Source organism: Bactrocera dorsalis, unplaced genomic scaffold (assembly GCF_023373825.1).
Source record: "Bactrocera dorsalis isolate Fly_Bdor unplaced genomic scaffold, ASM2337382v1 BdCtg060, whole genome shotgun sequence".
Taxonomy (NCBI): domain Eukaryota; kingdom Metazoa; phylum Arthropoda; class Insecta; order Diptera; family Tephritidae; genus Bactrocera; species Bactrocera dorsalis.
In genome coordinates, this window is record NW_026038111.1 from 4,021 (window position 1) to 76,109 (window position 72,089).

General features: G+C 33.7%; 2 protein-coding genes and 1 pseudogene across 2 annotated transcripts; 1 reads left to right on the forward strand and 2 right to left on the reverse strand.

Annotated features, from left to right (window-relative positions):
* Positions 1-217, reverse strand: part of LOC125780086 (adenosylhomocysteinase-like) — a 2,022-nt pseudogene extending 1,805 nt beyond the window's left edge.
* A 26,448-nt stretch (positions 218-26,665) lies between these two features.
* On the forward strand, positions 26,666-28,210 carry LOC125780085 (uncharacterized). Its single transcript, XM_049461602.1, has 2 exons — positions 26,666-27,895; positions 27,965-28,210. The coding sequence occupies exon 1, from the start codon at positions 26,670-26,672 to the stop codon at positions 27,849-27,851; it is 1,182 nt and encodes a 393-aa protein (XP_049317559.1). The 5' UTR covers positions 26,666-26,669; the 3' UTR covers positions 27,852-27,895; positions 27,965-28,210.
* Positions 28,211-32,033: 3,823 nt separating this feature from the next.
* Positions 32,034-32,838, reverse strand: LOC125780087 (uncharacterized). Its single transcript, XM_049461603.1, has 2 exons — positions 32,365-32,838; positions 32,034-32,123 (listed from the first exon to the last, which is right to left on the reverse strand). The coding sequence occupies exons 1-2, from the start codon at positions 32,836-32,838 to the stop codon at positions 32,034-32,036; spliced, it is 564 nt and encodes a 187-aa protein (XP_049317560.1).
* Between the last annotated feature and the right edge of the window lie 39,251 nt (positions 32,839-72,089).

Genomic DNA, 72,089 nt, shown 5'->3' on the forward strand with positions numbered 1-72,089 from the left:
AAGGGTGACAATGACCCAATCTTCCTTCATCCTCCTCCCCGTGAACGCGATGATGTCGTGCAGCTGCTAAATCATTGAGTTCACTTGTTGAGTATTTTAAATATTTCTGTGAACTTGAAATTTGCTGCCTTTCAACCGAATATTGAACTAGATCGATGTGGATAATTCTATCCCACGCTGTCCAAGTACCCCCAACAGGCACTCCAATAATATTTTTTTAAATATATTTATTATATCTAAACATTTAAAACATAGTACAACTATAAGTAAGTTTAACAAACAAAATAAAAATAAGGTTATTATTTTTCTTCTTTTTTAACTCGAGTCGACCGCATCTCTTTTTATTGATTATTTGCATATTTTTTCTTCAGTAGGAAAAGGGTAAACAATGTGCATCGCTCTTTATGATGTGCCATTGCTTATCCTTACGTCTACATTTGCAATTTTGGGTTAAAATGACGTTTTCAATTCGTCCTTTTTTCCACTGCATTGGTGGAATAATTTGTTCTTTAAAAAACACAAATGTACCACTTTTAATATTTTCCAAAGAAACCTGGCATTTATTTCTTTTTCGTGGTTTATTATTTTTAAATTTTATATCTCGAGAGATTAATCTTCCTTTTGTTTGTGAAGAAGAATCTCCTAAGTTTATATTTTTCTTTTCGAATGGAAAAGCTGCAGCTAATTTACTATCTGCATAAAAATTTGAATTATTACGAAAGCATTTCTGCGTTTCTTTTTTGGTTTTATTAACACATCTTTCAAGGGATTCTATTTTCCTATACTTTTTTCGTTGATTATCTAGCTTTTTATTTATATGTGTTACAACACCACAGTGAGCTAATTTTGAGCTTGTGTTAGTTGATCCATATATCAACCACCCAAACACACTGTTCTGGAGTTTGTAATTCATATTTTCAATAATTATCTTTTCTTCTTTTATCAAATCAAAAAATATGTCCGCACCTAATAGTAAGTCAATCTTACCCGGAACATTAAATGAAGGGTCGGCCAGTTTTATATTTTTTGGAATTTTTTTAACTTTTATGTATTCCGTGGGCACTTTGGACACAATCTTTTGCACTACAACGGTGTCTAAATTTGCTTCAAAATGATCTGTTAATGATTTTAAATGAAGATTAACTCTTTCTTTTGTATTGATCTTATTTCGACCAACTCCTTCAAGGGTCACAGATTCTCTCCTGGAAGGAAGTTTTAATTTGTTTTTTAGTTCTTTAGTTATGAGGTGAACTTGAGACCCATTATCTAATAAAGCACGTGCCTTTATTATTCTTCCATCACGACCTTTTATACCAACAATTGCTGTAGTTAGCAGGACATGTTTAGAATCATTTTTTAATTTATCATTTTTAGTATTTTTAATCACTGTGCTTTTAGGTTTAAAGGATTTGTCTTTGTGGAGCCATAAATGATGGTTTCCTTGACAAGTAAAGCAACTTTCGCCTTTACACTCTTTTATATTGTGCCCTGTTTTAAGACATTTGGTGCATAATTTGTGTTTTATTACTGCGTCCCATTTGTCCTGTGTAGAAAGGGCTTTAAATTTATAACAATGAAATATATTATGTGAAGTATTACATCCCATTATGCATTTAAATTCTGCATTTTGAAATATTGATGATGTTTTTGAAACTTGTGCTGCTTCTAGTGCATTCCCTTCATGAATCAGAAACGATTGTAGTGAATTTAAGGTAGGTATTTCCTTAGGGTTTTTAAGGGAATTTTCATACCTAAGTCTTAAATTGTTGTCCAATTTTTGCACAAGCGTATAATTTAATAAAGCTTGTAACAAATTATCAGAAGACAAACTGAGACTTTCCAATGCTTGTGTACTTTCAGAAATTTTTTCTTGAAATTTTCGTACACTAAAAGCAGTCTCAGTCACTACTGGTGCATCTAAAATTTGTTTAAAATAAGTATTGGCGAGTAACCTCTTATTGGTAAATTTTTCATTAAGAAGGTTCCAGGCAACTGAAAAATTTGTTGAGGTTGAAGGCAGATTTGCAATACAACTTGCAGCCAAACCTCTTAATTTTGTTTTTAAAATACACATTTTATACGTATCTGAAACATTTTGAGAGACTACTAGCTGTTCGAACAATTCTTTAAAAGTTTGCCACTGAGCGTAATCTCCTGAAAAAATCGGAATGTCAACTTGAGGCAACGTGAAATTGGTAGCATTTTTTTTGCTAATGGATTTTAATTTAAGTTTGTAAAATCTATTTCTTAAATCATAAAATTTACTCGTTAACTCATCATTTTCGTGCTGGCTAATAAATTCAAGCACAGTATCACGAGTTTTTTCTATTAGTCTCTCTATACTGTCTAGAGAGACTATTTCGTTTAATTCGCAGTCTTCAATATTCTTTTCTAATTCTGTTAATAAGAATTGAAGCCTGCGAACTAAACCAGGATTTGGAAGGTATTCCATTTTCCTGGGAGCACTATTTTCTTTAGTAATAGCGATCAATTCGCTTAACTTGGCGTGCGCTGTCAAATAAAGCGAGCCTACCGAACCTTCTACGTCACTTTTAAAATAATTATCTTTTTTATTTTTGGGATCTTTGGACAATTCTAAATGGTTTCGTTGAAACTCTGACCATTTTTTGTCCAAACTATCTAGGAGTTTTTCCAAATTTTCGAAATCTTCATTTATATCCATACTCATGGACTTGAAATGAAGTTTTTGCAGTTCTTCTGCTAATTTTATTTGGTTCTCCATTTTACCAAAAATAAAAAAAATAATTGTATATGAATATAAAAAAATGAAAAATGTTCTTACCTTGATACTCGAAGAAAGCTGTAAATTTGAAAATTTTTTTTTTTTAATTCACTTCGTTTTTTTTTATTATTAATATAATATATGTATGTATATATATATATTATTATTATTATTTTTTTTTTTTTTTTAAATGCACTTTTTCAAACACCACTTTTCACTTTTCACAAAATTTTATTTTTTTTTTTTTTTTTTATAAAGACAAACTTTTAGAATTTTCTTTTTCTTTTTATAAATACTCACTCGCGTGATTAAAAACGTCGGGGTCACCAAAATGTTAAATGAAACGCGTTGGGTTCGGTTATAAAATAGTACTCAGCTCTGGTTGCCCAGAGCTCCTTTATTTATAGAATTTCTTATCCTAATTCGTGTATGCACCACATGCAGAGTACATACACATAACTTACTTAATACTAATCTACTGTACATACCGACAGTATGTACACATATCTTAAACATAAGTGTTCTCAACGGCATACACAACTATTTCTTATCTGCTATTAGTTTAGGATCATTTGCGATCCTTTACACTGCATACATTTATATGAGGCACGTATGCATTCATATGCAATACGTATGCACTCAACAATTAACAAACAAACATATTTACTTAAGGCAATTGAATACAAATGTGCATGTGCACTTGAAAACAACCCTATACCATGTAACATAAACAATACCCGAAATGGGTATTTGTACATATTTATATTTATGACTGTATTTTTATGTGTTAGCGATAATGCATACAAATATTTGACATATGAGATCCGTTTCTATAGAGATTTATCTCATTTACAATTGTAGCCGTTAAGAACTGTTCAGAAATCTGAACATGTGCACTAAGTAACCGATCCCAAGTTGCGTAAAGATATGAACTATACATATTTATGCTTATTAGCCATTTTGAAGTTATTGGAGATGTCATATAGCCGTAACGACAGTGTATTTGGAAAAATTTCACAATCTTATATTAAGGTGTAGAATCGATATTTTATTACTACACAGGCACTAAGCAATCGATACCAAGTTGCGTAAAAATATGAACTATACATATTTATGCTAATTAGCTGTTTTGAGGTTATTGGAGTTGTCATATAGCCATAACGACAGTGTATTTGGAAAAATTTCACAATCTTATATTAAGGTGTAGAATCGATATTTTAGTACACATGCACTAAGCAATCTATACCAAGTTGCGTAAAAATATGAACTATACATATTTATGCTAATTAACCGTTTTGAGGTTATTGGAGTTGTCATATAGCCATAACGACAGTGTATTTGGAAAAATTTCACAATCTTATATTAAGGTGTAGAATCGATTTTTTAGTACATATGCACTAAGCAATCTATACCAAGTTGCGTAAAAATATGAACTATACATATTTGTGCTTATTAGCCGTTTTGAGGTTATTGGAGTTGTCATATAGCCATAACGACAGTGTACTTGGAAAAATTTCACAATCTTATATTAAGGTGTAGAATCGATTTTTTAGTACATATGCACTAAGCAATCTATACCAAGTTGCGTAAAAATATGAACTATACATATTTGTGCTTATTAGCCGTTTTGAGGTTATTGGAGTTGTCATATAGCCATAACGACAGTGTATTTGGAAAAATTTCACAATCTTATATTAAGGTGTAGAATCGATTTTGTAGTACATATGCACTAAGTAGCCGATACCAAGTTGCGTAAAAATATGAACTATACATATTTATGCTAATTAACCGTTTTGAGGTTATTGGAGTTGTCATATAGCCATAGCGACAGTTTATTTGGAAAAAATTCACAATCTTATATTAAGGCGTAGAATCAATTTTTTGGTACAGATTCACTAAGCAATCTATAGCAAGTTGCGCAAAAATATGAACTATACATATTTATGTTAATTAGCCGTTTTAAAGTTATTGGAGTTGTCATACAACCATAACGACAGTGTATTTGGAAAAATTTCACAATCTTATATTAAGGTGTAGAATCGATTTTATAGTACATATGGAGTAAGAAATCGATACCAAGTTGCGTAAAAATATGAACTATACATATTTATGCTTATTAACCCTTTTGAGGTTATTGGAGTTGTCATATAGCCATAACGACAGTTTATTTGGAAAAAATTCACAATCTTATATTAAGGCGTAGAATCGATTTTGTATTACATATGCACTAAGTAGTCGATACCAAGTTGCGTAAAAATATGAACTATACATATTTGTGCTTATTAGCCGTTTTGAGGTTATTGGAGTTGTCATATAGCCATAACGACAGTGTATTTGGAAAAATTTCACAATCTTATATTAAGGTGTAGAATCGATTTTTTAGTACAGATGCACTAAGCAATCTATACCAAGTTGCGTAAAAATATGAACTATACATATTTGTGCTTATTAGCCGTTTTGAGGTTATTGGAGTTGTCATATAGCCATAACGACAGTGTATTTGGAAAAATTTCACAATCTTATATTAAGGTGTAGAATCGATTTTGTAGTACATATGCACTAAGTAGCCGATACCAAGTTGCGTAAAAATATGAACTATACATATTTATGCTAATTAACCGTTTTGAGGTTATTGGAGTTGTCATATAGCCATAGCGACAGTTTATTTGGAAAAAATTCACAATCTTATATTAAAGCGTAGAATCGATTTTTTGGTACATATGCACTAAGCAATCGATACCAAGTTGCGTAAAAATATTAACTATACATATTTATGCTAATTAGCTGTTTTGAGGTTATTGGAGATGTCATATAGCCGTAACGACAGTGTATTTGGAAAAATTTCACAATCTTATATTAAGGTGTAGAATCGATATTTTAGTACTACACATGCACTAAGCAATCGATACCAAGTTGCGTAAAAATATGAACTGTACATATTTATGCTAATTAGCTGGTTTGAGGTTTTTGGAGATGTCATATAGCCATAACGACAGTGTATTTGGAAAAATTTCACAATCTTATATTAAGGTGTAGAATCCATTTTTTAGTACATATACATTAAGCACTCGATACCAAGTTGCGTAAAAATATGAACTATACATATTTATGCTAATTAGCTGTTTTGAGGTTATTGGAGTTGTCATATAGCCATAACGACAGTGTATTTGGAAAAATTTCACAATCTTATATTTAGATGTAGAATCGATTTTTTAGTACATATGCACTAAGTAACCGATCCCAAGTTGCGTAAAAATATGAACTATACATATTTATGCTTATTAGCCATTTTGAGGTTATTGGAGATGTCATATAGCCGTAACGACAGTGTATTTGGAAAAATTTCACAATCTTATATTAAGGTGTAGAATCGATATTTTATTACTACACAGGCACTAAGCAATCGATACCAAGTTCCGTAAAAATATGAACTATACATATTTATGCTAATTAACCGTTTTGAGGTTATTGGAGATGTCATATAGCCATAACGAGAGTGTATTTGGAAAAATTTCACAATCTTATATTCAGATGTAGAATCGATTTTTTAGTACATATGCACTAAGTAACCGATACCAAGTTGCGTAAAAATATGAACTATACATATTTATGCTAATTAGCTGTTTTGAGGTTATTGGAGTTGTCATATAGCCATAACGACAGTGTATTTGGAAAAATTTCACAATCTTATATTAAGGTGTAGAATCGATTTTGTAGTACATATGCACTAAGCAATCGATACCAAGTTGCGTAAAAATATGAACTATACATATTTATGCTAATTAGCTGTTTTGAGGTTATTGGAGTTGTCATATAGCCATAACGACAGTGTATTTGGAAAAATTTCACAATCTTATATTAAGGTGTAGAATCGATTTTTTAGTACATATGCACTAAGTAACCGATACCAAGTTGCGTAAAAATATGAACTATACATATTTATGCTAATTAGCTGTTTTGAGGTTATTAGAGTTGTCATATAGCCATAACGACAGTGTATTTGGAAAAATTTCACAATCTTATATTAAGGTGTAGAATCGATTTTTTAGTACATATGCACTAAGCAATCTATACCAAGTTGCGTAAAAATATGAACTATACATATTTATGCTAATTAACCGTTTTGAGGTTATTGGAGATGTCATATAGCCGTAACGACAGTGTATTTGGAAAAATTTCACAATCTTATATTAAGGTGTAGAATCGATATTTTAGTACACATGCACTAAGCAATCGATACCAAGTTGCGTAAAAATATGAACTATACATATTTATGCTAATTAGCTGTTTTGAGGTTATTGGAGTTGTCATATAGCCATAACGACAGTGTATTTGGAAAAATTTCACAATCTTATATTAAGGTGTAGAATCGATTTTTTAGTACATATGCACTTAGCAATCGATACCAAGTTGCGTAAAAATATGAACTATACATATTTATGCTAATTAACCGTTTTGAGATTATTGGAGTTGTCATATAGCCATAACGACAGTGTATTTGGAAAAATTTCACAATCTTATATTAAGGTGTAGAATCGATTTTTTAGTACACATGCACTAAGCAATCTATACCAAGTTGCGTAAAAATATGAACTATACATATTTATGCTAATTAACCGTTTTGAGGTTATTGGAGTTGTCATATAGCCATAACGACAGTGTATTTGGAAAAATTTCACAATCTTATATTAAGGTGTAGAATCGATTTTGTAGTACATATGCACTAAGTAGTCGATACCAAGTTGCGTAAAAATATGAACTATACATATTTATGCTAATTAACCGTTTTGAGGTTATTGGAGTTGTCATATAGCCATAACGACAGTGTATTTGGAAAAATTTCACAATCTTATATTAAGGTGTAGAATCGATTTTTTAGTACAGATTCACTAAGCAATCGATACCAAGTTGCGTAAAAATATGAACTATACATATTTATGTTAATTAGCCGTTTTGAGGTTATTGGAGTTGTCATATAGCCATAACGACAGTGTATTTGGAAAAATTTCACAATCTTATATTAAGGTGTAGAATCGATTTTTTAGTACATATGCACTAAGCAATCGATACCAAGTTGCGTAAAAATATGAACTATACATATTTATGCTAATTAACCCTTTTGAGGTTATTGGAGTTGTCATATAGCCATAACGACAGTGTATTTGGAAAAATTTCACAATCTTATATTAAGGCGTAGAATCGATTTTTTAGTACATATGCACTAAGCAATCGATACCAAGTTGCGTAAAAATATGAACTATACATATTTATGCTAATTAGGCTTTTTGAATTTATTGGAGTTGTCATATAGCCATAACGACAGTGTATTTGGAAAAATTTCACAATCTTATATTAAGGTGTAGAATCGATTTTTTAGTACAGATGCACTAAGCACTCGATACCAAGTTGCGTAGAAATAGGAACTATACATATTTATGCTAATTAACCGTTTTGAAGTTATTGGAGTTGTCATATAGCCGTAACGATAGTGTATTTGGAAAAATTTCACAATATTATATTAAGGTGTAGAATCGATTTTTTAGTACATATGCACTAAGCACTCGATACCAAGTTGCGTAAAAATATGAACTATACATATTTATGCTAATTAACCGTTTTGAGGTTATTGGAGTTGTCATATAGCCATAACGACAGTGTATTTGGAAAAATTTCACAATCTTATATTAAGGTGTAGAATCGATTTTTTAGTACATATGCACTAAGCAATCGATACCAAGTTGCGTAAAAATATGAACTATACATATTTATGCTTATTAGCCGTTTTGAGGTTATTGGAGATGTCATATAGCCGTAACGACAGTGTATTTGGAAAAATTTCACAATCTTATATTAAGGTGTAGAATCGATATTTTATTACTACACATGCACTAAGCAATCGATACCAAGTTGCGTAAAAAGATGAACTATACATATTTATGCTAATTAACCGTTTTGAGGTTATTGGAGTTGTCATATAGCCATAACGACAGTGTATTTGGAAAAATTTCACAATCTTATATTAAGGTGTAGAATCGATTTTTTAGTACATATGCACTAAGTAACCGATACCAAGTTGCGTAAAAATATGAACTATACATATTTATGCTAATTAGCTGTTTTGAGGTTATTGGAGTTGTCATATAGCCATAACGACAGTGTATTTGGAAAAATTTCACAATCTTATATTAAGGTGTAGAATCGATTTTTTAGTACATATGCATTAAGCAATCGATACCAAGTTGCGTAAAAATATGAACTATACATATTTATGCTAATTAGCTGTTTTGAGGTTATTGGAGATGTCATATAGCCGTAACGACAGTGTATTTGGAAAAATTTCACAATCTTATATTAAGGTGTAGAATCCATTTTTTAGTACATATGCACTAAGCAATCTATACCAAGTTGCGTAAAAATATGAACTATACATATTTATGCTAATTAGCCGTTTTGAGGTTATTGGAGTTGTCATATAGCCATAACGACAGTGTATTTGGAAAAATTTCACAATCTTATATTAAGGTGTAGAATCGATTTTTTAGTACATATGCACTAAGTAACCGATACCAAGTTGCGTAAAAATATGAACTATACATATTTATGCTAATTAGCCGTTTTGAGGTTATTGGAGTTGTCATATAGCCATAACGACAGTGTATTTGGAAAAATTTCACAATCTTATATTAAGGTGTAGAATCGATTTTTTAGTACATATACATTAAGCAATCGATACCAAGTTGCGTAAAAATATGAACTATACATATTTATGCTAATTAGCCGTTTTGAGGTTATTGGAGATGTCATATAGCCGTAACGACAGTGTGTTTGGAAAAATTTCACAATCTTATATTAAGGTGTAGAATCCATTTTTTAGTACATATGCACTAAGCAATCGATACCAAGTTGCGTAAAAATATGAACTATACATATTTACGCTAATTAGGCTTTTAGAGGTTATTGGAGTTGTCATATAGCCGTAACGACAGTGTATTTGGAAAAATTTCACAATCTTATATTAAGGTGTAGAATCCATTTTTTAGTACATATGCACTAAGCAATCGATACCAAGTTGCGTAAAAATATGAACTATACATATTTATGCTTATTAGCCGTTTTGAGGTTATTGGAGTTGTCATATAGCCGTAACGACAGTGTATTTGGAAAAATTTCACAATCTTATATTAAGGTGTAGAATCGATTTTTTAGTACATATGCACTAAGCACTCGATACCAAGTTGCGTAAAAATATGAACTATACATATTTATGCTAATTAGCCGTTTTGAGGTTATTGGAGATGTCATATAGCCGTAACGACAGTGTATTTGGAAAAATTTCACAATCTTATATTAAGGTGTAGAATCGATTTTTTAGTACATATGCACTAAGCAATCGATACCAAGTTGCGTAAAAATATGAACTATACATATTTATGCTAATTAGGCTTTTTGAATTTATTGGAGTTTTCATATAGCCGTAACGACAGTGTATTTGGAAAAATTTCACAATCTTATATTAAGGTGTAGAATCCATTTTTTAGTACATATGCACTAAGTAGCCGATACCAAGTTGCGTAAAAATATGAACTATACATATTTATGCTAATTAACCGTTTTGAGGTTATTGGAGATGTCATATAGCCGTAACGACAGTGTATTTGGAAAAATTTCACAATCTTATATTAAGGTGTAGAATCGATTTTTTAGTACATATACATTAAGCAATCGATACCAAGTTGCGTAAAAATATGAACTATACATATTTATGCTAATTAGGCTTTTTGAATTTATTGGAGATGTCATATAGCCGTAACGACAGTGTATTTGGAAAAATTTCACAATCTTATATTAAGGTGTAGAATCCATTTTTTAGTACATATGCACTAAGCAATCGATACCAAGTTGCGTAAAAATATGAACTATACATATTTATGCAAATTAGCCGTTTTAAGGTTATTGGAGATGTCATATAGCCGTAACGACAGTGTATTTGGAAAAATTTCACAATGTTATATTAAGGTGTAGAATCGATTTTTTAGTACATATACATTAAGCAATCGATACCAAGTTGCGTAAAAATATGAACTATACATATTTATGCTAATTAGGCTTTTTGAATTTATTGGAGTTGTCATATAGCCGTAACGACAGTGTATTTGGAAAAATTTCACAATCTTATATTAAGGTGAAGAATCCATTTTTTAGTACATATGCACTTAGTAGCCGATACCAAGCTGCGTAAAAATATGAACTATACATATTGATGCTAATTAGGTGTTTTGAGGTTATTGGAGTTGTCATATAGCCGTAACGACAGTGTATTTGGAAAAATTTCACAATATTACATTAAGGCGTATGTTGAATATATAATATAAACTCTGGCAACACTCGTATGTTCGAATATTCTAAGTCAGTACTTTTCTATTTTATTGAATACCGAAACTCTGTCTATACAAAATTAATTGCTAATAAACTGTCGTTGAATAAACATCGTTGAACAAACATCGTCGGCTTTCAATTTATTTCGTCAACAGGTTATGGGCCCAGGCCAAACGCAGGCTGGGCAGTAACAACGCGGATAATTGTAAAACGTTACAGATAGTGCCGTGAAATAAATTAAGCAAACCGTGAACAGTTTTTTTGCGAAAAATCGTAAGTGTAGTAATGACTGAAAAAATGAATTTCAACATCGAAAAACTAGACGCAAGCAATTATGACACTTGGTGTCTGCAAATGCGTAGTGTTCTTGTGCATCAAGATTTGTGGCCAGTGGTTTCCGAAGAGTTAAAGGAAACAGCGGAGAATAGGGCAGAATGGTTGGTGAAAAACAATAAAGCGATCGCAACTATAATGTTGTGTGTAAAAGCAACCAGCCTTAATCACATAAAAAAGTGTACAACAGCGCCACAAGTGTGGAGAGCGCTAAAAGATTTAAACAAATCAAGTGGTCCCGTACGAAAAGTCTCACTGTTTAAGAGGCTGATTGGTCTACGAATGTCTGAGGGCGAAGATGTGCGCGAGCATATGAATACATTTTCAAAAATTGTCGACGAGTTGGCAGAAGTAACCATCGAGTTACAAGAAGAGCTATTGGTAATCATGCTGTTGGCAAGCTTACCTGGAAGTTACGAGAACCTTGTAGTAGCATTGGAAGCAAGGGATAATTTGCCAAAATTGGACGCGTTGAAAATAAAAGTAACGGAAGAAGGCGAGCGTCGCAGAGACAACTGTACAGACGCGAGCCATAACGGTTTCGAAAACACACAAGCATGCGCTGCACGCGCAAATTCAAAGAAATACAACGAAACCAAAACGCTTAGTAACAATCGCAGCGATGGAGAAAGAACGAGTGCGCAAACCGAACACAGTAGGAGCAAAGCGAAGCGCAACTTCAAATGCTTCAACTGCGGTAAGAAGCGGCATTATGCGGCACAGTGCAGAGAAGAGAAGGCAAAGGAGAAATCGTTAGCAATTTTTGCGGAGGCAAAGCGGCAGCAGCAGAATTCTAACGTTTGGTGTATCGACAGCGGCGCGACGTCGCATATGTGTACAGATGAACACTTATTTGTGCGAATGAACGAGCATAGCGAAAGAATAGAATTAGCAGGAAAATACTCCGTTGATGCCAAAGGCATTGGCGACGTTGTTGTAAAAACGTCTGGTTGGAATTTTAAACTGACGAAATGTTTGTATGTACCAGATTTGCAAATGAACTTTATATCAATACCAAAAATTGATGAGAAAGGGTTTAAAGCAACATTCGAAAATGGTTGTGCAGTAGTGCGAGATAAAGAAGACAATTCTATTATATTTAAAGCAAATAAAGAAAATAGTTTGTATGTAATACGAGACAAAATACAGTCGTGTAATTTAACTAGAGCCGAAAATACTGTAATGTGGCATAATAGATATGGGCATATTAATTTTCGAAGCCTAAGTGAACTTTCAAATAAAAACATTGTGAATGGAATAGATTCGATATCAAATGCAAACGATATTGTGTGTGTGTCATGCGTTAAGAGCAAAATATGCTCTCAACCGTTTGTGGCTTCAGAAAATCGTGCAAAAAACATTTTAGACTTGGTGCATTCGGATGTTTGTGGTCCGTTTAGTACGCAATCGCACGGTGGGTCACGATATTTTCTGACCTTTATAGACGATAAATCGAGGTCGGTGTTTGTATATTTTTTGAAAACAAAAGACCGCAAGTCATATACAGGCTATGCATTTTTCTTTGGTGGCAGCGTTTTTAGTTGGGAGTCTAGAAAGCAACCAACAGTGGCTTTGAGCAGCACGGAAGCCGAGTATATGGCGCTCTCGGCAGCAGCGAAAGAATCTGTTTATTTAAATAAGTTGTGGACAGAAATGCAAATGTACGATAAGGGTGGTTCGATCGTGATCAACGGTGACAATTTGAGCGCGATGAGCTTAGTAAAAAATCCCGTTTATCATGCTCGTAGTAAGCACAGAGACATTAAATTTCATCATATAAGAGATGTTTACAATAATAATGAAATTGAATTAAAGTATTGTCCAAGTAATGCTATGGTAGCTGATGTATTAACGAAAAATTTAAAAAAGGTTAATCATTGTAAATTTACAGAGATCTTGGGGCTAAAATAGTAATAAAGAAATATTTGTGTAAATATGTAAAACATACAATTGTTGAGGAGGAGTGTTGAATATATAATATAAACTCTGGCAACACTCGTATGTTCGAATATTCTAAGTCAGTACTTTTCTATTTTATTGAATACCGAAACTCTGTCTATACAAAATTAATTGCTAATAAACTGTCGTTGAATAAACATCGTTGAACAAACATCGTCGGCTTTCAATTTATTTCGTCAACAGTGTAGAATCGATTTTTTAGTACATATGCACTAAGTAATCGATACCACGTTGCGTAAAAATATGAACTATACATATATATGCAAATTAGCCGTTTTAAGGTTATTGGAGATGTCATATAGCCGTGACGATAGTGTATTTGGAAAAATTTCACAATGTTATATTAAGGTGTAGAATCCATTTTTTAGTACATATACATTAAGCAATCGATACCAAGTTGCGTAAAAATATGAACTATACATATTTATGCTAATTAGGCTTTTTGAATTTATTGGAGTTGTCATATAGCCGTAACGACAGTGTATTTGGAAAAATTTCACAATATTACATTAAGGCGTAGAATCGATTTTTTAGTACGTATGCACTAAGTAACCGATCCCAAGTTGCGTAAAAATATGAACTATACATATTTATGCTTATTAGCCATTTTGAGGTTATTGGAGATGTCATATAGCCATAACGACAGTGCGTTTGGAAAAATTTCGCAATCTTATATTAAGGTGTAGAATCGATTTTTTAGTACATATGCACTAAGTAACCGATCCCAAGTTGCGTAAAAATATGAACTATACATATTTATGCTAATTAGCTGTTTTGAGGTTCTTGGAGATGTCATATAGCCATAACGACAGTGTATTTGGAAAAATTTCACAATCTTATATTAAGGCGTAGAATCGATTTTTTAGTACATATGCACTAAGCAATCTATACCAAGTTGCGTAAAAATATGAACTATACATATTTATGCTAATTAACCGTTTTGAGGTTATTGGAGTTGTAATATAGCCATAACGACAGTGTATTTGGAAAAATTTCACAATCTTATATTAAGATGTAGAATCCATTTTATGTTAATTAGCTGTTTTGAGGTTATTGGAGTTGTCATATAGCCATAACGACAGTGTATTTGGAAAAATTTCACAATCTTATATTAAGATGTAGAATCCATTTTTTAAGTACATATGCACTAAGCAATCTATACCAAGTTGCGTAAAAATATGAACTATACATATTTATGCTAATTAACCGTTTTGAGGTTATTGGAGTTGTAATATAGCCATAACGACAGTGTATTTGGAAAAATTTTACAATCTTATATTAAGGTGTAGAATCCATTTTTTAGTACATATGCACTAAGCAATCTATACCAAGTTGCGTAAAAATATGAACTATACATATTTATGCAAATTAGCCGTCTTGAGGTTATTGGAGATGTCATATAGCCAGAGAACGTATATTTACAGAGAAGGTCCACCGCGTTGCCAAATTGGGGGATATTTCAATTTTGGGACATTTACTGTTTTGGATGAGCGTGTTTCACCACAGAAAATTATTAGCGTGTTTCACCACTTTTCATTGCCCCTGATGTCAATAACAGAACTGAGAGTTGTTAGAGCCAATGAGAAAAATATGTTAATATATATAAAAGAGAGCCAATGTACGTTAAAGCTAATATAAACATATACATTTATTTATATGCAGGTGTTTTCTGGTTGGTGGAAAAGTTCTTGTATTCTATGTATGTATGTACATATATATATGCAAGTATTTGGTTTTCTTCTAATCCTAATATACATATTTGGGTGGGGAAATTGCGCCAAAAATGAAAGTTGAAAAAGAAATCGTCAACGGAATTTTAGTTCTGATAGAATTTTGTTGAGAGAAGTTTAGCTCGGTCGCCAAATCGTTTTTTAAGTGTTTTTAATAGTTTTTATATAATTTTCATTAAAATGGCTAATGTAAGGAAGTGTCGCGTTCGCGAGTGTGAGACAGAATCTTCCGGAAGATTCTTCTCATTCCCTAAAATAGAGGAGGAGTTCCTGAAGTGGGTGGAGAATTTACGAATCCCACCAACGCAGGATTTACCCACCCGCAAAGCATTTGTATGCTTTAAGCACTTTGAACAAAGTGCTGTGGGTGTGAAAAAGTTGAAGGCACATGCTGTGCCCACTCTCAATCTTGGTAAGTGATGTTTTTTTAAATTTAAAAAGTGCATGAGTTTTAATTTGTAAATACATATATACATATGTATAAGTATGTACATATCGCTCATTTATATGAAAAGTGTCATACATAAGTTGTTTTTAAGAATATGGAAAACAGCATAAATTTATTGAATAAACTAGTGAAGTGTAGTAAAATATTTTATTTGGCATAAACGTTGTTTGTGAAAAATATAAAGAAATTTTGATGCCCTGAAATATCTCGTGTTCGATATAAAAATCCTGTGTTCACGTAAATGAGCGATATATGTATGTATGTACGTACATGCATATTAACATACATACATACATAAGTGTACATAATAATATAAGTGTTTTAAATTCATTAGTTATGATGCAACTAAAATTTATAAATTGTTTAAATTATACACATTTTCTTTAGATTACACGCCATGTTTTAGTTAAAAAGAACTTATTGGTTTTTTTTCATAACAATTTTATTTAAAACGATAAATTGATATTTTAGTCACGAAATATTTGACAAAGTCATTAAACTAAATATCGGCGAGACTCCAATGACGAAGATGGTTTGTGGGGGTTTGCAATCGCGTTGAACGGGATCGTATATGGGGCTTAACTCATTTAAAATTAAATAAAAATAAATATTTTTCTAGACATACATATAAAGAATATGATAATATTATTAAATTTATGTGCATGTGTGCAGGGGCCCGTGGATCCGCGCCTGCATGTGTGTATGTATGTTACCTATTATTTTAACATACATATGTTGTGTGACCTTGGGTTTGTTTTCATATGCGTACATTTACAAACATTGTTTTGTATGACAATGCATTTCATGTTCAATATACAAGTTAAGCTTTCTCTCGTTGAAAAAGCTAAAAAAAATCAAAATTGTTTTCGCGTTTGCGTTTAACAACGGTGCTGCATGGATGGCAGCGCGACCGCGTTACATAGATATTATATAGGGTGATTTTTTAAGAGCTTGATAACTTTTTTTTAAAAAAAAACGCATAAAATTTGCAAAATCTCATCGGTTCTTTATTTGAAACGTTAGATTGGTTCATGACATTTACTTTTTGAAGATAATTTCATTTAAATGTTGACCGCGGCTGCGTCTTAGGTGGTCCATTCGGAAAGTCCAATTTTGGGCAACTTTTTCGAGCATTTCGGCCGGAATAGCCCGAATTTCTTCGGAAATGTTGTCTTCCAAAGCTGGAATAGTTGCTGGCTTATTTCTGTAGACTTTAGACTTGACGTAGCCCCACAAAAAATAGTCTAAAGGCGTTAAATCGCATGATCTTGGTGGCCAACTTACGGGTCCATTTCTTGAGATGAATTGTTGTCCGAAGTTTTCCCTCAAAATGGCCATAGAATCGCGAGCTGTGTGGCATGTAGCGCCATCTTGTTGAAACCACATGTCAACCAAGTTCAGTTCTTCCATTTTTGGCAACAAAAAGTTTGTTAGCATCGAACGATAGCGATCGCCATTCACCGTAACGTTGCGTCCAACAGCATCTTTGAAAAAATACGGTCCAATGATTCCACCAGCGTACAAACCACACCAAACAGTGCATTTTTCGGGATGCATGGGCAGTTCTTGAACGGCTTCTGGTTGCTCTTCACCCCAAATGCGGCAATTTTGCTTATTTACGTAGCCATTCAACCAGAAATGAGCCTCATCGCTGAACAAAACACGCGCGAGTTATATAATAATAATACTACTGAGCTGTTCTGTTGCAAGAATCAGACTGCCTCTGCCATCAGATCAGCAACTCGAGTCTGCCCAAGTGTGTGGGTGTACCGCACATTCCAACAGACTCAAAATATGCTGATTCTGCTGTTTTGGTCACGTACTGGCTGATCATGCGATGTGGTGCACAACTGCATGCTGTCAGACGTAACCTGAGATGTAACTCCCCCAGAGCCACTCTGAGAAGTCTCCTGACTTCTTTTATTTATAATTTTTAAACTAATTTTTTCATTTTTTTGCTTACATAAATACATAATAATAATAATTATACTTATTACTATTATTATAATTAATGAGGCATTTATACCGTAAGATACACTCTTATGATATTTTAGTTCCTCTATTTCTTTAATATTCTTGAAATGATTTAAAACTATATCTTCAAATTTTATTTTCGACTCATAGCTTTGATTTAAAATTTTTACAGGATGTATCAGTTTATCAATGAATTTAGTTTTGTTGTTACTAAATTTTTCTTCATTAATTTTAATTTCACATTTCGCAAAATTTAATATATAGTTATTTTGCAGTACAAAATCTCTGTCATCACAATTTTGTTTAAGTTTTAAATTTTTTGCATTCTTGATGATTACAGTATCATCACTTATTTCTTGTATTATTGTAGTATTATTATATTTGAATTCACAAGCATTACAAAAAATACAATTCCTACTTAATCTTAATTTTTTTAATAACGTATTAACTTCATATTTATAATGCTTTTTATTTATTGTTACAATTTTTTCATCCTCTTGATCTATTTGCAATTTACGTTTGTTTGGTAGAGGTATAATTAATTTTACATATACTTTAAAAAAACTTTTTGGTATTTGAATGGCGAACACAAGTGCTTCATTTTTGAAAGCTACCACTCCTACTTTGGCTAGTTTCAGCTTATAAAAATCTATGTCAAAGCTATCTATTTCTTCTTTAGTTAACATCCCCGGATGTATTAAATTGTTTTTAGCGGCGGCTATATTATTTTGAACTTCATGTATCTTCCCTTCTATATGTCTTAATTTATTCATTTGATCATTGTAAAGAACCAATTTCGCTAGCTCTCTATCCTCCTTTTGTATCTGATTTAATTCTTCTAAAATTTTACTCCTGTCATTTTTTATTATTGTTTTCATTAAATTAATTGAATCGTTAAAATGCTCATTTATGATAATCTGCTTATTGATGTTTGTTATTGCATTGTGCGAATTTCCCTCTATTACTTTTAGATGACTAATTATATCTTGTCGGTCCTCCTCGTCCATTACCCCGAACAACCATTTGTACATTGTCCCTCCTACATTAATTAAACCTCTCTTCTTTCTTTCCTCTTCCTTGGGAGTAATTGATCTAATTTTTGCTTTAATTACTTTAATTTCGTTAAAAAGAAGTGCCTTGTTAATTAAGTCTGCTTGTCTTATGTTTTCTTCCATTTCTTCCACCAAACTTGTTAGCTCTTTCGGATGTATAATATGAAGTATTATATTTACTTCGTCAACGATCTCTACTTCGTCAAGTTGGATCATGGTGTATCTTGCTTCTTCAACTATCGGTGTCACTTGTAAGAATGCTGTTGCCAATTTCATGGCGGTCATCAGGAACATTATTATCCACCTCATCTGAAAATGTGTCGACTCGTGAATTTACACTTTCAAATACATCGCCATTATGTGCTATTGTGCTAAACCTATCATCATCACTTTCCATGCCTACTCTATCTAATTTAAGAGGTCTTTTTATGTTTGCTACATGAATGTTTTGTAAGGGGGTGATTCGGAAATATGGTTCGTCCTTGTGTCTTACTCTTTTATAATTCTTTATCGGTCCCGTTGTTCTCAGTTCTACATAGTCCTCTCTGTACCTATTTCTATTGTGTATGGTGATTTGTTTCTTCCGGTCTATTGCATTTTTTAAAATGGTTGGATCAATACTATTTCTTGCGTTATTGGGTGTACATTTTATGGTTGAGTGATAGCGATCATTATAGTTACCTATAACGATCTGTATCCTCATTTCTGTTGAGAGGCTTGGATCCTCAATTCCTGTTAGTTTTTCTAACAAGGTTGAGTGCAGCCTCTCAATGTCTGCATTACCTGTATGAGAGTTTGGTTTTGTTAAGTGTACTTCGACTCCTTCTGTATTTAAGAACTGAATTAACTGTTCGGCCCTGAATTCGTTGTCCATGATAATCTTCTTTGGTTTCCCGAATTTCGTGAAATGTTCAATTATGATGGCCTTCTTTGCTCTCCAATTTCTATCAGTTATATTGTATGCTGCGGCAAATTTTGTTAGTTTATCAATGATTGTGACAAATGACTGCTTTTTAAAATGAAAAATGTCTACATGTATAATTTCGTTTTTATCTGAAGGTGTCTCTGTAAGTTTAAACTTCGGCTTTATCGGTTTCCTGTCATATTTAATTTGCTTGCATTTTTCGCAATTACCTATAATTAGCTGTACATGTTCCCTTAATTTTGGATAGTATATTTTATCCTTAAGTGTATTGTAAGTCTCGTTTATTCCGCTATGCATTGACTCATTACTATGGTAAAGTGAAATTTGTGTATGTAGGTCCTCTTCTTGTATAATTTCTGTTGCTCTTTTTGTACATTTTATGAATTGCAACTTTCTATTGCAAGAAAACATGCTTATTAGTAGTAGTTGAATTTTGTGATAATCGGTCTCCTCTACTTCGGAAAAAATACCCACTTTGCCCTTGTCAATATGTCTTCGGAAAATATTTTTTAATATGTTCTCCGTATCGATAGGGTTTATCTCGATTATTTTCCTTCCATGTATTATTTGAACTTCAGTTTGGGGACTATATGTTATTATAATTTGGGTCTTATACTTATTGACAATTTCTTCTTTTATGAAGAAGTGTTCTAATAGTTCCTCTTCTGCGGAATGTATTGTATCTGACATTTCTAAATTGGATTCTTTATCATTGCTTTCATCGATTTTTGGAGAGTTTTCAATTCGGCTTAAAAAATCTGCTACTACATTATTTTTCCCTTTTTGATATTCAATTTCATAATTAAATTCTTGCAGTTTCAATAGCCACCTTTGGTGACGTTGTGAAAACTCCCTTCCTTTATATTTATTATTTAAAAATACTATCGGGCAATGATCAGTTATAATTTTAAATTTTGTGCCATATATGTACGGCCTGAAATAAGTTATTGAATATATAATAGCTAGAAACTCTTTATCTGTTGTAGCATACTTCTGCTCATGGTTATTTAAAGTTCTGCTAATATAGCACACTGGCTGACCTTGTTGAGAAAGCACTGCGCCTATTGCGTAATCGCTTGCATCCGTTGTGATAGTAAATTCCTTATCATATTCCGGATATTTTAAAATTGGATGCGATGAAATTAGTGTTTTCAAATTTTCGAAACTAGCTATGTACTGTGGATCTCTTGAATTTATTTTATATCCTTTTTTTAAATATTTAATCATTGGATATGCAATTTTTGAGTAGTCCCTAATGAACTTTCTATAATAACCAGTGGCTCCCAAAAAACTTTTTAATTGTTTTTCAGTTGTAGGTATTTTCAAATTTTGTATTGCTGCTATCTTGTCCTGATTTGGCTTAATCCCTTCTTTGGTTAAGGTATGCCCCAAAAATTTTGTTTCCCTCTTTAGAAAACTACATTTATCGACTTGAATTTTTAAATTATGTTCCTTTAATGTTGAAAAAATTTTCTCTAAGGAGTTTAAATGTTCCTCTAATGACGTTGAAAAAATTAATACGTCGTCTAAATAAACGACACATATCTTATTTATGTATTCTCTTAATATGTCATTCATTAAACGTTGAAAGGTAGCCGGAGCATTTTTCAGTCCGAAGGGCATTCTGATATATTCGTATAATCCCACCGGAGATACAAAAGCTGTCTTTTCAATATCCTTTCTATCCATTAAAATTTGATGGTAACCTTTGGCTAGATCAAGAGTGCTGAAGTACTGCGCCTTGCCCAACTTGTCTAAGATTCCATCAATGTTTGGCAAAGGATATTTATCATCGACAGTTATTTGATTTAGTCTACGGTAATCGATTACTAAACGAAATTTTTTATTGCCCATACTATCACATTTTTTTGGTACTATGATAATAGGTGAACTATATTTACTCCTACTTTTCCGGATTATACCTTGTTTTTCTAGCTCCCTAATTTGCCTTATGGCTTCATCCTCATGTTTCGGAGGTAACCTATATATTTTCGAATTGATTTGTTGGTTTGTGGTGGTTCTTATTTCGTGGACCACCGTTTTTGTGTTTGTCAAGGTATCTCCTTCTTTATACATTAACTTTTCATATTTCTTTAGCAATTTTTCAACCTCTTTTCGTTCATTTGATTTTAAATGATCGAGTTGAATGTTTTGCATTTTACTTTCTTCCAATGCATATACTTGCTCTTGGATAGTTTTTGAATAAAACGGAATTTTAACGCCATTTTTAAGCTTAATTTCTTCGTTTTCAATATCGATTATACTGAAATTATTAAATATAAAATCGTTCCCTAGCAGAAGATCGTACGGTTTTTCAAAGTCTAGTTTCAACCATCTCATCCTAGCATTGTGAGGGTATTTAAATTCTAGCGGACATGGTGTCTTAACTCTTTCGTTAGACGCTCTTATATCACCATTCAGTGTACTAATTATTGTTTTATTTTTTTCTAAAACCGGTAACTTATAATGTTCGAAGCTTGATTTTTTCATAATACTGATAGTAGAGCCCGGGTCTACCAATGCACACCATTTTTTGTTAAACAAAGTAAGAGAAATTAATATTTTATTTTGATTTTCCGAGGCTAATTGGTAAAAAATTCCTCGTTATTATTCGTTTCCTCTGTCCTGCTCACGGCATCAACATCCATGGGTGTTGGGCCATATGAATGTCTTGTTTACCGAGTGCCGTTCTGTATATTTTGTCTTGCTGAATTACCATAGCCGTTATTAGTATTATTATTACGATATTGATTTGTATATTGACCTGAATTTCCTGTCCGATAATTAGTTTGTCTCTGTGGATTATTTGGGTAATAATTATTTTGCCCTGAAAAGTTGGTATTCCTTTGAGAGTATCGTCCCGAATTATTTTGTGTATAATAACGATCATGGTTTTGATCGCCAATATTTTGTCCCCTAAAGTTGTTTATTCTTTGATTACTTTGATTTTGGTTATTATTAAAATTTCTTGCCTTCTGAACAAATTGGTTTGAATTTTTGTTTCTTGCTAAAAGTGTGGGATTTAAATTTCCATCGTCTAGCCCTATGAAACTATGTATAATTCCTGATAACTGTGTCAATGAAATTGAATTCCTTATTGCATAAGCACAAGTCCCCGATGTAATTTGCTTAATACGTTGAATGAGCATACCTGAAAAAATTTCCTTCATTGCCTCCCCGTTTTCATCCAGAGCTCCAAATTCAGTTATAGCATCAATTATTTCATTGATTCTCCTGCTTAACTCACTAATGCTACCAACTCGCAATGTATTTATTTCTCTAGTTATGGTCATTTGATCTTTCCTTGGCTTAAAATGTTGTTTAAGTTTTATTTTGCAATCTTCCCAACTAGCTGGTGGAGCAAGATGCAAATAATTTTTTGCTTTTCCGCTTATTTTTAAATCGTACACCACTCTAAAAACTTCTTGTTCCTGGTTTGGATAATCCCTCAGAATCCTATCTATTGCTTCAATGAATGCTGGCAATTGGCCGGCATCCCCTCCAAAAGAATTTACATATTTTAAATCTTTTTCAATACGTTGTCTTATTGACCGCTGATTATGTATTGCATTTAATTCTAACAATTGTTTTCAGTTTTCTAAATTCCTATTATTATTAGCCATTTTATTTAAATTGGTTTATCTTTCTTTTCCTAGAACTTATGTTTTCTTAAAATATCAATATTTAATTTATTCTTACAATACTTCTCTGCATTATAGCTGCTGCTGTTTTTGTTGCTGTTGATGTTGTTGTTTTGTTTTTGCTGTTTCTCCTGGTATTGTTATTGTTGACTTTGTTGTTTTTTTTTATATTTTTATTTGCTGAATAGGAATGGTTGATTTTGCTGTATCTGCCGCTGTCGTTTTCGGTGATGCTGCTACTGATGCTGAAGCTTGTAATATGTAGTTGCTGTGTTATGTTATGGTTGATATGTTTTTTCTTAGTAAGACCTTCGGCACTTATTTAAGTTATCACTTTAATATATGTAGATATTGCGTCGCAGTCTGCTTTATGCACTTCAATAATTTAAAGTTCAATTAGCTGGAAAAATTTAATCTCCTTGTTGATTTATGGAATTTGCACGCAAAAAATTTTTGATTTTCTTCTAGTGACGGCAAATTAAATATATTTGTTGGATATTGACACTATTTTTCAATTTTAATTTTCTTTTCTTTCACGGTTCGCCTCGACTGCGCCAGTTATATAATAATAATACTACTGAGCTGTTCTGTTGCAAGAATCAGACTGCCTCTGCCATCAGATCAGCAACTCGAGTCTGCCCAAGTGTGTGGGTGTACCGCACATTCCAACAGACTCAAAATATGCTGATTCTGCTGTTTTGGTCACGTACTGGCTGATCATGCGATGTGGTGCACAACTGCATGCTGTCAGACGTAACCTGAGATGTAACTCGCGCGAAACACATTTCGAACCGAACACTGATTTTGGTAATAAAATTCAATGATTTGCAAGCGTTGCTCGTTAGTAAGTCTATTCATGATGAAATGTCAAAGCATACTGAGCATCTTTCTCTTTGACACCATGTCTGAAATCCCACGTGATCTGTCAAATACTAATGCATGAAAATCCTAACCTCAAAAAAATCACCCGTTATATATTTAAACATAAATATTAGTGGACATGCAGTCCACAGTTTTTATATACAATTTCTTATCTTTAAAATTATATTTAAATTTTAATTAATTTTATATATATACGTATATTTTGCAATTTATTTAAATTTTTTTTATGTACATAAATAGGATATGACGAACCCCCTAAGCATTTGTGGACGGTTCCATTGTCGATTCGAAGATGCTGCATTTCTAATTGCGTTAACAAGCAGAAAACGCTGTACAAATTTCCGAAAGAGAAAGATGTTCGGGAAAGTTGGGCAAAGGCTTGCAACTTAGTTGTGTCACCTTCCGATAGTCTTTTTATTTGTCGAAGCCATTTCGATTCGCAGTACGTTACCAAATTCAAACTATTGCCTGGGGCTTTTCCCTGTTTCAGATTAGGTTCAGCACTAAGTCGTAGCTCATCTAGTGCTGACTCTAGTTGGGTGTGCCCGCCCGTTTCTAATACTTATGGTCGTCATAAGGTAGCTGTAGGCAGTAAAGAAGAGAGGGAATTCGAAGAATATTCAATTTTAGAAGAAAGGAGATTAGAATTAGAACCCCAAAATAACGACGTAGGTTATGCATTAGATAGTCGTGAACGATTTGCTCGATCGGCACGTTACTATCAAAGTAATGCGCTTAAATTGAATAATAAAATCAAAGAGTTAGAGGGTATAATTAAAGACTTGGAAAAAAGGTATCAAGACCTTAGTAAATGTGCAATAGTTGCGGATGTAAATTCAAGCAAAGATGCTGTAACATTCGCTAGGATGATCGTCACGAAGCGCACTACTTTCAGTGACGAAGAAAGGGCATTGGCACAAAATATTAATTAACGGGTGATTTTTTTGAGGTTAGGATTTTCATGCATTAGTATTTGACAGATCACGTGGGATTTCAGACATGGTGTCAAAGAGAAAGATGCTCAGTATGCTTTGACATTTCATCATGAATAGACTTACTAACGAGCAACGCTTGCAAATCATTGAATTTTATTACCAAAATCAGTGTTCGGTTTTTTTTTTTTTTTCGGACAAATTTTGTTCAGCGATGAGGCTCATTTCTGGTTGAATGGCTACGTAAATAAGCAAAATTGCCGCATTTGGGGTGAAGAGCAACCAGAAGCCGTTCAAGAACTGCCCATGCATCCCGAAAAATGCACTGTTTGGTGTGGTTTGTACGCTGGTGGAATCATTGGACCGTATTTTTTCAAAGATGCTGTTGGACGCAACGTTACGGTGAATGGCGATCGCTATCGTTCGATGCTAACAAACTTTTTGTTGCCAAAAATGGAAGAACTGAACTTGGTTGACATGTGGTTTCAACAAGATGGCGCTACATGCCACACAGCTCGCGATTCTATGGCCATTTTGAGGGAAAACTTCGGACAACAATTCATCTCAAGAAATGGACCCGTAAGTTGGCCACCAAGATCATGCGATTTAACGCCTTTAGACTATTTTTTGTGGGGCTACGTCAAGTCTAAAGTCTACAGAAATAAGCCAGCAACTATTCCAGCTTTGGAAGACAACATTTCCGAAGAAATTCGGGCTATTCCGGCCGAAATGCTCGAAAAAGTTGCCCAAAATTGGACTTTCCGAATGGACCACCTAAGACGCAGCCGCGGTCAACATTTAAATGAAATTATCTTCAAAAAGTAAATGTCATGAACCAATCTAACGTTTCAAATAAAGAACCGATGAGATTTTGCAAATTTTATGCGTTTTTTTTTTTTAAAAAGTTATCAAGCTCTTAAAAAATCACCCTTTACATGTCCAATAAATCCTATAATTTTATGCGTGACGATTTAGGTTTCGCTTTACCAAGCAAGAGCTCTCTTTTGCGATGGCGCCCCATAAAGTATGTTGTCCCTGGGTTCGATGCCAATGTCTTGGGAAATTTAGAAAAAATTACAAAAAAAATGTCCGTTTTAGAGCGAAATTGCGTTCTATTATTTGATGAAATATCAATTAAGACCGACCTAACATACAATAGAGTTAGAGATGTTATTGACGGGTTTGTGGATTATGGGGAAGGCCATCGTGAAATGAAATTAGGTAGTAAGTGTTGTTTTTTCATGATAAAAGGGTTGAGTTCCAATTGGAAATATGTGTTTTCATATTATATTTCCAAAAATGGACTTCCTACATTCAAATTAAAAGAAATTTTGAATAAGAACATCACAACACTAAAGTCAATTGGTCTAAACGTAAAAGCTTTAGTCTGTGACCAAGGGCCCTCTAATATTGCAGTTATGAATTCTTTAGCTATTTCTGAAGAAAACCCTTTTTATTTGCACGAAGATTCCAAGATATATTGTTTATATGACTATTGCCATCTTATTAAGTCCGTCCGAAACACATTTATGAAATATGATATTTCAACCCCAGATGGAATAGCCAGCTTTAAAGTTATAAAAAAACTTTACTCGATCGATCAGGACAATACATGTTTCAAGATATGTCCAAAACTCACAGAGGCCCACGTATATCCTAGTTGTTTCGAAAAAAATGTCCGTAAAACGTGCAACCCAAGTTCTGAGCAATTCGGTTGCGGCTGGCATAGAAATGACCGATAGCCAAAATTTATTCGGCTCCGACGAATATGTATTAAAATGTGCAAAGCCTACGCAGCTATTTGTTAAAAAAATGAATGATCTATTCGATGATCTAGACTGCAAGAATTTTGTTTCAAAAAATCCCTTAAAATGTCCGCTATTGAAAAACGACTCCGGGAAGGTCCAACGCCTCTTTGATTATATTAAGTATTTGAAATCATTAAAACTTCCGAACATGGCTTACAGTAAGTGTATAGGTGGGTTCTGTTCCACAATTGTTGGAATGATTCAGTTGAGCCAAGAATTATTCAGGGAACAAAAGGAATTAAGTTTTATATTGCTTGGGAAACTGAATCAAGACGCGTTGGAAAATTTTTTTTATAGGGTCCGGGCTAGCCAGGGTATCAATACCCATCCGTCTGCCAATGAGATACAGTATATAGAAGCTCGTTTAATTTCGATGAAAAGTTTGAGGCAAAATTTTCAAGATAAGGGGGCTAATTGTGAGGATGATGACGATATAAATTTAGACTGGAACTTAGGCCCCGAAGATCGTCATCTCGAAGTAGAGGGAGTCGAACATGAATCTGAGCAACTCGACCTGGAATCGTTTATTATTCCAGACGAAAACTTTGTTGAAGAGGACGACACAGCTGACGTCCAGATCAAGCGGTATTATACAGGCTATGGTATTTACCAGAAAATTTTGTGTAAAATTTATTGCAAAAAATGCGCTATGGCAATGACGAAGACACAAAGTGATTTATCGCTTTATTCGGAGGCCCTAATCAAAGCGAAAAATTATAAGGATGACGCGGATTTAAGGCTAGTCAATCCAAGTGATAGGGTCTTCGAAGTGTGTCGACTGCAGATGATGTGGTACGTCAACCTTTTCAACAAATATGCTTATTGTTCAAATGTTCGTAGTCTGATGTTGTCCGCAATTAAAGAAAAAACGGAAAATGTTTTTCCTGAGTGGTTTGACCCAACCGATGAGTGTTTTACTCATAAAATTAAGTTGTTAGAATACTTGGTAACGGTACTGTTATTCAAAAACTCGAAATGGTTAGTAAAAGAAGAAATTAGTAATGAACGACATCGGAAGCGCGATGCTAAACTAAAAAAACTTAAGTAAGTTGCAAGTCAAGACCGTTTGATTTAAGAACATCTTACTTTTGGGTGAGTAATGAATTCATTGAAAATACATATTTACTTTTTTTAATATTTAGCAATTTATTCTATTTACAGGTTTTTTTATTTTCAGCTTTTTCTTCTATTTTCAGGTTTATCTTGTTGTATTTTCAGGTACTTTTTTCTTCTTATTTTTCTCTTTTTTCAGCTTTGCAACTGAGCTTAGCTTTTTTAAACACAAATGTTGTTTCCATCTTGTTTAAGTGCAACATTTGTTTTTAAAAAAGCAAGTGAAATTCAATGACTTTTTTTATATATTAAGTCGTGTGAGAAATTTCCATTTCAAATGGATAATTTCGTAATTCTGCATTATAATTTTTTTAACATTTTAAACTTGCTTATACATTTTATAAAAAATCTTTAAAATGTTAATTTTAAATAACAATGAATCAATAAAATTTGCATATAAGTATATTCTGAAAACAATAACCTTGACTTAGATTTGTTTAAACTTACATACATAGATACATGCAGATATCGCATATGGGCAAGTGCGAAATCAACCCTTATTCATATACAACGTGGCATGCGTAAATGGAAAAAAGCCAACAGATCATATACTTATGAAAGTGCACATGCGTGTACAAAAACATATCTCCGTTGTCACGAAAATCAATGGCCGAAGCTCACGTTTTGTCGAAGAGTCAATGTGTCGAACGACTGACGCGACGAATAGGCGTCACAACATTGTGTTATTGTCCAAGCTGTGCCGAAAAAACAAACGAGCGAACGCCAACCGTCGCCGCTTCCCTTGCCTATACAACAGCTTCGCCAACAAACTTGCGTAAATATGTATGAAGATGTATGAGCTTACATACATATCGACGCAGATTTTTGCGAGCCACGGAAAAATATTTTAGATTTGGCAAATAACGGGTGATTTTTTTGAGGTTAGGATTTTCATGCATTAGTATTTGACAGATCACGTGGGATTTCAGACATGGTGTCAAAGAGAAAGATGCTCAGTATGCTTTGACATTTCATCATGAATAGACTTACTAACGAGCAACGCTTGCAAATCATTGAATTTTATTACCAAAATCAGTGTTCGGTTCGAAATGTGTTTATCGACAAATTTTGTTCAGCGATGAGGCTCATTTCTGGTTGAATGGCTACGTAAATAAGCAAAATTGCCGCATTTGGGGTGAAGAGCAACCAGAAGCCGTTCAAGAACTGCCCATGCATCCCGAAAAATGCACTGTTTGGTGTGGTTTGTACGCTGGTGGAATCATTGGACCGTATTTTTTCAAAGATGCTGTTGGACGCAACGTTACGGTGAATGGCGATCGCTATCGTTCGATGCTAACAAACTTTTTGTTGCCAAAAATGGAAGAACTGAACTTGGTTGACATGTGGTTTCAACAAGATGGCGCTACATGCCACACAGCTCGCGATTCTATGGCCATTTTGAGGGAAAACTTCGGACAACAATTCATCTCAAGAAATGGACCCGTAAGTTGGCCACCAAGATCATGCGATTTAACGCCTTTAGACTATTTTTTGTGAGGCTACGTCAAGTCTAAAGTCTACAGAAATAAGCCAGCAACTATTCCAGCTTTGGAAGACAACATTTCCGAAGAAATTCGGGCTATTCCGGCCGAAATGCTCGAAAAAGTTGCCCAAAATTGGACTTTCCGAATGGACCACCTAAGACGCAGCCGCGGTCAACATTTAAATGAAATTATCTTCAAAAAGTAAATGTCATGAACCAATCTAACGTTTCAAATAAAGAACCGATGAGATTTTGCAAATTTTATGCGTTTTTTTTTAAAAAAAAGTTATCAAGCTCTTAAAAAATCACCCTTTATTTTAAATCGACGAGAACTTTGTAGCCACTTTTTGTCACTCCTTTCTGTGTTTCGCGAGTTTGCGGGGTTGTCAGTTTTCCATCAGTACAAATATCAGAAATTGTTCAATTTATGATTTTTAGCTTTTGCCATCGTCGCGAAAAGACGCTTGTCGGCAAAGCCATGATCGGGGAGACGCAATGGTGTTTGCTTTTATGAATGAAGAAAGTGTGCCTGTTGAAAGTACGCTTGCGTTCATGAATGAAAATGTTGTTGTTGCGTATTGTACTATAAATTTAGGCATTGGCTATTTTGCTGCTATATTGAATTGTGACGCTGCTGATGCTTTTCGAGACGATTGTTGTCTTTTGTTGGTGACATATTTACATGTGTATGCCCATGTATGTATGTATGAAGATTTGTGTATACATTATTTGCTCGGCAAGATGTACATGTACATATACAGGGTAGGCCGTTTAAAGTTGACCCATCTGGCAACGCTGTAACTTTTAACAACGCTGACAAATCGGCTAATGTCATACCGCGTTAGCAGCGTCATTCGAAGACAATTTATACCATGGAACAGTACACTCCAAAAGAACGCGCTGAAATTGTTCAGCTTTATATTCAAAATAACTTTTCAATTGTGTTAACTCAACGTGCGTTTCGCAAAAAAAAGAAAGTGAAAAGTGCTCCAGTTAAGAACACAATTAAGTCTTTATACGCAAAATTTGTGAACACCGGTAATCTCAGTAATGCCAGTCATGCATCCAGACAACGCACAAGACGTTCTGATGAAAATATCGAAGCTGTACGAGCCAGTATTGAGGAGACTCCATCGACATCGAGTTATCGCCGCTCTCAGGAATTAGACATCTCTCGCACCACTCTCCGACGCATAATTCATAAAGATTTGAAGATGTGATGTTGACTGGCCACCGAGATCACCAGATTTGACGCCACCAGACTTTTATTTGTGGGGTTATTTGAAATCCAAGGTATACGCTAATAAGCCAAAGACCTTAGCTCAACTGAAAGCCAACATTCGACGTGAGACAGCCGCCATATCATCCGAAACATTGGCCAAAGTCATGGAAAATGTCCAAAAAAGAGTGCATTTAGCTGTCAAAGCTAAAGGTGCCCATTTACGCGATCTAATTTTTAAATATTAGCTGAAACAAATCCCCTTGGACCAAAATAAATTATTTTTGAAATGAACAATAAACATTGTTTTCTTTTGTTCTTTTTTTTTAGAAACAAATGGGTCAACTTTAAATGGCCTACCCTGTATGTATATATTTACATATAGATTAGTGCGTGCACATTGTGCTTGTTTATAAACGTATAATGTGCAACACATAAAGCGCACACATATATATATATATCATATTTAAATTATAAAAAGTATGATTTATGTACATACATATACATATATTACTAGTTTTTTCATATATTATTATAGTGTTTTACACAGAAACGTATATGTATGTACATATTATACGCATATCAAATGTACATACATATGTACGTATACATGTCTACTATATCAAGCATAGGATATAATTAAAAAGTAATCAATTTGTGAAAAATAGTTTTCAAATCAATTCATATATTTACATACTTAATTGCACATAAACGCATAAAAATATAATATAAGCCGGCCGGCCGGCATGCCGCTGTAAAATCGAAGTAAGTCTCTGAGTATATTTTTCATTCAATGCTTTCTCTGGCTCAACTTTGTTCTCTGGGCACTGTTAAAATTTCTCCTTCTGAGCTAGCTGTGGTGAAACACGCTCATCGCATTTTGTTAGCTTTTGACAGTTCACACGCTGGTCCGTTGTTGGACCTTCTCTGTAAATATACGTTCTCTGATATAGCCATAACGACAGTGTATTTGGAAAAATTTCACAATCTTATATTAAGGTGTAGAATCGATTTTTTAGTCCATATGCACTAAGCAATCGATACCAAGTTGCGTAAAAATATGAACTTTACATATTTATGCTAATTAACCGTTTTAAGGTTTTTGGAGTTATCATATAGCCATAACGACAGTGCGTTTGAAAAAATTTCACAATCTTATATTAAGGTGTAGAATCGATTTTTTAGTCCATATGCACTAAACAATCGATACCAAGTTGCATAAAAATATGAACTATACATATTTATGTTAGAGGTTTTTTGTAATTGAGGATCACCAAAAATAGCACAATGAAGAAAATGATTAGTTAGATACGTCTTTACAGTTTGGCTTTTATTTCACGGGTGACTTATGCTTACATTGAATTCAAAATGGAAGGATGACAATTATACGGAGTTGTATTATTTGGTAGTACGATCTATTCGGGTTGTAATATATAGTAATCGAGTACTTTTTCATCACTCTTCCTCAACACGAGTAGATCGCTTACATTATTGTTGTTCAAAACCTAAGAGTTTTACAAATTTTTCATGTTTAATTTTACATAGATTCTTAGTAAGTACATCAGCTATCATATCATTGGTACATATATATTTAACTTCAATTTGTTTCTTATTTATAGCTTCTCTTACGAAATGATACTTAATGTCTATGTGCTTGCTTCTTGAATGATAAACTGGATTCTTTGCTAACTGCTGTGCGCTTAAGTTGTCACCGTAAACTCTGATCGGGTCATCTGAGTTACTTACACCAATCTCTGCTATTAGGCGTCGTAGATATACCGCTTCTTTCGCAGCTGATGATAGTGCTATATATTCAGCCTCTGTGCTACTGAGGGCAACGCTGCTTTGTCGCTTACTTTCCCATGAAACTGCACTACCGCCCAAGAAAAATACATACCCAGTGTATGATTTACGGTCGAGACTGTTGCTGCCCCAATCGGCATCTGCAAACCCTTCTATTTGTTTGCCCGTACGACGATATACCAATTTATAATCTTCAGTCATTGATAGGTATCGTAAAATATGCTTAATACCTGATTCATGCTCTTTGTGAGGATTATGATTTCTTTGAGCCAATTTAGCGACTGAATGTAAAATATCCGGTCTCGTACAAATGGCTAAATACATTAATGCACCGATTGCTGACTGGTACTGTTTGACGTCAGCTTTACCACACGATTCGCTGGTGCACCCAATTTGAAAACCTATGTCTAATGGCATTTTCGCTGGTCGACAGCGATTGACCAACTTCTATGCTGCCTGTTTCGCCGTCTCTACTGATTTCTATCCCCAAAAAATATGAGATTGGGCCTTTGTCGACACACTCGAAGCTATTTGCGATCTCTGCTTTGATTGTAAGAAGATCTTTCTTTGCTTGGCAACTTACGATCAAATCATCAACATATACAGCAATGAGACATAAATTACCTTTACTACCCATTCTGTACAAACAATGTTCGTTACTGCACGCCACGAAACCGATTCGCTTCAAAACTTCGTCCAACTTTTGGTTCCACTCTCTTCCAGATTGTTTCAACCCATATATAGCTTTATTGAGCTTCAGAACACGTTCTGGAAAACTTTTGTCGATGAAATTTTCTGGTTGCTGCATATACACTACATCGCTTAGCTCACTGTTAAGGTACGCGCTGCATACATCCATCTGATGTGTATACATTTTTAGTTCTGCTGCTAAGGCATACGAACCATACGAATTGTAGCGTAACGTACCACTGGGGAAAATGTGTCAGTATAATTCACCCCAAATTTTTGACTACATCCTTTTGCAACTGAACGCGCCTTAAAACGATTTATTTCACCATTCTTGTCATGTTTTATGGTGAACACCCATTTGGAACCGATTGCTTTCTCGTTGCTTGGTAAGTCAACCAACTTCCATCATATTCAAGTTTCATCGCTGTTGACCACTCGCTCGAATATTTACTGTCTTTAGCTTCGGCAACACTTTGAGGAATTTCGATTTCACATACATTTTGCATCATGTTTACTGTATTATACATTTTTCGTGGACGTCCTGGTTTTCCACTACGTACTAGCTTAGGCCTGCCTCGCCCTATTTGCGCAGGACACTCATCCTGGATCGGAGATTCGCATAAACTTTCTTGATAATCGCTACCGGATTCACTAGATGCTTTCGCTTCTTCAAACTTGTCATCACTGTCGTCTGCTTCATCTGCTCTCAGGCCACCAGATGTTCCTTCTTCGATAATAGCTTTCACGTCCCCAAACGTGTCCGAAAAATCTACTGCTTTGTTTCTTTTCATTGGTAAAAACGTTACGTCTCGTTTCTCTACGACCATACGCTGATCAGGGTCGTATAAGCGGTACGCTTTCGATGTAAGCGAATACCCTACCATGATATATTTTTTACCCTTTGGTTTAAACTTTGTATTATTCATTTTGTTTAATGCGATGGCTTCTGAGCCAAATGTTTTTAAAAAACTCACAATTGGTTTACGTCCTGACCATGCCACGTAAGGCGTCACATTATTTAATGCTTTTGTGGGTGACCTATTGCGTAAGAACACTGCAGTAGCAACTGCCTCTGCCCATAAAAATTCATTAACTTCACTTTGCAATAACATGCTTCGTGCCATTTCCACTATTGTTCGATTTGCTCTTTCAGCAACTCCATTTTGCTGTGGAGTGTATGGCACTGTCAATTGTCTTTTTATACCACACTCACTCAAAAAACTATCAAAATCTTTGTTTACAAATTCACGTCCATTGTCACTACGAATCATTTTAATCCGTTTCTCCGTTTGCCTTTCTACTAAGTTTTTAAACATTTTAAATTTATCCAAAACTTCTTCTTTAGATTTTAAAAAATACACAAACATTCTCCTTGTTTTATCGTCTATAAAATTTAAGAAATAACGAGCGCCTCCGAGAGACTTTGTTCGAAAAGGACCACACACATCTGTCTGCACTAGTCCTAAAATGTCTTTAGCACGATTCTCTGTATTTTTTGGAAATGACTTTACTTTTATTTTGCATTTCGCGCACACTTCACATACAATGTCTTTACTAAAAGTCACTTTTTCCATACCTCGAACCATGTCTTTATTCACTAATTCCTGCAGACTACCATAATTTAAATGTCCGTATCGTTCATGCCATGATACCGCTTTATCATTCGAAAAAGAAAAACACTTGTTATTTTCGCATTGAAACACGAAAAGTTTGTTTATTTTCTTTGCTTCTAATATTATTTCACTGTCCTTCATAACCTTTGCACAGTTTTTATCAAAAACTACTTTTAGGCCATTTTCTACGGCTCTCGCGACCGACATGAAATTACTGCACATATTTGGCACAAATAAAACATTCCGAAGAATAATGTCACTCTTATGTGAACTTATTCACACATTTCCTACACCTTCAGCTGTAATGTATTTATTACCAGCCAAAGAGATTTTCTCTTTATGCTGTTCTAATGAAATAAACAAATTTCTATTGCTACACACATGCGAGGTTGCACCGCTGTCAATAAGCCAGGTTGTGTTGTCGAACGCCTCTGCGTCCGCTGCTGCTAACAACGTAAACGAATGTTCGTTTCTCTTTCTATGATCGAAATTGTCTCTCTTTACGTTACAGTTCGCGGCGATATGACCGCGCTGCCCGCACTTAAAACACTTGATGCTTTGCATCTTTTTGTTACGGTTATTAGAAGATTTTTCCCCTTTTTCAGCGTTCTTCGACCACACTGCAAACGCTTGCGATTCTAATTGGGATTCAACTGTACCGATTTTGCACTGCTTTTTTCTTTCTGATTCTTCTAGAAGCTTTACTTTCAAAATGGCTAACGGTGGTAATGCGTCTCTTGTTTCTATAGCAACAACAAAATGCTCGTACTGCTTCGGCAGACTTGAAAGAAGAATAATTGTCACTAACTCATCTTTAATTTCAAAACCGACTTCTAATAATTTTTCAACAACCGATGTAAAATCATTTAAATATTTCGTCATACCTTCATTGTCACTTAATTTCATATAAAATAGTTTCTTGTCAAACGACACTTCATGCACAGGCCCACTTGGCTGATGCAATTTTTCTAGCACTTTCCACGCTTCTGTCGACGACTTGCATTGCTTGATATGGCTAAGCTGCGACGCTTTATTGTAGCCAATGCTTTTTCATCGAGTGCTTCCCACTCACCCGCATTTTCTTAATTTTTTATCAAACGTTCACTCACTATATGCCACAGTTCACCGTGTATTAGGACACTTTTCATTTGGACTTTCCACGAATCAAAATTTGTTTCATCCAATTTTTCGATTTGATACAATGAATTCAATTTAAAGTCCTTTAACGCGACACACACGCTTTAGCACTTTAATAGAAAAAACTCGTTTAAACGCGACACACACGCTTTCGTATTTTTAACGTAAAAGCTCCTTTGAATGCGACACACGCACTTGCACAACGAAAACCATTGGAAAAACTATACTCTGTGAAAACTTCACTCTGGGAAAACTGCACTCTGGGAAAACTGTACTCGTACTCTGGGCAAAACAATACTCTGGGCCCATAACCTATGTTAGACGTTTTTTGTAATTGAGGATCACCAAAAATAGCACAATGAAGAAAATGATTAGTTAGATACGTCTTTACAGTTTGGCTTTTATTTCACGAGTGACTTATGCTTACATAGAATTCAAAATGGAAGGATGACAATTATACAGAGTTGTATTATTTGGTAGTACGATATATTCGGGTTGTAATATATAGTAATCGAGTACTTTTTCATCAATTTATGCTAATTAACCGTTTTGAGGTTATTAGAGTTGTCATATAGCCATAACGACAGTGTATTTGGAAAAATTTCACAATCTTATATTAAGGTGTAGAATCGATTTTTTAGTACACATGCACTAAGCAATCGATACCAAGTCGCGTAAAAATATGAACTATACATATTTATGCTAATTAACACTTTTGAGGTTATTGGAGTTGTCATATAGCATTAACAACAGTGCGTTTGGAAAAATTTCACAATCTTATATTAAGGTGTAGTACATATGCACTAAGCAATCTATACCAAGCTGCGTAAAAATATGAACTATACATATTTATGCTAATTAAAAGTTATGAGGTTATTGGAGATGTCATATAGCCATAACGACAGTGTATTTGGAAAAATTTCACAATCTTATATTAAGGTGTAGAATCGATTTTTTTAGTACACATGCACTAAGCAATCGATACCAAGTTGCGTAAAAATATGAACTATATATATTTATGCTAATTAGCTGTTTTGAGGTTTTTGGAGATGTCATATAGCCGTAACGACAGTGTATTTGAAAAAATTTCACAATCTTATATTAAGGTGTAGAATCGATTTTTTAGTACATATGCACTAAGCAATCTATACCAAGCTGCGTAAAAATATGAACTATACATATTTATGCTAATTAACCGTTATGAGGTTATTGGAGTTGTCATATAGCCATAACGACAGTGTATTTGGAAAAATTTCACAATCTTATATTAAGGTGTAGAATCGATTTCGTAGTACATATGCACTAAGAAATCGATACCAAGTTGCGTAAAAATATCAACTATACATATTTATGCTAATTAGCTGTTTTGAGGTTTTTGGAGATGTCATATAGCCGTAACGACAGTGTATTTGGAAAAATTTCACAATCTTATATTAAGGTGTAGAATCGATTTTGTAGTACATATGCACTTAGTAGCCGATACCAAGTTGCGTAAAAATATCAACTATACATATTTATGCTAATTAGCTGTTTTGAGGTTATTGGAGATGTCATATAGCCGTAACGACAGTGTATTTGGAAAAATTTCACAATCTTATATTAAGGTGTAGAATCCATTTTTTAGTACATGTACATTACGCAGTCGATACCAAGTTGCGTAAAAATATCAACTATACATATTTATGCTAATTAGCTGTTTTGAGGTTATTGGAGATGTCATATAGCCGTAACGACAATGTATTTGGAAAAATTTCACAATCTTATATTAAGGTGTAGAATCGATTTTGTAGTACATATGCACTAAGTAGCCGATACCAAGTTGCGTAAAAATATCAACTATACATATTTATGCTAATTAGCTGTTTTGAGGTTATTGGAGATGTCATATAGCCGTAACGACAGTGTATTTGGAAAAATTTCACACTCTTATATTAAGGTGTAGAAACGATTTTGTAGTACATATGCACTAAGTAGCCGATACCAAGTTGCGTATAAATATGAACTATACATATTTATGCTAATTAGGCTTTTTGAGGTTATTGGAGTTGTCATATAGCCGTAACGACAGTGTATTTGGAAAAATTTCACTATCTTATATTAAGTTGTAGAATCCATTTTTTAGTACATGTACATTACGCAGTCGATACCAAGTTGCGTAAAAATATCAACTATACATATTTATGCTAATTAGCTGTTTTGAGGTTATTGGAGATGTCATATAGCCGTAACGACAGTGTATTTGGAAAAATTTCACAATCTTATATTAAGGTGTAGAATCGATTTTGTAGTACATATGCACTAAGTAGCCGATACCAAGTTGCGTAAAAATATGAACTATACATATTTATGTTAATTAGCCGTTTTGAGGATATTGGAGATGTCATATAGCCATAACGACAGTGTATTTGGAAAAATTTCACAATCTTATATTAAGGTGTAGAATACATTTTTTAGCACACATACATTAAGCAATCGATACCAAGTTGCGTAAAAATATGAACTATACATTTTTATGCTAATTAGGCTTTTTGAGGTTATTGGAGTTGTCATATAGCCGTAACGACAGTGTATTTGGAAAAATTTCACAATTTTACTAGGGTGTAGAATCCATTTCTTAGTACATGTACATTACGCAGTCGATACCAAGTTGCGTAAAAATATCAACTATACATATTTATGCTAATTAGCTGTTTTGAGGTTTTTGGAGATGTCATATAGCCGTAACGACAGTGTATTTGGAAAAATTTCACAATCTTATATTAAGGTGTAGAATCGATTTTGTAGTACATATGCACTAAGTAGCCGATACCAAGTTGCGTAAAAATATGAACTATACATATTTATGCTTATTAGCCGTTTTGAGGTTATTGGAGATGTCATATAGCCATAACGACAGTGTATTTGGAAAAATTTCACAATCTTATATTAAGGCGTAGAATCGATTTTTTAGTACATATGCACTAAGCAATCTATACCAAGTTGCGTAAAAATATGAACTATACATATTTATGCTAATTAACCGTTTTGAGGTTATTGGAGTTTACATATAGCCATAACGACAGTGTATTTGGAAAAGTTTCACAATCTTATATTAAGGTGTAGAATCCATTTTTTAGTACATATACATTAAGCACTCGATACCAAGTTGCGTAAAAATACGAACTATACATATTTATGCTAATTAACCGTTTTGAGGTTATTGGAGTTGTCATATAGCCATAACGACAGTGTATTTGGAAAAATTTCACAATCTTATATTAAGGTGTAGAATCCATTTTTTAAGTACATATGCACTAAGCAATCTATACCAAGTTGCGTAAAAATATGAACTATACATATTTATGCTAATTAACCGTTTTGAGGTTATTGGAGTTGTCATATAGCCATAACGACAGTGTATTTGGAAAAATTTCACAATCTTATATTAAGGCGTAAAATCCATTTTTTAGTACATATGCACTAAGCAATCTATACCAAGTTGCGTAAAAATATGAACTATACATATTTATGTTAGAGGTTTTTTGTAATTGAGGATCACCAAAAATAGCACAATGAAGAAAATGATTAGTTAGATACGTCTTTACAGTTTGGCTTTTATTTCACGGGTGACTTATGCTTACATTGAATTCAAAATGGAAGGATGACAATTATACGGAGTTGTATTATTTGGTAGTACGATCTATTCGGGTTGTAATATATAGTAATCGAGTACTTTTTCATCACTCTTCCTCAACACGAGTAGATCGCTTACATTATTGTTGTTCAAAACCTAAGAGTTTTACAAATTTTTCATGTTTAATTTTACATAGATTCTTAGTAAGTACATCAGCTATCATATCATTGGTACATATATATTTAACTTCAATTTGTTTCTTATTTATAGCTTCTCTTACGAAATGATACTTAATGTCTATGTGCTTGCTTCTTGAATGATAAACTGGATTCTTTGCTAACTGCTGTGCGCTTAAGTTGTCACCGTAAACTCTGATCGGGTCATCTGAGTTACTTACACCAATCTCTGCTATTAGGCGTCGTAGATATACCGCTTCTTTCGCAGCTGATGATAGTGCTATATATTCAGCCTCTGTGCTACTGAGGGCAACGCTGCTTTGTCGCTTACTTTCCCATGAAACTGCACTACCGCCCAAGAAAAATACATACCCAGTGTATGATTTACGGTCGAGACTGTTGCTGCCCCAATCGGCATCTGCAAACCCTTCTATTTGTTTGCCCGTACGACGATATACCAATTTATAATCTTCAGTCATTGATAGGTATCGTAAAATATGCTTAATACCTGATTCATGCTCTTTGTGAGGATTATGATTTCTTTGAGCCAATTTAGCGACTGAATGTAAAATATCCGGTCTCGTACAAATGGCTAAATACATTAATGCACCGATTGCTGACTGGTACTGTTTGACGTCAGCTTTACCACACGATTCGCTGGTGCACCCAATTTGAAAACCTATGTCTAATGGCGTTTTCGCTGGTCGACAGCGATTGACCAACTTCTATGCTGCCTGTTTCGCCGTCTCTACTGATTTCTATCCCCAAAAAATATGAGATTGGGCCTTTGTCGACACACTCGAAGCTATTTGCGATCTCTGCTTTGATTGTAAGAAGATCTTTCTTTGCTTGGCAACTTACGATCAAATCATCAACATATACAGCAATGAGACATAAATTACCTTTACTACCCATTCTGTACAAACAATGTTCGTTACTGCACGCCACGAAACCGATTCGCTTCAAAACTTCGTCCAACTTTTGGTTCCACTCTCTTCCAGATTGTTTCAACCCATATATAGCTTTATTGAGCTTCAGAACACGTTCTGGAAAACTTTTGTCGATGAAATTTTCTGGTTGCTGCATATACACTACATCGCTTAGCTCACTGTTAAGGTACGCGCTGCATACATCCATCTGATGTGTATACATTTTTAGTTCTGCTGCTAAGGCATACGAACCATACGAATTGTAGCGTAACGCACCACTGGGGAAAATGTGTCAGTATAATTCACCCCAAATTTTTGACTACATCCTTTTGCAACTGAACGCGCCTTAAAACGATTTATTTCACCATTCTTGTCATGTTTTATGGTGAACACCCATTTGGAACCGATTGCTTTCTCGTTGCTTGGTAAGTCAACCAACTTCCATCATCATATTCAAGTTTCATCGCTGTTGACCACTCGCTCGAATATTTACTGTCTTTAGCTTCGGCAACACTTTGAGGAATTTCGATTTCACATACATTTTGCATCATGTTTACTGTATTATACATTTTTCGTGGACGTCCTGGTTTTCCACTACGTACTAGCTTAGGCCTGCCTCGCCCTATTTGCGCAGGACACTCATCCTGGATCGGAGATTCGCATAAACTTTCTTGATAATCGCTACCGGATTCACTAGATGCTTTCGCTTCTTCAAACTTGTCATCACTGTCGTCTGCTTCATCTGCTCTCAGGCCACCAGATGTTCCTTCTTCGATAATAGCTTTCACGTCCCCAAACGTGTCCGAAAAATCTACTGCTTCGTTTCTTTTCATTGGTAAAAACGTTACGTCTCGTTTCTCTACGACCATACGCTGATCAGGGTCGTATAAGCGGTACGCTTTCGATGTAAGCGAATACCCTACCATGATATATTTTTTACCCTTTGGTTTAAACTTTGTATTATTCATTTTGTTTAATGCGATGGCTTCTGAGCCAAATGTTTTTAAAAAACTCACAATTGGTTTACGTCCTGACCATGCCACGTAAGGCGTCACATTATTTAATGCTTTTGTGGGTGACCTATTGCGTAAGAACACTGCAGTAGCAACTGCCTCTGCCCATAAAAATTCATTAACTTCACTTTGCAATAACATGCTTCGTGCCATTTCCACTATTGTTCGATTTGCTCTTTCAGCAACTCCATTTTGCTGTGGAGTGTATGGCACTGTCAATTGTCTTTTTATACCACACTCACTCAAAAAACTATCAAAATCTTTGTTTACAAATTCACGTCCATTGTCACTACGAATCATTTTAATCCGTTTCTCCGTTTGCCTTTCTACTAAGTTTTTAAACATTTTAAATTTATCCAAAACTTCTTCTTTAGATTTTAAAAAATACACAAACATTCTCCTTGTTTTATCGTCTATAAAATTTAAGAAATAACGAGCGCCTCCGAGAGACTTTGTTCGAAAAGGACCACACACATCTGTCTGCACTAGTCCTAAAATGTCTTTAGCACGATTCTCTGTATTTTTTGGAAATGACTTTACTTTTATTTTGCATTTCGCGCACACTTCACATACAATGTCTTTACTAAAAGTCACTTTTTCCATACCTCGAACCATGTCTTTATTCACTAATTCCTGCAGACTACCATAATTTAAATGTCCGTATCGTTCATGCCATGATACCGCTTTATCATTCGAAAAAGAAAAACACTTGTTATTTTCGCATTGAAACACGAAAAGTTTGTTTATTTTCTTTGCTTCTAATATTATTTCACTGTCCTTCATAACCTTTGCACAGTTTTTATCAAAAACTACTTTTAGGCCATTTTCTACGGCTCTCGCGACCGACATGAAATTACTGCACATATTTGGCACAAATAAAACATTCCGAAGAATAATGTCACTCTTATGTGAACTTATTCACACATTTCCTACACCTTCAGCTGTAATGTATTTATTACCAGCCAAAGAGATTTTCTCTTTATGCTGTTCTAATGAAATAAACAAATTTCTATTGCTACACACATGCGATGTTGCACCGCTGTCAATAAGCCAGGTTGTGTTGTCGAACGCCTCTGCGTCCGCTGCTGCTAACAACGTAAACGAATGTTCGTTTCTCTTTCTATGATCGAAATTGTCTCTCTTTACGTTACAGTTCGCGGCGATATGACCGCGCTGCCCGCACTTAAAACACTTGATGCTTTGCATCTTTTTGTTACGGTTATTAGAAGATTTTTCCCCTTTTTCAGCGTTCTTCGACCACACTGCAAACGCTTGCGATTCTAATTGGGATTCAACTGTACCGATTTTGCACTGCTTTTTTCTTTCTGATTCTTCTAGAAGCTTTACTTTCAAAATGGCTAACGGTGGTAATGCGTCTCTTGTTTCTATAGCAACAACAAAATGCTCGTACTGCTTCGGCAGACTTGAAAGAAGAATAATTGTCACTAACTCATCTTTAATTTCAAAACCGACTTCTAATAATTTTTCAACAACCGATGTAAAATCATTTAAATATTTCGTCATACCTTCATTGTCACTTAATTTCATATTCAATAGTTTCTTGTACAACGACACTTTATGCACAGGCCCACTTGGCTGATGCAATTTTTCTAGCACTTTCCACGCTTCTGTCGACGACTTGCATTGCTTGATATGGCTAAGCTGCGACGCTTTATTGTAGCCAATGCTTTTTCATCGAGTGCTTCCCACTCACCCGCATTTTCTTAATTTTTTATCAAACGTTCACTCACTATATGCCACAGTTCACCGTGTATTAGGACACTTTTCATTTGGACTTTCCACGAATCAAAATTTGTTTCATCCAATTTTTCGATTTGATACAATGAATTCAATTTAAAGTCCTTTAACGCGACACACACGCTTTAGCACTTTAATAGAAAAAACTCGTTTAAACGCGACACACACGCTTTCGTATTTTTAACGTAAAAGCTCCTTTGAATGCGACACACGCACTTGCACAACGAAAACCATTGGAAAAACTATACTCTGTGAAAACTTCACTCTGGGAAAACTGCACTCTGGGAAAACTGTACTCGTACTCTGGGCAAAACAATACTCTGGGCAAAACAATACTCTGGGCCCATAACCTATGTTAGACGTTTTTTGTAATTGAGGATCACCAAAAATAGCACAATGAAGAAAATGATTAGTTAGATACGTCTTTACAGTTTGGCTTTTATTTCACGAGTGACTTATGCTTACATAGAATTCAAAATGGAAGGATGACAATTATACAGAGTTGTATTATTTGGTAGTACGATATATTCGGGTTGTAATATATAGTAATCGAGTACTTTTTCATCAATTTATGCTAATTAACCGTTTTGAGGTTATTAGAGTTGTCATATAGCCATAACGACTGTGTATTTGGAAAAATTTCACAATCTTATATTAAGGTGTAGAATCGATTTTTTAGTACACATGTACTAAGCAATCGATACCAAGTCGCGTAAAAATATGAACTATACATGTATATGCTAATTAACCGTTTTGAGGTTATTGGAGTTGTCATATAGCCATAACGACAGTGTATTTGGAAAAATTTCACAATCTTATATTAAGGTGTAGAATCGATTTTTTTAGTACACATGCACTAAGCAATCGATACCAAGTTGCGTAAAAATATCAACTATTGGAATTTGGAATTGGTATTTGGAAAAATTTCACAATCTTATATTAAGGTGTAGAATCGATTTTGTAGTACATATGCACTAAGTAGCCGATACCAAGTTGCGTAAAAATATGAACTATACATATTTATGCTAATTAGCTGTTTTGAGGTTATTGGAGATGTCATATAGCCGTAACGACAGTGTATTTGGAAAAATTTCACAATCTTATATTAAGGTGTAGAATCCATTTTTTAGTACATGTACATTACGCAGTCGATACCAAGTTGCGTAAAAATATGAACTATACATATTTATGCTAATTAGCTGTTTTGAGGTTATTGGAGATGTCATATAGCCGTAACGACAGTGTATTTGGAAAAATTTCACAATCTTATATTAAGGTGTAGAATCGATTTTGTAGTACATATGCACTAAGTAGCCGATACCAAGTTGCGTAAAAATATGAACTATACATATTTATGCTAATTAGCCGTTTTGAGGTTATTGGAGATGTCATATAGCCATAACGACAGTGTATTTGGAAAAATTTCACAATCTTATATTAAGGTGTAGAATCCATTTTTTAGTACATATGCACTAAGCAGTCTATACCAAGTTGCGTAAAAATATGAACTATACATATTTATGCTAATTAACCGTTTTGAGGTTATTGGAGTTGTCATATAGCCATAACGACAGTGTATTTGGAAATATTTGACAATCTTATATTAAGGTGTAGAATCCATTTTTTAGTACATATGCATTAAGCAGTCGATACCCAGTTTCGTAAAAATATTAACTATACATATTTATGCTAATTAACCGTTTTGAGGTTATTGGAGTTGTCATATAGCCATAACGACAGTGTATTTGGAAAAATTTCACAATCTTATATTAAGGTGTAGAATCGATTTTTTAGTACATATGCACTAAGCAATCTATACCAAGTTGCGTAAAAATATGAACTATACATATTTATGCTAATTAGCCGTTTTGAGGTTATTGGAGTTGTCATATAGCCATAACGACAGTGTATTTGGAAAAATTTCACAATCTTATATTAAGGTGTAGAATCGATTTTTTAGTACATATGCACTAAGCAATCGATACCAAGTTGCGTAAAAATATGAACTATACATATTTATGCTAATTAACCGTTTTGAGGTTATTGGAGTTGTCATATAGCCATAACGACAGTGTATTTGGAAAAATTTCACAATCTTATATTAAGGTGTAGAATCCATTTTTTAGTACATATGCACTAAGCAATCTATACCAAGTTGCGTAAAAATATGAACTATACATATTTATGCTAATTAACCGTTTTGAGGTTATTGGAGTTGTCATATAGCCATAACGACAGTGTATTTGGAAAAATTTCACAATCTTATATTAAGGTGTAGAATCGATTTTTTAGTACATATGCACTAAGCAATCTATACCAAGTTGCGTAAAAATATGAACTATACATATTTATGCTAATTAACCGTTTTGAGGTTATTGGAGTTGTCATATAGCCATAACGACAGTGTATTTGGAAAAATTTCACAATCTTATATTAAGGTGTAGAATCGATTTTGTAGTACATATGCACTAAGAAATCGATACCAAGTTGCGTAAAAATATGAACTATACATATTTATGCTAATTAGGCTTTTTGAGGTTATTGGAGTTGTCATATAGCCGTAACGACAGTGTATTTGGAAAAATTTCACAATCTTATATTAAGGTGTAGAATCCATTTTTTAGTACATATACATTAAGCAATCGATACCAAGTTGCGTAAAAATATGAACTATACATATTTATGCTAATTAGCCGTTTTGAGGTTATTGGAGTTGTCATATAGCCATAACGACAGTGTATTTGGAAAAATTTCACAATCTTATATTAAGGTGTAGAATCGATTTTTTAGTACATATGCACTAAGCAATCTATACCAAGTTGCGTAAAAATATGAACTATACATATTTATGCTAATTAACCGTTTTGAGGTTATTGGAGTTGTCATATAGCCATAACGACAGTGTATTTGGAAAAATTTCACAATCTTATAGTTATTAAGGTGTAGAATTTTTTAGTACATATGCACTAAGCAATCTATACCAAGTTGCGTAAAAATATGAACTATACATATTTATGCTAATTAACCGTTTTGAGGTTATTGGAGTTGTCATATAGCCATAACGACAGTGTATTTGGAAAAATTTCACAATCTTATATTAAGGTGTAGAATCCATTTTTTAGTACATATGCAATAAGCACTCGATACCAAGTTGCGTAAAAATATGAACTATACATATTTATGCTAATTAACCGTTTTGAGGTTATTGGAGTTGTCATATAGCCATAACGACAGTGTATTTGGAAAAATTTCACAATCTTATATTAAGGTGTAGAATCCATTTTTTAGTACATATACATTAAGCAATCGATACCAAGTTGCGTAAAAATATGAACTATACATATTTATGCTAATTAGCTGTTTTGAGGTTATTGGAGTTGTCATATAGCCATAACGACAGTGTATTTGGAAAAATTTCACAATCTTATATTAAGGTGTAGAATCGATTTTTTAGTACATATGCACTAAGCAATCTATACCAAGTTGCGTAAAAATATGAACTATACATATTTATGCTAATTAACCGTTTTGAGGTTATTGGAGTTGTCATATAGCCATAACGACAGTGTATTTGGAAAAATTTCACAATCTTATATTAAGGTGTAGAATCGATTTTTTAGTACATATACATTAAGCACTCGATACCAAGTTGCGTAAAAATATGAACTATACATATTTATGCTAATTAACCGTTTTGAGGTTATTGGAGTTGTCATATAGCCATAACGACAGTGTATTTGGAAAAATTTCACAATCTTATATTAAGGTGTAGAATCGATTTTTTAGTACAGATGCACTAAGTAGCCGATACCAAGTTGCGTAAAAATATGAACTATACATATTTATGCTAATTAGCTGTTTTGAGGTTATTGGAGATGTCATATAGCCGTAACGACAGTGTATTTGGAAAAATTTCACAATCTTATATTAAGGTGTAGAATCGATTTTTTAGTACATATGCACTAAGCACTCGATACCAAGTTGCGTAAAAATATGAACTATACATATTTATGCTAATTAACCGTTTTGAGGTTATTGGAGTTGTCATATAGCCATAACGACAGTGTATTTGGAAAAATTTCACAATCTTATATTAAGGTGTAGAATCTGTTTTGTAGTACATATGCACTAAGCAATCGATACCAAGTTGCGTAAAAATATGAACTATACATATTTATGCTAATTAGCTGTTTTGAGGTTATTGGAGATGTCGTATAGCCATAACGACAGTGCATTTGGAAAAATTTCACAATCTTATATTAAGGTGTAGAATCGATTTTTTAGTACAGATGCACTAAGTAGCCGATACCAAGTTGCGTAAAAATATGAACTATACATATTTATGCTAATTAGCTGTTTTGAGGTTATTGGAGTTGTCATATAGCCATAACGACAGTGTATTTGGAAAAATTTCACAATCTTATATTAAGGTGTAGAATCGATTTTTTAGTACAGATGCACTAAGTAGCCGATACCAAGTTGCGTAAAAATATGAACTATACATATTTATGCTAATTAGCTGTTTTGAGGTTATTGGAGATGTCATATAGCCGTAACGACAGTGTATTTGGAAAAATTTCACAATCTTATATTAAGGTGTAGAATCGATTTTTTAGTACATATGCACTAAGCAATCGATACCAAGTTGCGTAAAAATATGAACTGTACATATTTATGCTAATTAGCTGTTTTGAGGTTATTGGAGATGTCATATAGCCGTAACGACAGTGTATTTGGAAAAATTTCACAATCTTATATTAAGGTGTAGAATCCATTTTTTAGTACATATACATTAAGCAATCGATACCAAGTTGCGTAAAAATATGAACTATACATATTTATGCTAATTAACCGTTTTGAGGTTATTGGAGTTGTCATATAGCCATAACGACAGTGTATTTGGAAAAATTTCACAATCTTATATTAAGGTGTAGAATCGATTTTTTAGTACATATGCACTAAGCAATCGATACCAAGTTGCGTAAAAATATGAACTATACATATTTATGCTAATTAGCCTTTTTGAGGTTATTGGAGTTGTCATATAGCCATAACGACAGTGTATTTGGAAAAATTTCACAATCTTATATTAAGGTGTAGAATCGATTTTTTAGTACATATGCACTAAGCAATCTATACCAAGTTGCGTAAAAATATGAACTATACATATTTATGCTAATTAACCTTTTTGAGGTTATTGGAGTTGTCATATAGCCATAACGACAGTGTATTTGGAAAAATTTCACAATCTTATATTAAGGTGTAGAATCCATTTTTTAGTACATATGCACTAAGCAATCGATACCAAGTTGCGTAAAAATATGAACTATATATATTTATGCTAATTAACCGTTTTGAGGTTATTGGAGTTGTCATATAGCCATAACGACAGTGTATTTGGAAAAATTTCACAATCTTATATTAAGGTGTAGAATCGATTTTTTAGTACATATGCACTAAGTAACCGATACCAAGTTGCGTAAAAATATAAACTATACATATTTATGCTAATTAGCTGTTTTGAGGTTATTGTAGTTGTCATATAGCCATAACGACAGTGTATTTGGAAAAATTTCACAATCTTATATTAAGGCGTAGAATCCATTTTTTAGTACATATGCACTAAGTTACCGATACCAAGTTGCGTAAAAATATGAACTATACATATTTATGCTAATTAACCGTTTTGAGGTTATTGGAGTTGTCATATAGCCATAACGACAGTGTATTTGGAAAAATTTCACAATCTTATATTAAGGTGTAGAATCGATTTTTTAGTACATATGCACTAAGAAATCGATACCAAGTTGCGTAAAAATATGAACTATACATATTTATGCTAATTAGGCTTTTTGAGGTTATTGGAGTTGTCATATAGCCATAACGACAGTGTATTTGGAAAAATTTCACAATCTTATATTAAGGTGTAGAATCCATTTTTTAGTACATATGCACTAAGCAATCTATACCAAGTTGCGTAAAAATATGAACTATACATATTTATGCTAATTAACCTTTTTGAGGTTATTGGAGTTGTCATATAGCCATAACGACAGTGTATTTGGAAAAATTTCACAATCTTATATTAAGGTGTAGAATCGATTTTTTAGTACATATGCACTAAGAAATCGATACCAAGTTGCGTAAAAATATGAACTATACATATTTATGCTAATTAGCTGTTTTGAGGTTATTGGAGTTGTCATATAGCCATAACGACAGTGTATTTGGAAAAATTTCACAATCTTATATTAAGGTGTAGAATCCATTTTTTAGTACATATGCACTAAGCAATCGATACCAAGTTGCGTAAAAATATGAACTATACATATTTATGCTAATTAACCTTTTTGAGGTTATTGGAGTTGTCATATAGCCATAACGACAGTGTATTTGGAAAAATTTCACAATCTTATATTAAGGTGTAGAATCCATTTTTTAGTACATATGCACTAAGCAATCGATACCAAGTTGCGTAAAAATATGAACTATACATATTTATGCTAATTAGCTGTTTTGAGGTTATTGGAGATGTCATATAGCCGTAACGACAGTGTATTTGGAAAAATTTCACAATCTTATATTAAGGTGTAGAATCGATTTTTTAGTACATATGCACTAAGCAATCTATACCAAGTTGCGTAAAAATATGAACTATACATATTTATGCTAATTAACCGTTTTGAGGTTATTGGAGTTGTCATATAGCCATAACGACAGTGTATTTGGAAAAATTTCACAATCTTATATTAAGGTGTAGAATCCATTTTTTAGTACATATGCACTAAGAAATCGATACCAAGTTGCGTAAAAATATTAACTATACATATTTATGCTAATTAGGCTTTTTGAATTTATTGGAGATGTCATATAGCCGTAACGACAGTGTATTTGGAAAAATTTCACAATCTTATATTAAGGTGTAGAATCCATTTTTTAGTACATATGCACTAAGCAATCGATACCAAGTTGCGTAAAAATATGAACTATACATATTTATGCTAATTAGCTGTTTTGAGGTTATTGGAGATGTCATATAGCCGTAACGACAGTGTATTTGGAAAAATTTCACAATCTTATATTAAGGTGTAGAATTCAATTTTTTTGTACATATACATTAAGCAATCGGTACCAAGTTGCGTAAAAATATGAACTATACATATTTATGCTAATTAACCGTTTTGAGGTTATTGGAGTTGTCATATAGCCATAACGACAGTGTATTTGGAAAAATTTCACAATCTTATATTAAGGTGTAGAATCGATTTTTTAGTACATATGCACTAAGCAATCTATACCAAGTTGCGTAAAAATATGAACTATACATATTTATGCTAATTAGCCGTTTTGAGGTTATTGGAGATGTCATATAGCCATAACGACAGTGTATTTGGAAAAATTTCACAATCTTATATTAAGGTGTAGAATCGATTTTTTAGTACATATGCACTAAGCAATCTATACCAAGTTGCGTAAAAATATGAACTATACATATTTATGCTAATTAACCGTTTTGAGGTTATTGGAGTTGTCATATAGCCATAACGACAGTGTATTTGGAAAAATTTCACAATCTTATATTAAGGTGTAGAATCCATTTTTTAGTACATATACATTAAGCACTCGATACCAAGTTGCGTAAAAATATGAACTATATATATTTATGCTAATTAACCGTTTTGAGGTTATTGGAGTTGTCATATAGCCATAACGACAGTGTATTTGGAAAAATTTCACAATCTTATATTAAGGTGTAGAATCGATTTTTTAGTACATATGCACTAAGTAGCCGATACCAAGTTGCGTAAAAATATGAACTGTACATATTTATGCTAATTAGCTGTTTTGAGGTTATTGGAGATGTCATATAGCCATAACGACAGTGCATTTGGAAAAATTTCGCAATCTTATATTAAGGTGTAGAATCCATTTTTTAGTACATATGCACTAAGCAATCTATACCAAGTTGCGTAAAAATATGAACTATACATATTTATGCTAATTAACACTTTTGAGGTTATTGGAGTTGTCATATAGCCATAACGACAGTGTATTTGGAAAAATTTCACAATCTTATATTAAGGTGTAGAATCCATTTTTTAGTACATATGCACTAAGCAATCGATACCAAGTTGCGTAAAAATATGAACTATATATATTTATGCTAATTAGCTGTTTTGAGGTTATTGGAGTTGTCATATAGCCATAACGACAGTGTATTTGGAAAAATTTCACAATCTTATATTAAGGTGTAGAATCGATTTTGTAGTACATATGCACTAAGAAATCGATACCAAGTTGCGTAAAAATATGAACTATACATATTTATGCTAATTAGGCTTTTTGAGGTTATTGGAGTTGTCATATAGCCATAACGACAGTGTATTTGGAAAAATTTCACAATCTTATACTAAGGTGTAGAATCCATTTTTTAAGTACATATGCACTAAGCAATCTATACCAAGTTGCGTAAAAATATGAACTATACATGTTTATGCTAATTAACCTTTTTGAGGTTATTGGAGTTGTCATATAGCCATAACGACAGTGTATTTGGAAAAATTTCACAATCTTATATTAAGGTGTAGAATCGATTTTGTAGTACATATGCACTAAGAAATCGATACCAAGTTGCGTAAAAATATGAACTATACATATTTATGCTAATTAGGCTTTTTGAGGTTATTGGAGTTGTCATATAGCCATAACGACAGTGTATTTGGAAAAATTTCACAATCTTATACTAAGGTGTAGAATCCATTTTTTAAGTACATATGCACTAAGCAATCTATACCAAGTTGCGTAAAAATATGAACTATACATGTTTATGCTAATTAACCTTTTTGAGGTTATTGGAGTTGTCATATAGCCATAACGACAGTGTATTTGGAAAAATTTCACAATCTTATATTAAGGCGTAAAATCCATTTTTTAGTACATATGCACTAAGCAATCGATACCAAGTTGCGTAAAAATATGAACTATTAATATTTATGCTAATTAACCGTTTTGAGGTTATTGGAGTTGTCATATAGCCATAACGACAGTGTATTTGGAAAAATTTCACAATCTTATATTAAGGTGTAGAATCGATTTTGTAGTACATATGCACTAAGAAATCGATACCAAGTTGCGTAAAAATATGAACTATACATATTTATGCTAATTAGCTGTTTTGAGGTTTTTGGAGATGTCATATAGCCGTAACGACAGTGTATTTGGAAAAATTTCACAATCTTATATTAAGGTGTAGAATCGATTTTTTAGTACATATTCACTAAGCAATCTATACCAAGTTGCGTAAAAATATGAACTATATATATTTATGCTAATTAACCGTTTTGAGGTTATTGGAGTTGTCATATAGCCATAACGACAGTGTATTTGGAAAAATTTCACAATCTTATATTAAGGTGTAGAATCGATTTTGTAGTACATATGCACTAAGAAATCGATACCAAGTTGCGTAAAAATATGAACTATACATATTTATACTAATTAGCTGTTTTGAGGTTATTGGAGTTGTCATATAGCCATAACGACAGTGTATTTGGAAAAATTTCACAATCTTATACTAAGGTGTAGAATCCATTTTTTAAGTACATATGCACTAAGCAATCTATACCAAGTTGCGTAAAAATATGAACTATACATGTTTATGCTAATTAACCTTTTTGAGGTTATTGGAGTTGTCATATAGCCATAACGACAGTGTATTTGGAAAAATTTCACAATCTTATATTAAGGCGTAAAATCCATTTTTTATTACATATGCACTAAGCAATCGATACCAAGTTGCGTAAAAATATGAACTATATATATTTACTCTAATTAGCTGTTTTGAGGTTTTTGGAGATGTCATATAGCCGTAACGACAGTGTATTTGGAAAAATTTCACAATCTTATATTAAGGTGTAGAATCGATTTTTTAGTACATATGCACTAAGCAATCTATACCAAGCTGCGTAAAAATATGAACTATATATATTTATTCTAATTAACCGTTTTGAGGTTATTGGAGTTGTCATATAGCCATAACGACAGTGTATTTGGAAAAATTTCACAATCTTATGTTAAGGTGTAGAATCGATTTTGTAGTACATATGCACTAAGAAATCGATACCAAGCTGCGTAAAAATATGAACTATATATATTTATGCTAATTAACCGTTTTGAGGTTATTGGAGTTGTCATATAGCCATAACGACAGTGTATTTGGAAAAATTCACAATCTTATATTAAGGTGTAGTACTCGATAGCAAGTTGCGTAAAAATATGAACTATACATATTTACTATAATTAACTGTTTTGAGGTTATTGGAGTTGTCATATAGCCATAACGACAGTGTATTTGGAAAAATTTCACAATCTTATATTAAGGTGTGGAATCGATTTTTTAGTACATATGCACTAAGTAGCCGATACCAAGTAGCGTAAAAATATGAACTGTACATATTTATGATAATTAGCTGTTTTGAGGCTTTTGGAGTTGCCATACAGCCATAACGACAGTGTATTTGGAAAACTTTCACAATCTTATATTAAGGTGTAGAATCTATTTTTTAGTCCATATGCACTAAGCAATTGATACCAAGTTGCGTCAAAATATGAACTATACATATTTATACTAATTAGCTGTATTGAGGTTATTGGAGTTGTCATATAGCCATAACGACAGTGTATTTGGAAAAATTTCACAATCTTATATTAAGGTGTAGAATCGATTTTTTAGTACATATGCACTAAGTAGCCGATACCAAGTTGCGTAAAAATATGAACTGTACATATTTATGCTAATTAGCTGTTTTGAGGTTATTGGAGATGTCATATAGCCATAACGACAGTGCATTTGGAAAAATTTCGCAATCTTGTGTTAAGGTGTAGAATCCATTTTTTAAGTACATATGCACTAAGCAATCTATACCAAGTTGCGTAAAAATATGAACGAACTATACATGTTTATGCTTGGTAATATGCGGGGCGGCGAGACTGCAATGCCGAAGATGATTTCACGGTGCGGCTGGTCGAATTTCCGCGCATCGATAAGAAAAGGTAGAAATCCCGGTAGAAGCGCGTAGGTATCGAAGAGGCAGTGTCTATGCGAACTTGGTAGCGAAGAATCCCATTTGTATCAGCGATGCGTTTATGGCGAAAGGCGTCGACGCGGCGCAGTGTGTAAAACGAATGTTGGTAGCGAATTGTATGTGACGAAATTGCTGGCACGAATGTTTTGAATCTGCTTAGGAGACCATCCTTTATGCTTAGTGGGTGGATGTACAAGTGTGGTGAGTTGTCTTGTGTGCGAGTGTGGTGTCGTCAAGTATTAGTGTGTGCTAGTTTTTCCGGTTAAAGTGGGGGGATGCTTAACTCATTTAAACATCCTGGGCCCCCTAGGCGAATATTTTGCCTAGTATTTTGTATAAGGTGATACATGTAATTTGCTTAGTGTTGGCGAAGTAGCCGAGGTTGCATAATATAAGCTGTAAGAAGCGATTTTGGTTTTAGTATACATTTGTATTTTATGTAAGTAGTGGTGCTTTAGGTAGTAATTTCCTTTTGCGTGTTTTGACGACTTAGAATTATAGAAAAAAATGTTTGCTTTTATTTATTTTACTAGCGGTTATTTAAATTTCTTATTTCATCGGTATGGTATACCGGTTAATTATAATTTGCCTCTGCTTATAAAGGATAGTTACTCCATGCCTGGCTCAGATGTGGCCAGAATGGGTACTCCTTAGTCCTAGATTTAGGACTATGAAATTAGAGGGATCTTGCGAGAGTGCCGTGAATTGCGAACGGCTTCATTTCGAATTGTACTGTGGTAATTTCTAGCTACTTTTTTGAAGTAGAATGTTAAAATTTGACAACAGAATCCCATCCACTACCCATATGAGGAGCGCTTATGTAAGAACGATAAGAACGACCTTTGCTTTTTGTAAGTCTAGGTGCGCCACACTATCGAATTGGGCATTTGGTGCTCGTTGAAACTTAATTTTATTTAAGATTTTATTTAAAATGTCGATTTTTTGATACAATTGTGTATTTTATGTTTTAGTGCGTATGCACTAATTTGGCGTTTAGTAGAGCGCCACATAACTTGTGATTTTTTAAGCAGGATTTTTTTATCATTATTGGCGGATGCCATCCTGCGGGGTCGAAAGGTTACGAACATATTTTTGTGTTTTTATATGTGGTTGTCAGAGGGAATCTGACCTTGCTTTTTCTACCTTTATGTGGGGCATTGCAAAATTGTGGCTCTAGTGGTAGTCGTACAGCGTACCGGCCATTATTTGATCGAGTATTTGAGGCTTTAGAGAAGTGCTCACAATACTGATCTTGTATAGTTTTGTTTGTTAATGGAAGTTTTCTTAACTTTTGTAATTTCCTTAATTGTGGATTAAGGTATTTGTCCTCAACTTGAGTTGGTATGGTGGTAACTAGTTCAGTAACAAGTCCACCTTGTGCTTCGCTGTGCAGCGTTTGAACTTTTTGTGCCTTTGAGCAACATGGTGTCTCTTGGCTTTTTTTACAATTTTGGTTTTTGGGATTTGTGTTTGCAATTAATCCCGTGGTTCTTGATTTATTAGCGCTTTTATAGGGTGAGTTAGGGTATGTGCTGTAGTGCAGCATTGAATTGTGTCTTTTGTGACAATATATGCAATTGTATTTACTTTTGCAATTTTTAAGATTATGTGTATTGGACAAGCAGTTTGTACAGAGCCTTTTTGATCTGACAAAGTTGTTCCTTTCGTTAATGTTTAATTTTTTAAACTTCTCGCAAGTTTTAAGCTTATGCCCTCTTGTGCATAGTTCGCATGACGTGTGTTTTCTTTGTTCGGATGTGAACGATTGTGTTTTGTTAAAAATTATGTTTGATTTGTTTTTGCTTCTAACTTGGGGTATGTTTAAGCTTCTATTTTGGTCGTGTTTAATGTTCTTAGTTTTTTCTTCTAACCTTTCCGCAATTTCATATTGGGTGGTGAGAAAATCTTTCATCTGTTGCCACGTTGGGCACTTTTTTCGTGATGAGAGCGATTGCTCCCATAGAAGTAACGACTTTTCTGGCAATGCGGCGGTGCAAATGTTTACCAGAATTGGGTCCCAGCTGTCTGTGGGAATATTTAATGTCGATGGTATGGACAAACAATTTGAAACAGTGGATTGTAGTGTTACAAATTCTTCACTTGTTCCTTTCTTGATTTTAGGCAAGTTTAGTAGTGTCGTTACTTGCTTGTCGACCAATATTCTTTTGTTTTCGTAACGTGCTTTTAGAGCTTCCCAAGCAAAATTAAAATTTTCGTCATTGAGAGCGAACTGTTTGACTATTACGCCTGCTTGACCTTTTGTTTTGTATCGGAGGTGATACAGTTTTTGTGCCTTTGATAGTTGTGGATGGTTGATGTAAACGGCTGTAAACATGTCCCGGAAGGACGGCCATTCTTCATAACCTCCATAGAATGTTTCTGTGTCACATGCAGGCAACTCGAGGTGGATGCCTGAACTTGCCTCGTGACTGTCCATTTGTGGCAGCTCTACTCTACTGTGGAGAGTAGGGGCAATTGCTTTAATTAGCTTTAATTGATCGGAGATCATAGCTTTGGTTTCCTCATATTGGTCCAAGCAGTTTTCGTAAATATCGTAAGCCGATGATTTAAAATTTTGAGGTAGATCTGAATCTTCAGATTCTACTATGGCATCATGAGCCGCTTGGAGTCGTGTCCAAAAATTATTAAGATTTACAATTTTGATTTCTAGTAACGATTCCGAGTTTTCGTGAATCGGTGAAGAGGCAAATCTAGTGCAGTATCTTGTTAAACTGTCACTTTCTGAAATGAATTTAATAGCCTGTTTTGAGCGTAAAGCTGCTGCAGGTGTATTACGATTTTTTTCGTTATTAACCATTTTTATTATATTGTATATTTGTATATTAAAATACTGTAAAAGATTTTCTCAGTGTAAACTGATTTATGATATTCTAATAGAAGCGATAAAGTATAATAAATTGAAAGAGTTTTTTTTTTTTGGTTTTAGATTATATGTGTAAAAACGTATTTTTAATTAATATCGTTTTGCAATGTTATTGCAATATTATTTTTATTTATATTTTATTTTGAATTGTAAATTACTTTTAAACCGCCTTTGTTATATATTAAAATATTTGATGTCCGAAATTTTGTAATTAGGTACACCCTAATACTCGGACTTGTATATAAATATGTATGTATGTACTTATGCTTGTGCGATTGAGAGCTCGTTATAGAGATCAATTCGCTTTGTGCCTAAGTATGCACGAATTGTTTGTGCTAATGTACTATATACTGGCAATGTATAAACTGTAATGTCTTGTAATTCTGTTCGGTTTGTTTTTGTTTTAAGTAATTGAGAGCTCGTTAGAGAGATCAATTCACTTTTTGTACGTAATCCTGCTTGTTTTTGTTTGCCAAAGAACAAGAGGTATTGCCGTATAGTTGCCAATCTGGACTTATAATAATAAATGTGTTAATATATATTTTGCATAGTTTGTGCAAAGTATGTATATTTTGTTGTTATTTTTTTTTTTTGATATATATTTAAATACTCGTATTATTTACTTTTTCCGTAAAGAGAGAGAGATTGGGAATGGAATTGGAAAAAGTTTTTCCTATAATGTATATTTTATAACGGGTGATTTTTTTGAGGTTAGGATTTTCATGCATTAGTATTTGACAGATCACGTGGGATTTCAGACATGGTGTCAAAGAGAAAGATGCTCAGTATGCTTTGACATTTCATCATGAATAGACTTACTAACGAGCAACGCTTGCAAATCATTGAATTTTATTACCAAAATCAGTGTTCGGTTCGAAATGTGTTTCGCGCTTTACGTCCGACAAATTTTGTTCAGCGATGAGGCTCATTTCTGGTTGAATGGCTACGTAAATAAGCAAAATTGCCGCATTTGGGGTGAAGAGCAACCAGAAGCCGTTCAAGAACTGCCCATGCATCCCGAAAAATGCACTGTTTGGTGTGGTTTGTACGCTGGTGGAATCATTGGACCGTATTTTTTCAAAGATGCTGTTGGACGCAACGTTACGGTGAATGGCGATCGCTATCGTTCGATGCTAACAAACTTTTTGTTGCCAAAAATGGAAGAACTGAACTTGGTTGACATGTGGTTTCAACAAGATGGCGCTACATGCCACACAGCTCGCGATTCTATGGCCATTTTGAGGGAAAACTTCGGACAACAATTCATCTCAAGAAATGGACCCGTAAGTTGGCCACCAAGATCATGCGATTTAACGCCTTTAGACTATTTTTTGTGGGGCTACGTCAAGTCTAAAGTCTACAGAAATAAGCCTGCAACTATTCCAGCTTTGGAAGACAACATTTCCGAAGAAATTCGGGCTATTCCGGCCGAAATGCTCGAAAAAGTTGCCCAAAATTGGACTTTCCGAATGGACCACCTAAGACGCAGCCGCGGTCAACATTTAAATGAAATTATCTTCAAAAAGTAAATGTCATGAACCAATCTAACGTTTCAAATAAAGAACCGATGAGATTTTGCAAATTTTATGCGTTTTTTTTTTTTAAAAAGTTATCAAGCTCTTAAAAAATCACCCTTTACATAAGCAACTATCCACTTGTACATAGTAATTATCGAAATATGTGAATATATAAATATATATTTTGCGCTTGGCAATTATACATACATATTGATGTATGTTATTTTTATAATGCTGAGGTATATATGTTTGCACTAAATATATATATGCATATATGTTTGTGCATGTAGTTATATTTATTTTGTTTGTGTTTTTGTATTTTACTTTATGGCTTACGCTTACTGTCTTTATTAAGCAGAAAGGGTTTGCTGGAAATTTTTTGCAAGTAATTGCTCGGATATTAGTTGCTTCCTGCGTTTGTTAAATGGTTATGTTTGAATACACAAAGGTAAGCTAGCATATGTATAGGCATTTAATAATTATTTTATTTAAGTTTTTAAATATTTAGATACCTATACATATGTATGTATATGTATATTATATCAAACTTTTAACGGATTTTTATTACAGATTTTATATGAGTATGTAAATCCGTATTTTCTTTTTAATACATATATATATGCATATTACAAATTATAGAAAAATGGATTGAATACGCTCACTTAGTTCCTTCAGGGGCTTCTTAGATGTAAATATATATTTATGCTGATTTATTTCCTTCTGCGTTTTGTCTCTCTTTCTTTGCTCCAGCTACCTCCTTACGCTGTTGTTTGTTTGTATATTTGTTTTAATTGTTCGCGCCCGTTTTATCCGTTTTTTGTATGCTTTGTTGTTTTAATGTTTAGGCGTTTTTAGATTTCGCGCGTTTATTTATTGCTTTTTTGTATGCTTTTAGGTTTCGCGCCCGAATAATAACAAACACTTGTTCTTAGTTTATTTTCACTGTTTTTTTTTATGTAATTTTTGTTTTGTTGGTTCGAACTTTTAACATGTGTTAATGTTTTTTTTTGTTTAATTAGGAATTTCGTCCCTATTTCCTGCACTTTGTTTTTTCTTTTGTTTTTTGTTTTTTTTTTCCACCACTTTAGTTAATTAATATGTATACAGATATACATATGTGTTTTCTTTTTTGTTGCGATACTGCACTTTTTTGTCTATTTGTTGTATATGTATGTATATAAAAATATGGGTATCTTGTTTTTTTTTTTTGATTTTTGTTCTGGTTGGGTCACTGTCCTTTTTTTTTTTTTTGTTTTTCACTGCACTCTGGTTTGGTTGTTTTTTGTTTGTTTTTGTTCGCCACTGCACTGATTTTGTAGAAGTTTGTATCGTTTTTTTATATTTTAGTTTGTCACCATGACTTTAAGGTATTTTTTGTTTTTATTGGACGGAACCAATAGTGCCATTCGGAATGGCTCGAAGGACCATGTTTAAAGGATACAAAATTTATTTTATTATAAATTTTGTTTTTATTTTAAAAATATATAATAACAAAATTATAAACTTAAATGTTACAAATATTTTAAGTTTTATTTAAAAAAAATGGTAATATGCGGGGCGGCGAGACTGCAATGCCGAAGATGATTTCACGGTGCGGCTGGTCGAATTTCCGCGCATCGATAAGAAAAGGTAGAAATCCCGGTAGAAGCGCGTAGGTATCGAAGAGGCAGTGTCTATGCGAACTTGGTAGCGAAGAATCCCATTTGTATCAGCGATGCGTATATGGCGAAAAGCGTCGACGCGGCGCAGTGTGTAAAACGAATGTTGGTAGCGAATTGTATGTGACGAAATTGCTGGCACGAATGTTTTGAATCTGCTTAGGAGACCATCCTTTATGCTTAGTGGGTGGATGTACAAGTGTGGTGAGTTGTCTTGTGTGCGAGTGTGGTGTCGTCAAGTATTAGTGTGTGCTAGTTTTTCCGGTTAAAGTGGGGGGATGCTTAACTCATTTAAACAATGCTAATTAACCTTTTTGAGGTTATTGGAGTTGTCATATAGCCATAACGACAGTGTATTTGGAAAAATTTCACAATCTTATATTAAGGTGTAGAATCGATTTTGTAGTACATATGCACTAAGAAATCGATACCAAGTTGCGTAAAAATATGAACTATACATATTTATGCTAATTAGGCTTTTTGAGGTTATTGGAGTTGTCATATAGCCGTAACGACAGTGTATTTGGAAAAATTTCACAATCTTATATTAAGGTGTAGAATCCATTTTTTAGTACATGTACATTACGCAGTCGATACCAAGTTGCGTAAAAATATGAACTATACATATTTATGCTTATTAGCCGTTTTGAGGTTATTGGAGATGTCATATAGCCATAACGACAGTGTATTTGGAAAAATTTCACAATCTTATATTAAGGTGTAGAATCGATTTTTTAGTACATATGCACTAAGCAATCTATACCAAGCTGCGTAAAAATATGAACTATATATATTTATGCTAATTAACCGTTTTGAGGTTATTGGAGTTGTCATATAGCCATAACGACAGTGTATTTGGAAAAATTTCACAATCTTATATTAAGGTGTAGAATCGATTTTGTAGTACATATGCACTAAGAAATCGATACCAAGTTGCGTAAAAATATGAACTATACATATTTATGCTAATTAGGCTTTTTGAGGTTATTGGAGTTGTCATATAGCCGTAACGACAGTGTATTTGGAAAAATTTCACAATCTTATATTAAGGTGTAGAATCCATTTTTTAGTACATGTGCATTACGCAGTCGATACCAAGTTGCGTAAAAATATGAACTATACATATTTATGCTAATTAGCTGTTTTGAGGTTATTGGAGATGTCATATAGCCGTAACGACAGTGTATTTGGAAAAATTTCACAATCTTATATTAAGGTGTAGAATCGATTTTGTAGTACATATGCACTAAGTAGCCGATACCAAGTTACGTAAAAATATGAACTATACATATTTATGCCAATTAACCGTTTTGAGGTTATTGGAGTTCCCATATAGCCATAACGACAGTGTATTTGGAAAAATTTCACAATCTTATATTAAGGTGTAGAATCGATTTTTTAGTACAGATGCACTAAGCAATCTATACCAAGTTGCGTAAAAATATGAACTATACATATTTATGCTTATTAGCCGTTTTGAGGTTATTGGAGATGTCATATAGCCATAACGACAGTGCATTTGGAAATATTTCACAACCTTATATTAAAGCGTAGAATCGATTTTGTAGTACATATGCACTAAGCAATCTATACCAAGCTGCGTAAAAATATGAACTATACATATTTATGCTAATTAACCGTTTTGAGGTTATTGGAGTTGTCATATAGCCATAACGACAGTGTATTTGGAAAAATTTCACAATCTTATATTAAGGTGTAGAATCCATTTTTTAGTACATATACAATAAGCACTCGATACCAAGTTGCGTAAAAATATGGACTATATATATTTATGCTAATTAACCGTTTTGAGGTTATTGGAGTTGTCTTATAGCCATAACGACAGTGTATTTGGAAAAATTTCACAATCTTATATTAAGGTGTGGAATCGATTTTTTAGTACATATGCACTAAGTAGCCGATACCAAGTTGCGTAAAAATATGAACTGTACATATTTATGATAATTAGCTGTTTTGAGGCTTTTGGAGTTGCCATACAGCCATAACGACAGTGTATTTGGAAAAATTTCACAATCTTATATTAAGGTGTAGAATCTATTTTTTAGTCCATATGCACTAAGCAATTGATACCAAGTTGCGTAAAAATATGAACTGTACATATTTATGCTAATTAGCTATTTTGAGGTTATTGGAGATGTCATATAGCCATAACGACAGTGCATTTGGAAAAATTTCGCAATCTTATATTAAGGTGTAGAATCCATTTTTTAAGTACATATGCACTAAGCAATCTATACCAAGTTGCGTAAAAATATGAACGAACTATACATGTTTATGCTAATTAACCTTTTTGAGGTTATTGGAGTTGTCATATAGCCATAACGACAGTGTATTTGGAAAAATTTCACAATCTTATATTAAGGTGTAGAATCGATTTTGTAGTACATATGCACTAAGAAATCGATACCAAGTTGCGTAAAAATATGAACTATACATATTTATGCTAATTAGGCTTTTTGAGGTTATTGGAGTTGTCATATAGCCATAACGACAGTGTATTTGGAAAAATTTCACAATCTTATACTAAGGTGTAGAATCCATTTTTTAAGTACATATGCACTAAGCAATCTATACCAAGTTGCGTAAAAATATGAACTATACATGTTTATGCTAATTAACCTTTTTGAGGTTATTGGAGTTGTCATATAGCCATAACGACAGTGTATTTGGAAAAATTTCACAATCTTATATTAAGGCGTAAAATCCATTTTTTAGTACATATGCACTAAGCAATCGATACCAAGTTGCGTAAAAATATGAACTATATATATTTACTCTAATTAGCTGTATTGAGGTTATTGGAGTTGTCATATAGCCATAACGACAGTGTATTTGGAAAAATTTCACAATCTTATATTAAGGTGTAGAATCGATTTTGTGGTACATATACATTAAGCACTCGATACAAAGTTGCGTAAAAATATGAACTATACATATTTATGCTAATTAACCCTTTTGAGGTTATTGGAGTTGTCATATAGCCATAACGACAGTGTATTTGGAAAAATTTCACAATCTTATATTAAGGTGTAGAATCGATTTTTTAGTCCATATGCACTAAGCAATCGATACCAAGTTGCGTAAAAATATGAACTATACATATTTATGCTAATTAACCGTTTTGAGGTTATTGGAGTTGTCATATAGCCATAACGACAGTGCGTTTGAAAAAATTTCACAATCTTATATTAAGGTGTAGAATCCATTTTTTAGCACACATACATTAAGCAATCTATACCAAGTTGCGTAAAAATATGAACTATACATATGTATGCTAATTAACCGTTTTGAGGTTATTGGAGTTGTCATATAGCCATAACGACAGTGTATTTGGAAAAATTTCACAATCTTATATTAAGGTGTAGAATCCATTTTTTAGTACATATACATTAAGCAATCTATACCAAGTTGCGTAAAAATATGAACTATACATATTTATGCTAATTAACCGTTTTGAGGTTATTGGAGTTGTCATATAGCCATAACGACAGTGTATTTGGAAAAATTTCACAATCTTATATTAAGGTGTAGAATCCATTTTTAGTACATATACATTAAGCACTCGATACCAAGTTGCGTAAAAATATGAACTATACATATTTATGCTAATTAACCGTTTTGAGGTTATTGGAGATGTCATATAGCCATAACGACAGTGTATTTGGAAAAATTTCACAATCTTATATTAAGGTGTAGAATCGATTTTTTAGTACACATGCACTAAGCAATCGATACCAAGTTGCGTAAAAATATGAACTATACATATTTATGCTAATTAACCGTTTTGAGGTTATTGGAGTTGTCATATAGCCATAACGACAGTGTATTTGGAAAAATTTCACAATCTTATATTAAGGTGTAGAATCGATTTTTTAGTACATATGCACTAAGCAATCTATACCAAGTTGCGTAAAAATATGAACTATACATATTTATGCTAATTAGCCGTTTTGAGGTTATTGGAGATGTCATATAGCCATAACGACAGTGTATTTGGAAAAATTTCACAATCTTATATTAAGGTGTAGAATCGATTTTGTAGTACATATGCACTAAGCAATCTATACCAAGTTGCGTAAAAATATGAACTATACATATTTATGCTAATTAACCGTTTTGAGGTTATTGGAGTTGTCATATAGCCATAACGACAGTGTATTTGGAAAAATTTCACAATCTTATATTAAGGTGTAGAATCGATTTTTTAGTACATATACACATATGCACTAAGCAATCGATACCAAGTTGCGTAAAAATATGAACTATACATATTTATGCTAATTAGCCGTTTTGAGGTTATTGGAGTTGTCATATAGCCATAACGACAGTGTATTTGGAAAAATTTCACAATCTTATATTAAGGTGTAGAATCGATTTTTTAGTACATATGCACTAAGCAATCTATACCAAGTTGCGTGAAAATATGAACGAACTATACATATTTATGCTAATTAACCGTATTGAGGTTATTGGAGTTGTCATATAGCCATAACGACAGTGTATTTGGAAAAATTTCACAATCTTATATTAAGGTGTAGAATCGATTTTTTAGTACATATGCACTAAGAAATCGATACCAAGTTGCGTAAAAATATGAACTATACATATTTATGCTAATTAACCGTTTTGAGGTTATTGGAGTTGTCATATAGCCATAACAACAGCGTAGTTGGAGAAATTTCACAATCTTATATTAAGGTGTAGAATCGATTTTTTAGTACATATGCACTAAGCAATCGATACCAAGTTGCGTAAAAATATGAACTATACATATTTATGCTAATTAACCGTTTTGAGGTTATTGGAGTTGTCATATAGCCATAACGACAGTGTATTTGGAAAAATTTCACAATCTTATATTAAGGTGTAGAATCGATTTTTTAGTACATATACATTAAGCAATCGATACCAAGTTGCGTAAAAATATGAACTATACATATTTATGCTAATTAACCGTTTTGAGGTTATTGGAGTTGTCATATAGCCATAACGACAGTGTATTTGGAAAAATTTCACAATCTTATATTAAGGTGTAGAATCGATTTTTTAGTACATATGCACTAAGCAATCGATACCAAGTTGCGTAAAAATATGAACTATACATATTTATGCTAATTAACCGTTTTGAGGTTATTGGAGTTGTCATATAGCCATAACGACAGTGTATTTGGAAAAATTTCACAATCTTATATTAAGGTGTAGAATCCATTTTTTAGTACACATGCACTACGCAATCGATACCAAGTTGCGTTAAAATATAAACTACACATATATATGCAAATTAGCAGTTTTAAGGTTATTGGAGTTGTCATATAGCCATAATGACAGTGAATTTGCAAAAATTCGATACCAAGTTGCGTAAAAATATGAACTATACATATTTATGCTAATTAACCGTTTTGAGGTTATTGGAGATGTCATATAGCCGTAACGACAGTGTATTTGGAAAAATTTCACAATCTTATATTAAGGTGTAGAATCCATTTTTTAGTACATATACAATAAGCAATCTATACCAAGTTTCGTAAAAATATGAACTATACATATTTATGCTAATTAACCGTTTTGAGGTTATTGGAGTTGTCATATAGCCATAACGACAGTGTATTTGGAAAAATTTCACAATCTTATATTAAGGTGTAGAATCGATTTTTTAGTACATATGCACTAAGCAATCGATACCAAGTTGCGTAAAAATATGAACTATACATATTTATGCTAATTAACCGTTTTGAGGTTATTGGAGTTTACATATAGCCATAACGACAGTGTATTTGGAAAAATTTCACAATCTTATATTAAGGTGTATGTTGACGAAATAAATTGAAAGCCGACGATGTTTGTTCAACGATGTTTATTCAACGACAGTTTATTAGCAATTCAATTTGTATAGACAGAGTTTCGGTATTCAATAAAATAGAAAAGTACTGACTTAGAATATTCGAACATACGAGTGTTGCCAGAGTTTATATTATATATTCAACACTCCTCCTCAACAATTGTATGTTTTACATATTTACACAAATATTTCTTTATTACTATTTTAGCCCCAAGATCTCTGTAAATTTACAATGATTAACCTTTTTTAAATTTTTCGTTAATACATCAGCTACCATAGCATTACTTGGACAATACTTTAATTCAATTTCATTATTATTGTAAACATCTCTTATATGATGAAATTTAATGTCTATGTGCTTACTACGAGCATGATAAACGGGATTTTTTACTAAGCTCATCGCGCTCAAATTGTCACCGTTGATCACGATCGAACCACCCTTATCGTACATTTTCATTTCTGTCCACAACTTATATAAATAAACAGATTCTTTCGCTGCTGCCGAGAGCGCCATATACTCGGCTTCCGTGCTGCTCAAAGCCACTGTTGGTTGCTTTCTAGACTCCCAACTAAAAACGCTGCCACCAAAGAAAAATGCATAGCCTGTATATGACTTGCGGTCTGTTGCGTCACCACCCCAATCGGCATCTACGTAACCCTTCATCCACTCGCCAGTTTTTCTGTAGTGCAACTTCAAATTTATAGTCGCTTTCAGGTATCGCAAAACATGCTTTGCCGCTGCAAGATGCTCACAATGTGGATCGGAGTTTCGCTGCGCTAATTTGCACACCGAGTGCAATATGTCGGGTCTTGTGTTCACCGCGATAAACATTAGTGAGCCTATTAGACTCTGATACTCAGCTGCGTTGACCTTTCGACAGTTGCTTTCATTACAATTGACTTGAAAGCTTGGTTCAAGTGGTGTATATACTGGACGACACACATCCATGTCATATTTATGCAATAGTTGTTGCACTTGTTGTTTTTGGCAAATTGATATCGCCCCAACTGAACCAACTCGCTCGATCTCCATACCCAAGAATTTGTTAATGGGACCCTTGTCAACAATCTGAAAAATACTAGAAATTTGTTGTTTTATCTGCTTTAACTCACCAAGATCTGAACAAGCAATCATCAGATCGTCAACGTATACTGCAATTATATTTAATTTGCGCCCTTGATTTTTAGTATACAAGCACGGCTCGCTGTTACATGCAGAAAACCCCATTTCTTTTAAAACTTCATCAAGCCTTGAGTTCCAAACTCTGCCTGACTGCTTAAGGCCGTACAATGATTTTTTCAGCTTCAAAACGCAGTCGTTGTCTTGCTGAAACATCTCTGGCTGTCTCATATAAATGTCATCTTCTAGCTTGCCATTCAAATAAGCCGTCGACACGTCAAGCTGATGAACATGTAACTCGTATTCGGCCGCTATAGCCAACACCATTCTTATAGTTGCATATCTCACGACAGATGAGAAAATCTCGTTGTAGTTAACGCCATACATTTGCCCGCAACCTTTTGCTACTAGCCTCGCCTTGTACCGCTCGATGTCACCATTTGCGTTTGTTTTTACCGCAAATACCCATTTGCAGCCAATAACTTTATGGCCCTTCGGTACCGCTGCTTTCTCCCATGTATCGTTGTTAACTAAAGCGTTGTACTCCTCCTGCATAGCGCACCACCATTCATGCGCCTGCTTGCTGTTCATTGCTTCTTCAACTGATACTGGTACTTTAACATTTTCAGTATATGCTAAGTTTACTGCACTTTGTTGTTTTCTTGGTCTGCCAGGTAAACCAGTTCTAATTAACCGTGGCCTACCACGCCGCATCTGCTGATGTTCAGGACAATCGCGCATTTCATCATCGATTGAACTGTTACTCTCTACAGCGTCTTCATAATCGGACTGCTCTTCTTGTTCTGCTACATGTTGAATCGGATCAGCTCCTTCCAATGTAAACTGTGCTACCTCCATTGGCGAAAAATGTTCACCCTTATTTTTCCCCATCAAAATTGTTTCGTCGAATTTTACATCGCGTTTAACAATTACTTTTCGCGTTTTTGTATCAAAGAGGCGATATGCTTTCGATGCACTGTCGTACCCTACCATGATGTACTCGTCGCCTTTTTGCTGAAATTTGCTATGCTGCGATTTGTTCAAGGCTATCGCAAGACATCCAAACACTTTGAAATGCTTTACCACAGGCTTTCGTTCAACCCATATTTCGTATGGAGTAACACCATCCAGCGCTTTAGATGGCGACCGATTTCGAATGTACACTGCACAATTTATTGCCTCTGCCCAGTAACTCTCACTCAGCCCTGAATGTACCAGCATACAACGCGCCATCTCTACCAGCGTTCTGTTAGCACGTTCTGCCACACCATTCTGCTGTGGAGTATATGGGACTGTGAGCTGGTGCCTTATGCCACATTCACCCAAAAATCTTTCAAAATTATTATTAACATATTCACGGCCATTATCCGTGCGTAATGTTTTTATTTTGTTACCGGTTTGTAACTCGACCATTGCTTTAAATAATTTAAAGTTTTCAAACACTTGGTCTTTTGTTTTCAAAAAATATACAAACACCGACCTCGATTTATCGTCTATAAAGGTCAGAAAATATCGTGACCCACCGTGCGATTGCGTACTAAACGGACCACAAACATCCGAATGCACCAAGTCTAAAATGTTTTTTGCACGATTTTCTGAAGCCACAAACGGTTGAGAACATATTTTGCTCTTAACGCATGACACACACACAATATCGTTTGCATTTGATATCGAATCTATTCCATTCACAATGTTTTTATTTGAAAGTTCACTTAGGCTTCGAAAATTAATATGCCCATATCTATTATGCCACATTACAGTATTTTCGGCTCTAGTTAAATTACACGACTGTATTTTGTCTCGTATTACATACAAACTATTTTCTTTATTTGCTTTAAATATAATAGAATTGTCTTCTTTATCTCGCACTACTGCACAACCATTTTCGAATGTTGCTTTAAACCCTTTCTCATCAATTTTTGGTATTGATATAAAGTTCATTTGCAAATCTGGTACATACAAACATTTCGTCAGTTTAAAATTCCAACCAGACGTTTTTACAACAACGTCGCCAATGCCTTTGGCATCAACGGAGTATTTTCCTGCTAATTCTATTCTTTCGCTATGCTCGTTCATTCGCACAAATAAGTGTTCATCTGTACACATATGCGACGTCGCGCCGCTGTCGATACACCAAACGTTAGAATTCTGCTGCTGCCGCTTTGCCTCCGCAAAAATTGCTAACGATTTCTCCTTTGCCTTCTCTTCTCTGCACTGTGCCGCATAATGCCCCTTCTTACCGCAGTTGAAGCATTTGAAGTTGCGCTTCGCTTTGCTCCTACTGTGTTCGGTTTGCGCACTCGTTCTTTCTCCATCGCTGCGATTGTTACTAAGCGTTTTGGTTTCGTTGTATTTCTTTGAATTTGCGCGTGCAGCGCATGCTTGTGTGTTTTCGAAACCGTTATGGCTCGCGTCTGTACAGTTGTCTCTGCGACGCTCGCCTTCTTCCGTTACTTTTATTTTCAACGCGTCCAATTTTGGCAAATTATCCCTTGCTTCCAATGCTACTACAAAGTTCTCGTAACTTCCAGGTAAGCTTGCCAACAGCATGATTACCAATAGCTCTTCTTGTAACTCGATGGTTACTTCTGCCAACTCGTCGACAATTTTTGAAAATGTATTCATATGCTCGCGCACATCTTCGCCCTCAGACATTCGTAGACCAATCAGCCTCTTAAACAGTGAGACTTTTCGTACGGGACCACTTGATTTGTTTAAATCTTTTAGCGCTCTCCACACTTGTGGCGCTGTTGTACACTTTTTTATGTGATTAAGGCTGGTTGCTTTTACACACAACATTATAGTTGCGATCGCTTTATTGTTTTTTACCAACCATTCTGCCCTATTCTCCGCTGTTTCCTTTAACTCTTCGGAAACCACTGGCCACAAATCTTGATGCACAAGAACACTACGCATTTGCAGACACCAAGTGTCATAATTGCTTGCGTCTAGTTTTTCGATGTTGAAATTCATTTTTTCAGTCATTACTACACTTACGATTTTTCGCAAAAAACTGTTCACGGTTTGCTTAATTTATTTCGCGGCACTATTTGTAACGTTTTACAATTATCCGCGTTGTTACTGCCCAGCCTGCGTTTGGCCTGGGCCCATAACCTGTTGACGAAATAAATTGAAAGCCGACGATGTTTGTTCAACGATGTTTATTCAACGACAGTTTATTAGCAATTCAATTTGTATAGACAGAGTTTCGGTATTCAATAAAATAGAAAAGTACTGACTTAGAATATTCGAACATACGAGTGTTGCCAGAGTTTATATTATATATTCAACAATATATGCTAATTAACCGTTTTGAGGTTATTGGAGTTGTCATATAGCCATAACGACAGTGTATTTGGAAAAATTTCACAATCTTATATTAAGGTGTAGAATCGATTTTTTAGTACATATGCACTAAGCAATCGATACCAAGTTGCGTAAAAATATGAACTATACATATATATGCTAATTAACCGTTTTGAGGTTATTGGAGTTGTCATATAGCCATAACGACAGTGTATTTGGAAAAATTTCACAATCTTATATTAAGGTGTAGAATCGATTTTTTAGTACACATGCACTAAGCAATCGATACCAAGTTGCGTAAAAATATGAACTATACATATATATGCTAATTAACCGTTTTGAGGTTATTGGAGTTGTCATATAGCCATAACGACAGTGCATTTGGAAAAATTTCACAATCTTATATTAAGGTGTAGAATCGATTTTTTAGTACATATACATTAAGCAATCGATACCAAGTTGCGTAAAAATATGAACTATACATATTTATGCTAATTAGCTGTTTTGAGGTTTTTGGAGATGTCATATAGCCATAACGACAGTGTATTTGGAAAAATTTCACAATCTTATATTAAGGCGTAGAATCGATTTTGTAGTACATATGCACTAAGCAATCTATACCAAGTTGCGTAAAAATATGAACTATACATATTTATGCTAATTAACCGTTTTGAGGTTATTGGAGTTGTCATATAGCCATAACGACAGTGTATTTGGAAAAATTTCACAATCTTATATTAAGGTGTAGAATCCATTTTTTAGTACATATACATTAAGCACTCGATACCAAGTTGCGTAAAAATATGAACTATACATATTTATGCTAATTAACCGTTTTGAGGTTATTGGAGTTGTCATATAGCCGTAACGACAGTGTATTTGGAAAAATTTCACAATCTTATATTAAGGTGTAGAATCGATTTTTTAGTACATATGCACTAAGCAATCTATACCAAGTTGCGTAAAAATATGAACTGTACATATTTATGCTAATTAGCTGTTTTGAGGTTATTGGAGTTGTCATATAGCCATAACGACAGTGTATTTGGAAAAATTTCACAATCTTATATTAAGGTGTAGAATCCATTTTTTAGTCCATATGCACTAAGCAATCGATACCAAGTTGCGTAAAAATATGAACTATACATATTTATGCTAATTAACCGTTTTGAGGTTATTGGAGTTGTCATATAGCCATAACGACAGTGTATTTGGAAAAATTTCACAATCTTATATTAAGGTGTAGAATCGATTTTTTAGTACATATGCACTAAGTAGCCGATACCAAGTTGCGTAAAAATATGAACTAT

Excerpts from the sequence above, each read along its gene's own strand:
- LOC125780085 (XM_049461602.1), top strand. The coding sequence starts at position 26,670 with ATGTCCGTAAAACGTGCAACCCAAGTTCTGAGCAATTCGGTTGCGGCT.
- LOC125780087 (XM_049461603.1), bottom strand. The coding sequence starts at position 32,838 with ATGCCATTAGACATAGGTTTTCAAATTGGGTGCACCAGCGAATCGTGT. Across the intron at positions 32,124-32,364 it reads GCCTAATAGCAGAGATTGGT|GTTTTGAACAACAATAATGT; the intron begins GTAAGTAACTCA and ends TAAAACTCTTAG.